Raw genomic sequence first — 72089 nt, forward strand, 5'->3', positions numbered from 1 at the left:
CGGCAATAGGTGGCAGGCCGGACAGAGGACGAGGGCAGACGGAGGCCTTGGAACATGGAAGACTCTTCGATGAAGACATAGGCGAAGACTCTTGGACGAAGGTTCAGGAACAAGGTACTGCAGACGAGGGTTCATGAACAAAGCACAGCAGACGAGGGTTCAGGAGCAAGGTACTGCAGGCACAAGTATACAGGAGCAAGATCAAGTACTAGGTTGAGACTGCGACGCAGCCTGCCCTACATAGCCCACCCATGGGGCTGGTCGCGGACCACGCTGGTCTCGAAGCAGGCTCCAGACGAGGTGTGGAGTAGATGACCAGAACATGGCGAAGATCCCGAAGAGGCCTGCACCGGGGTGCACCCTACACAGCCACCTGAGGCTGGTCACGGACCACGCTAAACGGAGCAGGTTCAAACACAGTCTTAGACATGGATGGCCACTACGGATGTGAATTGGGCTTCGGACGATTGAAAATATCGTCAGAAATCGGGGCTCCCCCAAAACGATAGGAAAACCCCACAATATTGTTCGTGGAGGTTCTCTTATCATTTTGGGGGAGGGTGGGAAAAACGGCACACAAAAATAACCCCTAAACCCACCCCGACCCTTTAAAACTAATCCCTTAGCTTCCCCCACCCTCCCGACCCCCCCAAAAACTTTTTTCAGGTACCTGGTGGTCCAGTGGGGGTCCCGGGAGCAATCTCCTGCTCCCGGGCCGTCGGCTGCCACTAATCAAAATGGCACCGATGGCCCTTTGCCCTTACCATGTGACAGGGTATCCGTGCCATTGGCCGGCCCCTGTCACATGGTAGGAGCACTGGATGGCCCGAGTCATTTTTAAAGATGGTGCCGGCCATCCAGTGCTCCCTCCATGTGACAGGGGCCGGCCAATGGCAAGGATACCCTGTCACATGGTAAGGGCAAAGGCCATCGGTGCCATTTTTATTAGTGGCAGCCGACGGCCCGAGAGCGGGAGATCGCTCCCGGACCCCCTCTGGACCACCAGGTACCTGTAAAATGTGTTTGGGGGGGGTCGGGAGGGTGGGGGAAGCTAAGGGATTAGTTTTAAAGGGTCAGGGTGGGTTTTTTCTTTATCGGCTCGGCGCAGCCAATAAACAAAACCGCAATCGGGCCGGACGAAAAAAAACTACGATGTGAATCGGAAACGGAATCCGAACCAATTCCGGTTCCGATTCACATCTCTAATGGCCACAAATGCAAGGGACTCCAAAGACAGGGACAAGATACAAGCTCAGGATTCAAGATACAGGATATTCCTCCAACTCAGGGTTCAAGACTTAGGATACAAGCAGAAGTCTTCTGGAGGCTTGCACTGTGGAGATGAAGATGGCAATGTGCCATGAGGTGCACTACATAGCCCGCCCATGGGCTGGTCACGGACCACGACACTGGTTCGCCGGGAAAGTGGAAATCCAAGAACGAAGGAACTGGAGGCAGAGGCAAAGAGAAAGGCATCAGGAAGGAACATCGAACATCGGACATCAGGAGGCACGGACGAAGGACATCAGGAACACGGAGACATCGAGAGGCATGGATGAAGGACATCAGGAACACGAAGACGAAGCCGTCAAAGCAGAAGAAGACCACAGAGGACCTGGACTGAAGAAAGGACACAGACAACTGTGAGACTCAATCCGAAGGCCCTGAATGAAGGCAGGCAGGCAGGGCCCTTAAATAGGGCTGAAGCAGGAACCAGTCATCAGGTGGAGCCCGGGGCATATCCGGCCGCGGGCCCTTTAAATGTAGTGAAGAGGTGCGCGCCAGCACCTAGAGCAGGAAGCAGGAAGGAACAGCACCACGGACAGTGGCGGCCTGCCGCACAGGAGGGAAACAAAGGAGCAGGCCTCTGCGCAGGCCCCGTCGGGAGGAGGCAGCTTTCCTGCCGCTCGAAGAGGATCCCCGGTGTCGGCAGCAGCTGCAAGAAGACGATGAGGCAGAGACAGGCAGAAGCAGGGACGGTTTCCCTGCCATCTAGGACCCATGACGGCGGCTCCAGCCGCAAAGAACAATGCCCGGCAGGTGTGGGGGACGGCAGCAGCGGCAGACTGCCGCAAAGAAAAGCAGGTGGGTGGAGGGGCTGCCCGCGGCTCACCGCAGGTAGAACCGTAACAGTGGGTTTTTCTCTACGGCGATTGGTTGCTGTAATCTTCTGGTGCACTTTTGTCTTACAGTGTCTTTTTATTGATTCTGTAAGAGCTATTCACAATTAACTGAGTTTTCTGCTAGGGTATGTGCTACATGTTCACTACGCAGCAGTTTTTCTGCATTTCTGTTTTTCAATTCATGTCTTCCCTGTGATTATTAATTATTATTCACTTTTTTTTCAGGAATTTAGGAATTTTCTCCCATTGTCCCTCTTGAAGTAGCCTTTGGGAGAAATACAGGACCATTTCAAGGGGGATGTAATTCCCTTTTCAGTGATATATGTCATCTAGGGATGTGAATCGTTTTAGGACGATTAAAATTATCGTCCGATAATTTTAATATCGTCTTAAACCGTTATGGAACACAATACAATAGAGATTCTAACGATTTATCGTTATAAATCGTTAGAATCGTGAGCCGGCACACTAAAACCGGAACCCTCGCTGAACGACCTCCTGCAGTCGATCTCCTGCCGGTGCCATTTTCCGTACGAAAACGATTCGCGGCGGGAAATCGCTCCCTGACCCCCGCTGGACCTCCAGGAACTTTTGGCCAGCTTGTGGGGGGCCTCCTGACCCCCACGAGACTTGCCAAAAGTCCAGCGGGGGTCCGGAAGGACCTCCTGCCGTCCAATCGTGTTCGTCTATGGCCGCCGCCATTTTTCGGCGCCATTTTGGAAAATGGCGCCGGCTGAAGACAACAAGATTCAGGAGCAGGAGCCCGTTCCGGACCGCTGCCGTTCCGGACCGCCGCTGGACCCGCAGGTTATTTAACTCATTTGGGGGGGGGTTCGGGAGGGTGGGGGATTTAATTTAAAGGGTCGGGGGTGGGTTTTAGGGGGTTTTAATGTGCCGGTTTTGCGATGTTTAGATTTTTAGATTTTTCACGATTTTTCACGATTTTATCCCCCCAAACGGCAACAATACGATTCCCTCCCCCTCCCAGCCGAAATCGATCGTTAAGACGATCAAGGACACGATTCACATCCCTAATGTCATCAGATACTTTAATAAACGGTCTTTTCAGTTTTCATTTCTTTACTGACTCCTGGAAAGACCTGCTAAGATTGTACCACACTCCATTCTTTCCGTGTTACACTGTGAGTGTGTGGCCTTCTCCACTTCATGATCTGGCAAAAATAAAGAAATACAGAGACCCTGCATATCTTGGGTATTTCATCGAAAACTAGGCAAAGTGATTTGAACATACCTTTACCATGATGTTATTTCAAAATCCAACACATTTGTCCATTCTTCGATCACAACACTGCATCATTTAATAATGTCAAAATCACCTATGCAGTCCAATTCCATAGGAATCAATGGAGCAAAGTGATCAATAGAAGAAAATTAGAAATATAGATATAATACCTTCTGATATTTATAAAAACTAATTAAAGAGAATTCTCTACAAGGCTCAGGGGAAGTTCATGTACATATGATTATACGTATCTATGTAACCCCACCCTGGTGTGCAAGTCCAGCATGCGTAGGTACATAAAGTTATTTGTCTGCTCTATGGGGCAGGGGCAGAGACCCTGGCTAGCTTCTCTGACTCATCCCTTTTCTTTTTAACTAGGGGTAAAAAGGAATCCTCTCAGAGCCCAGCGAGGGGTGGCTGGCTTCATGCACTGAATTTCCTGGGCTAGGTGCTGGGTGCTGTGTGATGAGTGCTGAGTGCCAAAGAGACCACTGAGCGAGTGTTCAAAAACGATACTTTACTGCAAAAAAACATAGCTGAATAGCACAAATAAATAGGTTGCCAGCTCCACAGTTCTCTGTTTACAGTTCTTGGACCCTCTATCTCTGCAAGAGTCTATTATTAGGGCCATTCTGCCATTCTGGGTTAGGTAGGTTAGGGCCCCTTTGGAGCCCCTCCCAGATGGCAAAAATCTAATCTTGGCACAGAGATTTAATGTCCTTAGCTCCCTAGGGTGACTGAAGACGCCGGGTGGGTGTCCTCCCCTATTTCAAATGATTATATAACTCAAAGTTATTTGTCCTTTGTTTTCATGAGGCTCACAGCAGGTCCACTGAAAGGTAGGAAGAAGGGCAGAAAAATCACTTGCTCCCAGATCTTAGTAAAAAAATACTTCTTTGTTACCCAAAATAGATAACTCCAAAGGGTCCTCTGCAACAGGACATCACCACTTCAGGTGCAGGTCTTCTCTAAACCTGGACATCTTTGACTCAGGGTTCCCGAATCCCTGAGCCTCGGAAAGGCCCAGGCCTTCAGCAGGGCTCCTTTACTGAAAAGTCCAAAATCCAACTCGGTCCTTGACATAGTGAGGGCAAAAGTAGCGCCGGTGCCATTTTGAATATTGGCAATACGGCGCGAGTGCAGGAGGTCGCTCCCGGACCCCCGCTGGACTTTTGGCAAGTCTTGAGGGGGTCAGGAGGCCCCCCCAAGCTGGCCAAAAGTCCCTGGGGGTCCAGCGGGGGTCCGGGAGCAATCTGCACTTGTGATGTTGGGTGTCAGGAACCAAAATGGCGCCGGCGCTACCTTTGCCCTGTCATATGGTAAGGGCAAAGGGCCACCAGCACCATTTCTATTAACGCAGCCGTGGCCCGAGAGCGGGAGATCGTGGGAGATCGCGCCGGGACCCCCCCACTGGACCCCAGGTAATTTAAAACATTTGGGGGGGGGTTCGGGAGGGTGGGGGATTTGTTTTAAAGGGTCGGGGTGGGTTTTAGGGTTGTTTTGGTGTGCCGGTTTTCCTGCCCTCCCCCTCCCCCGATTTACGATTTTTTGACGATAAATCGGGGGAATTGTTATTGTATCGTGGCTCTAACGATTTTTGACGATTTAAAATATATCTGACGATTGTTTTAAATCGTCAAAAAACGATTCACATCCCTAGAGAATAGTACCTATGATAAAAAAGGGTGTGGTGTGTCAGAGAGAGACAGACAGACAGAATCTTTATAAGGCTCTCATATAAGTAAACTATTTATACTACTGTAAGAGGGGCAATTAGTAAAAGGTTTTTGTGATGGCCGAGATTTGGGGGGGGGGGGGGGGGGGGGGCAGTTTTAAATGCACAGTCAGAGATTTGTACAATGCACTCTCAACCTAGTTTGATAGCAGCTGTGCATAAAGCTAGGTCGAGAGTACATTGTGCAAATCTCCTTTTCGTACCTTTCATCACTCCAAATCACATAAAATCTTTACTGATGTCTACTGTGCTGTTCATACTTCTAACTATGCATGTAAAATTGCCCCCCAAAACCTCACCCCAAGTTCGGACAGGATATAAAATATTGACAAATATGTATGCCTCCCCAGAGGTGGTCTCTCTCTCTCTCTCTCTCCCCCCCCCCCAAAAAAAAAAAAAAAGGATTTGTAATATTTTTTGCAAATCCCATTTTGGGCATAACACCCAGAAAAAAGGTGTAGATAAATCATGCGATAGTGTGATGCTATCACACACAATGTTAAACACCCCTCATTTTCATAAACTCAGCCCTTTTGACTAAATTTTTTAAAATTTGCATGAGCATTTTGCAATGCATTATTTATCGCATGCATTATGATGGGAGTTAGGGCCCTAACGCACGCAGTACCGCCCTAACACAATTTGATAAATTACCCTATAAGTGTGGCTGTGTTTATTGGACTTGGCTCTTTGGAAACCAGGCCTTACTGCCACTTCCCACTGTAGTTTGCAGCAGGGGTTTATGGCTTTCACTATGGCTGTAACTACATCCACCCCACGGCAGTATTCACTTAGAGCTGCTGACCTGCAATCTCCATGAGGGTGTCCTCTCCTGGAGGGGGTACTCCACCACGTCTCCTCAGAGCAGCTCACCTCCGCCATCTCCTCTGTCTCTCTACCTGGTCCACGTAAAACTCCTTCTTGTTCTGCTCCACCCCTCCTTCCAACAAGCTCTCACCCTTCTCCCACCATGCCCGGGATCTGTCATCCTCTCGAAAGGATAAAATCTTGGAAGCTCCTCCCCCTCCAGAACCCTTGTGCCTTTTGGGAGTTGGGGTCTGATGACTCCTGGGAGTTGGAGTTTGACTCCTCTTCTGATTTCTCTTACATAATTGATCCACGCCCAGGCTTTCCTTACAGCCCACCTTCTTGTATTTGCCAGGGGAATATAATGCCCATCACATTATATCCCTCACACTCAAGATACCAGATCTGGCCAGGGCACTGTACAGCACAATAAAATAAAATAACACATAAATCATACAAAAATAATTAAAACCCTATTATCTTCAAAGCAGTGCCTAGTAAAAACAGCAACCTTCATTCCACAGTAAACCCAAAGAATAACTAATTGCATTAAAACAACCATGTTTTCACCTTCTTTCTGAATTCCAGATAGATAGAGTCCATATTTCTGGGTCAATCACTGTAAAAACCCTTATTCGATGTGACGCCTTTTGGACATCATGCACAGATGGAATGTGAAGCAATGCAATTTGTCTTCCCATCTGTGAGATTTAACCCATTTTATCTCTAACTTCCCATCCTCTTTCTGGTATGTACACAGATCTAGAGAAAATCAAAGAGCTGAAGGATTTAATTTTTGCCAAGCAGTTCTAACTGGGACTGTACCATCCATTATTTGCTCAAAAGAAGAATTTCATCTATCCACCACCACCACATCCCCTAGCTTACCTTCCTTAAAATCAAGTTATAGCTCTGCCTCTTCCCACTGTAATAGAAGCACTCAGTATCTATCTTAGCTCTACTTGGCCTACTGATACTATGTCCTTCTCTAACTAGACCCTCGATAGATGGAAAATGAATGATTCTATGATCCAGATCAAATCATTACCTTCCTGCCCCCCCCCCCCCCCCACTCACCATCCTTCCTATAGGGCTTTCACAGAACCCAAAAATCAAGAACATTGTATTATATAAATATAATAGTCTTATAGTCTTAGGCAGACAAACTATATGGTCTGAAATGCATTGTTATGATGTTACCTGAAACCCATCCTTAAAGAATTAGTCAGTCAACCTGTGATGCACATTCATTCGAATTATGTAGTTTAGGTTGCCATGCCGTCAACACCAAACCCCTCCACCAACCATCACCACTGCCCTCAGGATAACTGGCAGTAGACGGCAGAGCAGAATTTTACAGAACAAGTTTTCTGTGTGAGCCATCTTGGAAGCTTTACTTAGTTCCATAAATTTATGTTTGTAGTTTGTCTTATAAAAAATCAGCATATGTGCGAGCACATGAGAATTAATAAGTGGTTTGTGATTAGGGACCAATTTGTAGTAATCTTCTACAGAAATAAAAAGATTGTTTAAAATGAGAACAGATATTTGCCAGGTGGGGGAGAGCGAAGCTGAGGTGCTGTAGGATTGATTCAACATTGCAAGCCAAATGTCTTTAGGCCGTTCGCCAAATCTTACAAAAATTAATTCTGTTCAGTAGCATGTTAGCTGAATATTAAGAGCTCTCTTTGAAGTAATTGCTTTTGAAAGGTTAATATTAGAATTAAAAAAAAGAATTGGTTAGACTCAATAGGGGTGAAAACAGAATTCCCACAATTCTCTTATTATTTTATTTGAGAATAATTATGATAGTCTTTTATTGTGTTCTCTAGTTGAGAATAAAATGTTTGGACATGGATCTTTAAAAAAAAGAAAATAATTAATATATTTGGTCAACCTAGCTACATTTTTCACACAACATACGCGGAACTGGCTGAAGACAATTCAATTTCCATTTCAAATGCCATTTTGACATGAACCACAATGTTTTCCTATAGCACTCCCAGTACATCAGCAATAGCTGTTCTTTGCCTAAGACAATTGTGGCAAATTATTTGGTTGTGTGCAAAGTAGAAAAAAAATCCCAAGTTTTATAACCCAGGATTGGATAATTGAGAGGGAGTGAGGATAAACTCCTCTAACTAAGCAACAATGCTAACATAGCAAATGATGGCTGAAAAAGACCATCTGCACTTTTCAGTCTGACCAGTTATCCTGTCCACACTATTGGAAGATGCATCCCAACTGCCAGCTAAGGACTGTGATGGCCTACATGATTTATTCTGATCCAGGACAGTCTTTTGTCTTTCTCCTTTGTCCTCCACCATCTTGAGTAGAAGAGCATGGAATATGCATCAGGTTGATGTCCTTATGGAAATTAAAGTTGACCAGGCCCCGGGGCTACGGGGCACCTCGGACCCTCCTGCCAGTAAAAGATTTTAAGGTAGTGGGTGATCAACAGGGGCCAGGGTGGGAGCCACTAGGCTACCAGGGCTATTGTGGAGGGTTGAAGTCCCTAACAGGGGTATATTTTATTGGAAAGTGGAGGTGGAAGGGGATTGGAAGGGCCAGATCTTTGGGCTGGGGGCATTTTGGGCTGGTGCGGTTGTTTTCAATCATGGGAATGGCCATGGGGCAGATGGCAGAGTGTTGCTGCAAGGGGACTTTTTCTAATAATTAACCTTTTTTTCTGGAGCTACCTCAAATAGCGGCCCTGAGGTGGCTTGGGAGGGGGGGGGGGGGGGGGGGATGGGACCATGTTTCCCATCTGCATTCTTTTGTCTTGCAGTGATAGTGCTGTGATCTTTTATTGGGAACGCGGTACATATTGTGGGATGGACCACCCAAAATATTGTGCCCCTCCTGTGATTCAACATCGCAGTTTAGTAAATACAGGCCTGTTAAGTGTCTAGTTCTGAAAATCACTTGTAAGCTCCTAACATACAGGCCGATTCAATAAAGTCCGCGGGAGAGCCGGCGCTACGAGGCGAGCATCCGCTCTCCTGATGTGCGCCCAGGCACTTCTCCTGGGCGTGCAATTCTTTATTTAAATTAGGGCCTGTGCTAATAAGGAGGCGCTAGGGACACTAGTGCGTCCCTAGCGCTTCCTTATTGGCAGAAGCGGTGGCTGTCAGTAGGTCTGACAGCCGACGCTTAATTTTACCGGTGTCGATTGTTGAACTCTCTGACAGCCATGAGTTCGGAAAATGGACGCTGGCAAAGTTGAGCATCCGTTTTCCAACCCGCGGGCCAAGGACAGATTTTTTTTTTTTTTTTTTAAATAAGTTATTTATTTTTGGGGGGGGGGGGGAGCCTCCAACTTAATATCGCTCTGATATTAAGTCGGAGGGTGTACAGAAAAGCAGTTTTTTCTGCTTTTCTATACACTTGCCCGGTGCCTTTGGCAGGCGTAAATTTCTGAGAGTAAAATGTGCGGCTTGGCCGCACATTTTACTTTCTGTATTGCGGGTGACTAACTTATAGGGATATGTATTCGTTTGCAAAGAAATAGGAAATAAAGACAATATTTCCTGTTTCGTTGCATTTCGGGGGGCGATGAAACAATAGGGAAACCCACAAAATTTCGTGTGGTTTTCATATCATTTTTTTTGGGGAGGGGAGAAAGGGCACATAAAAAAACCCCCCAAACTCACCCCAACCCTTCAAATTTAATAAATTGCAACCCCCACCCTCCCAACCCCCCAAGACTTGCCCAACACCCCCCCCCCCCCAGACTTACCGAAAAGTCCCTGGTAGTCCAGTGGGATCCCGATAGCGATCTCTCCCTCTCAGGCCGTCAGCTGCCACTGTCACATGGTAGGAGCAATGGATGGCCCAGCCATTTTTTAAGATGGCACCAGCCGTCCATTGCTCCCACCATGTGACAGAGGCTGCCAGTGGCACCGATAGCCCCTGTCACATGGTAAGGGCAAAGGGTCATCGGCGCCATTTTGATTACTGGCAGCCAACGGCTGAGAGTGGGAGATCGCTCCCGGGACCCCCACTGGACCACCAGGGGCTTTCAGCAAGTTTTGGGGGGTCAGGAGGGTGGGGGTTTGTAATTAATAAAATTTGAAGGGTCAGGGTGGGTTTTGGCTTTCGTTTTGGGGCAGCCGAAATAAAATCGGCCCGAACCGTGGGAAAACAAAATTTCTACTAACATGCATTTGCATGTGATGAGTGCTATTAGCTTCGGGGGGGGGGGTTGGCCGCACATTTTCCACGCGCTATTACCCCTTACAGTATAAGGGGTAGCACGTTAAAAACGCGTGACCAAACGGGGGCTAAACGGTGCCCTCGGCTGAGCACACCGTTCTGTTTCGGCACGTTTATTTCCCTCCCTACCTCTGTCCTCTTTGCCACCCATTTGTCAGGATCCTAAATTTGGGAACCTAATGAAACTTGGAGCCTATATTTAGACACACAGCCCTAGTAAATTTTCAAGAATGCACGTTTATGTGTCTCAACTGGATGTATTATCCTTTACAGATGGTAAAGATAATAAACAGTCAGCTTCTGAACATAATGAACATTTTGGCTCATATCGAGTTATCAATGCAGATTAAGTAAAATAGGCCACTGTTCTTTAATATTTTAAAAATTAATAAAAGAATTTTACGTTGTTCTCTGATCTATAGGAAACCAGTGTAATTTATGGAAAAGAGGAGAAACGTGATCCCTTATTTTTACTTCGTATCAGCATTCTTGCAGCCGCATTCTGCAGAAGTGGAAGTGCATTTATCTGATGATACTTGGCGTTAAAGTAATCCACTGTTGTCAATAAAGATGCCTGTGCAATATTCCTAAAATACGAGATTTTAAAGATATAGCTAAGATGTCTTAAAAGACAAAGTTTATAAATACCAGATCTTAACGCTTTTTTTTCAGACGATTGGCATATGTCAGAGATTAATCCATTTCAAACCCTAGATTCTGAACCTTTTCTTTATATGGACTCAGATTACCTTTAAACATTATTCCCTGATGATGACTAGCATCAGGAGTTTTAGAAACTAACATTGCCTCTGTCTTTTTCAAATTCAAAACTAATTGATTTGCAGTCATCCAGACATGCAGCCACCTTCTGTTCTGTAAAACTCAAATCTTGTCCTAGAAGGAAAAAAAGCTGCATGTCATCAGCATGTATCGTATAGAATGGAACCTACTTTTACATTATTTTCACACAGTGGAGATAAAGAAGTATTAAAATGTGCAGCAGACTAAATACTTCCTTGAGGAATAGTAATACAGCCCCTCTTCTGAAGTCACTGCATTGGCTCCCTATCTACTCCTTCATACAGTTCAAGCTCTCCTTTCCCTCTCTCTGCAGCACCTCACTACCTTTCCTATCTCTACACAGCTCCTTATGCACTTCATTCATCAGATAAGTCACTCCTATTTGTGCCTCTCTCCTCTACTGTTATGTTTGGTGGACCGAGGGTCAACCCCGTGGCCCACTGCCCCTACCTGCTGGTTAGGCCTGGCTGCATGGTCAACTGACACTGCACCTTCCCTGTTCCCAGCGGGCCCAATGCGGTAGCCTTTTCTGAACACAGCAAGAAGCCACACCACACCGCTCTAGTCTCTCTCTCCCCAACATTCAGGGCCAGGGCCACCTTCCAGCCAGTCATCTCTTTCGTCTCCTTAGGTGCGTGCACCGCCATCTCCCCCACCTTTAAAGGACCAGTGGTGGGAACAATCTGGCAGCACCCTCTAATGATGTCACAGGCTGAGGCCTATATAAGGTCACACCATACATTCCTCCAGTGCCTTGGCAATAGGCCACTCATCTAGAGAAGTGGATTGCCCTTCATGCTTATTCCTGATTCTTCTTCCTGAGAGTGTTTCTGTCTTGGTTCCTGGTTCCCTGCAGTCTGATTCCTGTTCTCCTGGTCAAGTTCTCCCTTCTTCTGTCTTCAGCGTCTCATTTTCTCTGCCCTCCCCGTTCCTCATCTCTTGGATCGGATGTCTGGCTCTTGACCTTAGACTGGCTTCTTCTCAGTTTGACTTTCTGGCTTAACCAGTGCCTAAACCATGACTCCGCCTGATCACCATCTGCCCTAATTACCACCTGATCACTGTCTGCCTAGACCTCCGCTCGAACCTGACTCCGCTTGCTCTTTCTGTACTGCCCTGTCGTACCCGCATCTCGCTGGATCTCCATCTATCCAGAGGCCCACATTTAAGTCCAACTGGCCACGGCATCAGAGGGCTCAAACTAAGGGGAACGAGAGCTGGTATTGGTGAAGCTCCAGCTGGGCCTCTGCTCCAGTCCACTCCACCTACCAATGGTGGGGGCCTGCAGGGCTCCTACCTGCAGGTTGCGCAAACTCCCCCTCGGTCTAAGGGTCCTCATTCCCAACATCTACTGCCAATTCTAGACTCCATGCTTTCTACCTGGTTGTGCTATGTTCTTGGAATAGTCTTCCTGAACTGGTGCATCATGCTCCCTCTCTTGCTGTATTTAAATCCTTTCTAGACCTACCTTTTCAAAACTGCTTTTAAACCATATGCTTGATTGTCTACTTTTAGTCTTGTTAACTAACTTTCTTTTCTCTTTAACCATTGTCTTGCTTTATGAAATACCCCAAATCTCATGTCTGTATGTTTGTCTTATTAGATTGTAAGCTCTATTGAGCAGGGACTGTCTTTTTTTGTAAGCTGGTACAGCACTGCATATGTCATATAGCGCTATAGAAATGCTAAGTAGTAGTAGTAGTAGGAATGCCCACTTTCAAAGGATGCCAATTGAATCTGTATCTAGCATTTTCCACTTGAAATGTTCTTCTAGCCAAATAGGGAGCAAATCATGAATATACCTGCCACCAATTCCTAATTCAGTTAATTGGCACAGTAATAGTTCATGATTCACTGTGTCAATTGCAGAGGAAATGTCTAAAAACAAAAGTACAACTGCTTTTTTAGCATCAATCTGATGGAGAAGAAAGTCAGAAACTAGCAAGGTTTCAGTACTATGTCCCACTCTAAAGCCACTTTGACGGGGACTCAAAACATTATTCATCCTCAACTCTTTAGGATCCTCTTTACACATCAATATTTTGAACTTCCAGTAACTCCTCTGCTCATTTTTCTTTTCCACTCCATAGGACTCCAGTGCTTAGAATCCTCTCTTCACTTCCCAAGCTATCCCTATGATGGGATAAGGCCCCCCTGTGGGAGGATAGCACCTGCTCCCTTAGCCCTGAGCTAAGGCTGAATCTCGAGTTCTCCTATATCACATGGGCACCTCCTATATCACATGGTTTTGATAAACCACAAACCCCTCCCAAGGGACATGATCCACTACACTAACACACCTACAGTACACTGACCTCACATGTAGGGTCTGGATGGAGGCCCCTGACTCATACTGCTGGCATGATGACCTTTTGAGGCCACACATGCTATTCCTCTAAAGGGTAAACCACCCACAGGGGACAGAATTTGACAACCTGTTACATCTAATTCTGGTTCAATCAATACTGAAAATCAGAAATGTAGTACACAGTCCACAATAACAGTCAATGCCAACCTGCACACACTAAGGGTTTCTTCATCAACCACTTCCTAACTAATGTACTTTTTGGAGAGGGACCCTTTCTGGGCTTTTTCCCATATTAGTACATGAACTGTTATTTTAGAAATGTTGAGAGTGTGCATGTATTTTCAATTTTGGACGTGAACTGTAATCAGGAAAAATAGGGATGGTCTACGGGCATTCAGGGGAGGGTCTCAGAACTATGTGTGGTATGAGCTATTTTGAAAGAGAAATACATGTATAAATTATCAAACTTATTAGTACAATTTTACACCTGCTAATTGACTAGCGCAAGTGGAATTAGTCATGTCTGTTGTCTGCAGTTTTTGAGTGGGAGACCTGGAAGTTCTACTGGGGTTCAGGGTGAAGTACTAGAAAGTCTAGGTGAATTGGAAAAGGACTGGATGAACTAGTAGAGGTATTCGCAAACTGGGTTTTCCGAGTACTCGTGAATACTTTATAAAATACATGCTTCCACATTTAATTCTGGGTGTTTATTCACACTAGAGTAGATTTTTTAAAAATGCACATTCGCGTACTTTTGTTGGTGCACCAGTCACAAACAAAAGTACGCTGGATTTTAGTAGATACGCGCGTAGCCGCGTGTATCTTCTAAAATCCAGGATCGGTGCGGGCAAGGCTGCCGATTTTGGGCAGCCGGCGCGCGCCGAGCCGCGCAGCCTGCCTCCGTTCCCTCCGAGGCCGCTCCGAAATCGGAGCGGCCTCGGAGGGAACTCTCTTTCGCCATCCCCTCACCTTCCCCTCCCTTCCTCTACCTAACCCCCCCCCCCCCCCGGCCCTATCTAAACCCCCCCCTACCTTTGTCCACGGATTTACGCCTCCCGGAGGGAGAAGTAAATCCACGCGCGCCAGCGGGCTGTTGGCGCGCCGAGACGCAACCCGGGGGCGGTTCCGGAGGGCGCAGCCACGCCCCCGGACCGCCCCGGGCCAAAACCACGCCCCCGGGTCCGCCCCCAAAACGCAATGTCCCGCCCCCAAAACGCTGCATCAATCGGCCCCGCCCCTGACACGCCCCGACACGCCCCCGACAATAAACCCCGGGACTTACGCGAGTCCCGGGGCTCTGCGCGCGCCGGCAGGCCTATCGAAAATAGGCGCGCCGGCGCGCAAGGCCCTGCTCGCGTAAATCCGCCAGGATTTACGCGAGCAGGGCTTTTAAAATCTACCCCACTGTTTCACAATTATTTAATGTGTAAAATATTAACATGTTTGTTTATAAAATGGGTAAAGTATGCATTTTATTACAAAGGAAATATGCATGCATACTGAGACATATGCATGCACCTTCGGGGCAGAATATGCAGTGGTTTATAAACTGTGTGACATCTACTTATGAGTCAATGCTGTACTGTTAATAGATTTGAAAGTTGGGCTCCCTATGTGAAGACTTTACCTTGAATTCTCAAAGCAAATTTATTTACAATATTTTCACTTTGAAAAACTGTGGGTAACTGGTCCAGCATGTGCACAGTTTAACTCCTACAAAGCTACACCTCCATTTTGGAGGGTATAACTTATCTGGGCAAACTTACGTGCATAGTTTTAAAAATCAAAATGTAAGCGCATATAATCCAGCTCCAGCCCATGCATGCCACGCCACAGTTTGCTTAAAAGTACATGAGTAACTGGAATGCATGCATACTTTTATGTGCATAGAGCCCCATTCTATTTTCTAATAGTAATTTGCACACATAAAACATGGTTTTATGCGCATACATGGTTTTGAAAAGTATCCCTTAATGGCTCAACCTACACAACAATTTGCCTACTATAAAAATTGCTGAATTATTTTACAAAGCACATTCTGAATGCTTGAATAGTTTTTAAATAATAGTTGATTAGCTACAGAATGAATAACTTTCATTTTTATAGATTTCAGTAAGCATTTTTAAATGAAACTTATAATGAAGCCGCAGGCTCTTTTATATTAAAATAATTACTGCATTCAGCTCAATTTTAATTTGCTCTCATATCATTGGAGCTTAGTATTGGAAGCCAGGGAAATAAATTGTGCAATGCCGTGAATGTGCAATGCTTCCCTTCCAAGTAAAAAAAACCAAACGGGGTTTCCTCAAACCTTCTTAATTACAAAGGGAATAACCTTTTACGAAATGCAACCAGAGTTTGATTCAGCCACATTCCACTACAGATATATTTGTCCACTTGAACAAAGAAAAAAAATCTGCATCATAGGTGAAAAACAAGCAAGTTATGAACAAAAGGTGTGACTGTTTTAAGTATTTGTTGGAAGATTGGCAGGATCGCCTGGGCCTGGTTATTTTATCCACAGAAGTCCCTTTTACCTTTAATAGACCCAAAAGTAATAAACTGGGTAAAAAAAGTGATTGAACAGCAGGATGCAGAAAAGAGGTGAAGGCAAAGTGACTAGTGGAGTCCCAAGGACTTAGTTCTATTCAGTATCTTCCTTAGTAACATTGCTAAGGAAGTTGTGAGAAATATGGTTGTTTGCTGGTAATACAAAAACCTGTAACAAAGTAAATTCACCAGAAGTGGTGAATTAATAAAAGGGAAACTGAGAAAACTGGAAGAATGGTCAAGGGATTGGGAAATTATCTTCAATGCTCAAAAGTGTAAGATTTGGGACATAAAAATTCATCAGCTACATATCATTTAGAGCAGGCCTTCCCAAACCTGTCTTTGTGACCCCATAGTCAGTTGAGTTTTCGAGGGATCCAAAATTAATATGCATGAGATACATTTGCATATAGCTGTCTGAAATGCAAGTATAAATACAGTATATCTTATAGGAGTATAGTCCATGATGGCAGAGAAAGCCCAGAAAACCCATCCAATTTGCCCATCTACATCTCCTGTTCTGCTTTATTGCCCCTTTTTTCTTCCTCCAAGATCCTTTGTGCTTGTCCTATGCTCTTCTGAATTGCAAAACTTTCTTTGTCTCCACCAGCTCCATAGGGAGGCTTTGATTACCTCCACCATATTTTATTTAAATTAATATTTTCTCAAATTAGTCCTGAATCTACCCTCTTGCACCCTCATTCCATGACCCCTCATTCCAGAGCCTCCTTTCTGTTGAAAAGAGGCCAGTATGTGCATATTTATTCCTTGGAGGTATTTAAAAGTCTCTATCATATCCCCGCTTTTTCTTCTTTCTTCCAGGATATACAGTACATATTACGATCTTTAAGTCTGTCTCCATATGCTTTACAATGAAGACCTTAGTAGCTGCTTTCTAGACCCACTCTATTCATTTTTGTCTTTTTTGAAGCTGTAGTTTCCAAAATTGTACACAGTACTTTCACCAAAGACACATACAAGGGCAATATCACTTTAGGGATGTGCAGGGAAAAAATTTTGATTTTGGGAGATTGCTTGATTTGTTTCATTCATGTGAAAAAAATGAATCAAGCAATTAAAAAATAAACCAAAATGGCCAAAAAACAAAAGCAAGCCAGAATCCTTCCCAGCCCCCCACTTACCCAGTCCAGGGAGGATCCACTGTCTCGAACTAGGCCTGAAGCCTCAGGCTTACTTAGGCCGAAGCTTCAGCTTAACTCTAGGCCTGACACCTAAGCCTTGGCCTAGGTTGGTATCCGGACCTAGATCTGATGCCGTGGCTCGGTCTGGAGGCCCAGTCCCAACACTGGGGCCTTAGTCCAGATACATGCCCGACGCCATGACCTGATCTGGACCCACGCCCAATGCTACAACCCAACCCTGAGGCTGAGTTCTGATTTTACAGCCTAGGCCTAGATTCAAGCCCAATGCTGGGGCCTTGGCCAGGAGGCCAGATTTCGATGCTTGGGCCTCGACCCAAGGTCAGGCCCTAGCCTCAGAGCCTAGGCTTGAAAGCCTGTTCTTGGGCTTCTTCTTTCTTCAGCACTTGTAAGCCAAATGATTCTGTCTGCTAGGGTGAATGTGCCAGAGTGAATTAACCCCGGGTGACCGCTGAGGACGCCATCATTGTGCTGTGGGCTAAAGAAAGAAAAGGACATCTAAAGAGGAGCTCCTAGGCCTAGGCTCCGAGGCCTGGGCTAACCCTGAGTAGAGGCCCTGGTATCACCTCCTGGTCAAGGCCCTGCCATCAGGCCTGGGTCCAGGCCTAGGCCCTGGCATGAGGTTCTGACCCCTGGGTCAGGTCGCAGCATGGGGACTAGGTCTGGGCTGAGGTCCCAGCATCGGGACCTGGTCCCCGGCCTAGGTTGAGGCCCTGACATCAGGACCTGGTCTTAGGGACAGGTTGCAGCATCTGGCCTAGGTATGGGCCCCAGCCTAGGCTGAGGCCCCAACATCAGGTTCCAGCCTCCGAGTCAGTTTGGGCTTAGGTCTGGGCCAAGGCCCTGGCATCAGGACTTGCCTCCAGGCCAAGGCCCGGTTCAGGACCCAGGTTCCAGGCTGAGTTCTGTGCCCTGACCTAGGCCAAGGCCCTGGTGTTGGGACCCGGTCATCGGGTCAGGTCACGGCGTCGGGCCTGGGTCTGGGCCTAGACCCAGCCTTTGGTTTGGGTCACAGCATCAGGACCTGGTCACAGCTCTAGGATAAGGCCCCGGTGTCACAGTGTCAGGCCTGGGTCTGGGTCCCAGCATAGGCAAAGTCCCCAGCATTGGGACCTAGCCTCTGGGTCGGGGCAGGCCTGGTTTTGGGCTGAGGCCCTAGTTCAGGACCAAAGTTCTGGCTGGGTCAAGGCATCAGGTCTGGTTCCAGGCCCTGGCCCTGGCCTAGGCCAAGGCCCCGGTGTCAGGACCTAGCCTTCGTGACAGGTTGTGGTGTCGGGCCTGGGTGTAAGCCTAGACCCCAGCATTGGGACCCAGCCTTCATAGGATACTTGATGTATTAGGTTTGTTTTTGTTTCTTTAGTTTCATTTTTTAGGATCTTGGCCGAGACCCTGGCATTGGCTTATGCCTCAGCCGAGATCCCGGTGTCACATTCGGGCCTAGGCCATGGCCCCTGCTTTGGGTTTTGGCTTATGCCCTAGGCAAGACCCCAGCTTCGGTCCTAGAGCTAGGCCCAAATCATTAGTTTAAAACAAAATGAACAAATACGTTTTGTTTCATTTAGGTGGCCCCCCGATTCGTTTCGGGGCCTCCTGAATGAAATGAACTAGACATTTGTTTTGTTTTGCAGTTTCATTTCAAATGAATTCATATCCCTATATCACTTCCCTTTTCCTTCTGGATGTTCCTTTCCCTATGCATCTAAACATTTTTCTGGCTTCTTCCGGTACCATAACTAATACCCATTAAGCTAGTTTAAGATCATTTGATATGATCATCCTAGGTCCTACTCCTGTTTTGTGCAAAGAAGAAATTCATCCTTTATACAGCTCCCTTGGATTTTTGCAACCTAAATGTAAAACCCAACATTTTTTAACATTAAATCTTAGCTGCTAGACTGTAGACCATTCAATGGGGACAACCTGACAACTTCACTGGTTGTGGGGGTCACCAGGACAGGATTGGGAATCTCATATTTAGAAGGACAAGAACAGGAAACTGTCTAAGAGATCTAGGAGTAATCATTTCACATGACCTAAAGGTAGCCAGTCGATGGGTAGCCAGTCAATACAACTGAGAAAGCTGACAGTATGGGTGCTGTGTTCAGTTCTCTATGCTGCATTTTCAGAAGGACATTGGCAGCAGTCCTGAAAAGGGCTATGAAAATTATATTAGGCCTGCAACATAAACTCTACATAGAGGTGAATTTTCCATATATGCATGTAATTAGCCTCTACTTGCACATTCCATATTTTATAAAAGTTCAAAATACATACATATTTTCACATTCAGGCAGACATACATAAAAAGGGTCAGTATAGCAGTTTTATAGGGTGTTCCGATATTTATGTGCAATTGGTGATATTTTAAAAATACTTGTGTAATTTTATACCTGATAATTATCTGCCATAAATAATATTAAACATATTTATTGTGTAGTATGACTGTGTGGGAGGTCTGGGGGGGAAATCAGCTGAAGAACCAGGAAGGTCTCAATGACTTGGAGAAGGACTGGCCGAACTGGAGGACTAATTGGTAAAACTGATAATTTCCTTGATGAGAGCATATTTTAAATTCACCAATTTATGTATGTCCTAATTTATTTTTGCATGTAAAATATGCATCTGTATATTTTTAGTATAGTTAGGCAAAGTACATGCATTCCTTGTAAACCGATATGATGTGCAAACGGTTATCGGTATATAAAAGCTCTTAAATAAATACATACATTGATATACACTTTCTTATTGCATAAGCCTACATGCATGCATATGTTCATTATGTTGCAGGGGAGAGATATGTATATTTTATAAAATGTGCCTATATCATAGGCACAGGTTATAAAATGCTAGTGTAATGTAACGCTTCACTGGCTGCAGCGTGGCTCCTGCAGCCGGCATCCACTTACCTATGCTTTTCTCAGGGACGTGGCGCCTGCAGGCCGCCTGCAGGCCACATGGTCATGGGCATCCTGACTCTACCACGCTTTTCTCTAAGCATGTGCTCCTTTCAAATTTAAAGGGCCTCCAGCAGGAAACCTGGGACAGCACGCCCTTTTTAAGTTATTACCCTCCGAGTACTTAAGAGCCGGCCCTGCACCGTACAGATGCCTGCCATTCCTGTGTCTCCAGCCTGCCTTCTCGTGTCCTCGTACCCAGTCTTCCTGTCTGTGTACTTGTTTGCATCCTTCCTTGTCTCCCTGTTTCTGCCTCTCCTCTCCTCTCGGACTCCTGCTCCTACCATTCTTCTCCTTGCTCTGCCTCTCTGTCTCTCTCCTTTGGACTGACTCCTTGTTACTGACCTGGACCACCTTGGACTGTGCTTGCTCTCAGCCCACCCCCAACCATTGGCTGGACTTCATCTCTGCTTGCTCTCTGCTTGTAACTAAGGGGCCAGGCATGGGATGGCCCTGCAACCAGCCGACTCACCCCAGGATGCTGCAAAGTTCATCGACAGCAGGGATACCTCCCCCTTGTTTCTGTGCGCACACAGCAGCACCCAAGCTGAAAGCCCCGCTGCTGGAAACAATAGCTGCAGCGGAAACAATAGTCCCAGTCAAGCTCCCCCTCAATGCCTCAGCAACATGTCCTCCTGTTTTGCAGTGCATGTTGCTATTGCCCTTGTGATTCTTTGCCATGTCTTGCTTCCTCATTACCTTGCCCTGCTGTCACCTTATCCTGCTGTGTCCTGCCTTAACCTGCCTTTCCCTGCTGTTCCCTTAGGGCCTTGGTCTCTCAGCACCTTGTCTCTGTCTCATCTGACTGTTTCTGACCTCTGCTATGGATTTTGACAATGCTTCTGATTGCCCCCACATTGGCCTGGACCTGGATAACAATTGCCCACTGCCTGCCCCAATCTTTGCCTGGATCTGGATACTGATTGCTCGGTGTCTACCCCGACCTTGGCCCGGACTCAGATACTCTTGCTAGCTGCCAGCCCTGACCTCTGCATGTGTCTTGACTTCGACTGACCGCTCATTACAGGACTTTCACCTAAGCTCTGCTGGTCCCTGGAATACAAAGGCTCAACCTATGGGGAATGGAGCTGGTATAGGTGAAGCCCCAGTTCCAGTCCTAGCAAGAGTGAGTCCACCAGCAGCAGCGTGGGCCTGGTAGGTTCACCAGCTAAGCTGCATCAACCGTGCCACAGCCCAAGGGCTCACATCTGTGTCACTGCCTGCCTCGATCACTGCCTGGATTTCATTTTGGCTTGCTCTCCTCCTGTCACGACCACTGCCAGGACTTCATCTCTCCTCTGCTCTCCGACTGCCTTGACCTCGCTTGGTGTCTCCAAGTCCTGCCGACCCCCAGAACCCAAGGGCTCAACCTGTGGGGGAGGTGGTTGATATACAGGTGAAGACTTCGGACTTCCGATCCTTGCTTGGGGTATATCTGCTACTGCCTGCTGGGGCCTGGGCCATTTCTTCACATATCAGGCTGTGCCAATTCAGCAGCTGCCCAAGGGGCATGACACTTAAATTTGCTCGCAGCCATATACATGCGACTATGCCCCTGCGCGCATTTGTTTGAAAGTTATCCTCCAAGTGTATTTGCTGAAGGAAAGAAGAGAGATAAGGATATACTAGAAACATTCAAATTTATGACAGACCTTCCTAAAGTCCGTGAAGGTGAAAATTCTAGGACTTTGATTTAGGCAGGTGCAAATGGGAAAACCATCATTTCTTCAATGATTACAGCAAAGGGAGGAGCAAGGCGCCAGTAATAGCAACCTGTAGGGTGGGATGGGCTGATCCTAAATGCGAGGATAGGGAAGGGGGGGGGGGGGGGCCGAGTTGGGGAAAGAAACTAATAGAAAGAGACCAAATCCAGAAGTAGGCATCAAAATGGAAAACTCACTCTATGACATTGCTGAAGAAGAAGGTCAGTTTAAATAATCACTGAAGATGGAATTAGGGGTAGATTTAAAGTAAGTCCCTCTCAATGGCTAAATAGCAGGCTATTTTATAGCTGACTAACTTTAGGCCAATTTTCAAAACAAAGCTTGTGGTTGAAAATATTCTTAAAGTTAACTCTCTATAATTATCCAGCTATATTAGAAGCTAAATTTAGTCACTCTTCAGAAGTACATTTTAATGGTCAGGTCTCGTGATTAACTGTCAAAGTTGGGTAGATAGATCCTACATTCATTGAAGGTTACAATGCATTTTATTGGACAAAAGTAAATGTTATCCTTAAATGGGTAGGAACTTTAGAGAATAGAGATTACATAGGCCCCTTCTTCAGTTATAATCAGGAAGGGTTGGAAAAGTCTATACATGCCCATTTAAAACAAACGAGAAGAAGAAGGAAGGCTAGAGAAAGTGAAAATTCATATAAAGACACTATTTACTCTCCCTTAAAAAGCAAGCTTTTATCGTAAAGACTGGAGCTTTATGCTGGTGGCTGTCTTCTAAACTGGTGTTACTCTGGACCCCAGTTTGTCTTCTGGATGGAGGCTTATGCTGTTAATTGAGTTGATGTCTGTCACTACTTTGTAATGTTGTAAGCCAACCTTGAATGCTCTGCCAACTAACTATCTAAATAGCTATGACTTGGGTGAAGGGTGTGTCTAAATCTGAGTGATTCTTTCTGAGGAGGTTTTCCCAAGGGTACATGTCATTCTGGGTCAGACCAAGGGTCCATCAAGCCCAGCATCCTATTTCCAACAGTGGCCAATCCAAGTCACAAGAACCTGGCAAGTACCCAAACATTAAATAGATCTCAAGCTGCTATTGCTTATTAATTAATAGCAGTTTATGGATTTTTCCTCTAGGAACTTACCCAAACCTTTCTTAAACCCTGTTACACTAACTGCTGTAACCTCATCCTCTGGCAATGAATTCCATATGTGCTGACTGAAAAATTATTTCCTTTGATTTGTTTTAAATGAGCTCCTTGCTAACTTTATGGAGTACCCCTTAGTCCTTCTATTATCTGAGCGAGTAAATAACCAATTTACATTAACCTGTTCAAGTCATTTCATGATTTTATGGACCTCTATCATATCCCCTCTGTCGTCTCTTCTCCAAACAGAAAGCCTAACTTCTTTCTTTAGCCTTTCCTCAAAGGGGAGCCACTCCATGCCTCGTATCATTTTGGTCGCCCTTTTCTGCACCTTTTCCAGTGCAACTACCGGTACATCTTTTTTGAAATGTGCGACCAGAATTGTACACAGTATTCAAGGTGCGGTCTCACCATGGAGCGATATAAAGGCATTATGACATCCAACATTTTATTTACCATTTCCTCCCTAATAATTTCTAACATTCTGTTTGCTTTTTTGACCGCCACAGCACACTGAGCCGACGATTTCAATGTGTTATCCATCCAACAAAATGCTTAGATCTCTTTTCTGAGTGATAACTCCCAAGATAGAAACTAACATTGTGTAACTACAGCAAGGGTTATTTTTCCCTCTATGCATCACCTTGCACTTATCCACATTTAATTTCATCTGCCAATTAGTCCAAACTTCCAGTCACTCAAGGACCTCCTGCAATTTATCAAATCTGCTTGAGATTTAACTACTCTGCATAATTTTTGTCATTCACATATTTGATCACCTCACTTGTCTTATAAATATATTAAAAAGCCCCAGTCCAAGTACAGATCCCTGAGGCACTTCACTGATTACTTTTTTCCACTGTGAAAACAGACCATTTAATCCTACTTTCTGTTTCCTGTCTTTTAACCAATTTGTAATCCACAAAAGGACATCGCCTCCAATCCCATGACAATTTAGTTTTCTCAGAAGTCTGTCATGTGGGACTTTGCCAAATGCCTTCTGAAAATCCAAATACACCACATCTACCAGTGTATCTGATTTTTATATTCTGCTTTTCGGCACTACAGATTACATTCAGGAACTGTAGGTTTATTATTCACCTCTTCAAAAAAATGTAGGAGATTTGAGATGCAAGACTTCCTTTGGGTAAATGCAGCCATAGAAACCATGACTAAATGTTTTGTGATTTTATTTTTTAATAACAGTTTCCATGATTTTACCCAGCACTGAAGTCAGGCTCACCGACCTATTGTTTCCCAGATCACCCCTGGAACCCTTTTTAAATATTGGGGTTACACTGGCCACCTTCCAGTTTTCAGGTAGAATGGATGATTTTAATGATAGGTTACAAATTATTTGAAATAGGTCTGAAATTTCATTTTTTAGTTCTTTCAGAATGCTGGGGTGTATCCCATCCAGTTCAGGTGATTTACTACTTTTCAGTTTGTCAGTCTGGCCTACCCCATCTTCCAGATTCACCATGATTTGGTTCAGTTCATCTGAATCTTTACCCTTGAAAACCATCTCCCCACTATCATCTTTAGTAAAAACCATCTCCCTACCATCCTCTTTAGTAAACACCAAAGCAAAGAATTTGTTTAGTCTTTCTGCGATGGCCTAATCTTCCCTAAGTGCCCCTTTAACCCCTCGATCATCTAAGAGTCCAACCGACTGAAAATTGATACCCAGAAGTAATACCTAAGAAATAAAATATATATAGCAACAGAATCATAATAATCAAGAGGATTACATGCTGTGCTAGAAAACAGACATCATCAGCTCAGGGACTATGACCAGCTTTTGAAAAAGATCAAAGTGACTTAAAAAAGCATAGGTTGATATTGTGAAGCTGTTTGAGGGGAGTCTGTAATATAACAAGCAGTAGCTCTGCACACCCTTGTTGATTGCTTTGGTGCTAAATACCCAATTCCTCATGAAACTGAAACAAATTTCAGTTACAACAAAAAATGTAAGCATTGACATTTTTTGTATTGTTTCTCAAATAATTGGTTGTAGTACGAATGCAACTTTTCAGCTCTTCAGAAACTTTCTGTAAATGAGATGTCTGCTAGTTTCTGATTTAAACTTGTGACTCCGTATATTGATCTGTTCTGTAGAAAACAGCACGGAAATGTTCTTTTCTTTATATGCAAGCACTGTATCTTCTACTTCTCAAATTCTTCAAATAAAAAGGAACAGATAGCCACATGCCAAGCATCACCCTTGCAGACCTTCACAGCAAGCAAGTGCAGGTCTCAGCATCAAAAGGCAGAGAGAGAGAATATTGTGTCAAAAAGTTATAGCTGCAAGAAGAAAAAAAATCAAACTTGTTTGGGACTGGTATCTAAATTGGGTGGTTGTTCTGTTTTATTGATATTAATTGTATGCTTTTGTAAATTCTCAGGGGTTTTCCATGAGATTATTTTATTTTTGTAAACTGCCTTGGGCACAAATTATGATAAAGCAGGTGATAATTAAATATGATGATGATGATGAGTTCAAAGAAAGCCAGCTAAGTACTTGGACAGAGTAGTTATCATTAGTAGACAGAGAATTCTAATGCAGTGGTTCTGGAGAAAACATAATTCTCTGCTGGTTGTACTGTCTCTCATTCCACTAGCAGAAGAAATTCCTATCCTGTGATTGTACATGAACTTTTGGCCTGGTGCATTCAAGTCTTTCTCTTGTTTTGGAGCCTGTTTATTAAGCCATGATAAAAGAAATGTGTAAAATTGGCAAATAATCACAAATTATTCCCAAATAACTTTTGCTACTGCAAGGTACTTATGACCTGAATTGGCCACTGTTGGAAACAGAATATTGGGCTTGATGGACTTTTGGTCTGACCCTGCATGGCAAATCATATGAATGTAATTTTGGACATTATTTTCCTTATCACAGCTTAAACAGGCATAATATGAGTAAAAAAAGATAATAAGCAGTATCATATGCAAATGCATACAAAGCAGCTCATTATTATGCAAATGAGATAGTATGGCTTACCAAAAGAGCACGTAGCCCTTTAGACACCCTCTGTGACAAAATCTGGGAAATTAAAAGATAATCTTGACTCCTCGCTGCTCTCACCTGCTCCATCATAATCTTCCCCTCCCCCCCCCCCCCAGCAGCTCCCCATCCCCAACACAGTACTAACAGTACTAATTAAATCTCATTCTGCTTCAAACCCTGATGCAGGCTTCATGAAATTCAGATCGTCCCCGGGATCCTCCCCTTGGCACCCCTATCCCCACTCCCTCCCACCTACCTAATCAGAAATCTATGGTTATTCACTGCCGGTGCCAAAATTTAAAATGGTGCTGGCAGGGTAGGTGCAATTGGCCCCTGAAGACCTACAACCCTCAGTTTAGGTAATAGGGAAGGCGGGAGGGGGTAGGGACACTGAGCAGGAATCCTGATGGATGAATTTGGTCAAACTTTGGAATATAAATTCGGTCAGATTTTGGATTATAAAAATCTAAATAAATAAATACAACTCGTGGGGGAGGGGGTGTCAGAGCTTGTGAACTGCCAGGGCCTATTTAATACTGTGTTAGAGAGGCTGGAGGAAATGGGGCATATGTGGAAGAAAGTAAGGTTAGCAAGAGGCCAGGTTTTTTAAAAAGTTTGCTACATTGGTCACAGGGGAGGGGGATGTCAATGGTGCTACCTGTTCCTATGAAGTTAGTAGCCCAGTCTGCGGTTGTGTACTGCTGCAGCTGGGAACACATAATTTTCCTGGTTGTAGCAATGCAAATAAAGTTCCTCAGCATCTATTAAACTGTAATACTAGTGTACTACAGTTTAATAAATCCAATGGGAATTTTCTCTCCATAAAACAGCCTGGAAATGTGCTGTTTTACCACATCTTAGTAAATAGGCCCCTAAATATTTATGGGAAAAAATATTAAGTACATCATGACCTAAGACAACACAGGATAAATACCTTTGTTAAACAGGTGAAACGGGATAAGAACATAAGAAGATAAGAACATGCCATACTGGGTCAGACCAAGGGTCCATCAAGCCCAGCATCCTGTTTCCAACAGTGGCCAATCCAGGCCATAAGAACCTGGCAAGAACCCAAAAACTAAGTCTATTCCATGTTACTGTTGCTAGTAATAGCAGTGGCTATTTTCTAAGTCAACTTAATAGCAGGTAATGGACTTCTCCTCTAAGAACGTATCCAATCCTTTTTTAAACACAGCTATACTAACTGCACTAACCACATCCTCTGGCAACAAATTCCAGAGTTTAATTGTGCGTTGAGTAAAAAAGAACATTCTTCGATTAGTTTTAAATGTGCCACATGCTGACTTCATGGAGTGCCCCCTAGTCTTTCTTTTATCCGAAAGAGTAAATAACCGATTCACATCTACCCATTCTAGACCTCTCATGATTTTAAACACCTCTATCATATCCCCCCTCACCTATCTCTTCTCCAAGCTAAAAAGTCCTAACTTCTTTAGTCTTTCCTTATAGGGGAGCTGTTCCATTCCCCTTATCATTTTGGTAGCCCTTCTCTGTACCTTCTCCATCACAATTATATCTTTTTTGAGATGCGGCGACCAGAATTGTACACAGTATTCAAGGTGCGGTCTCACCATGGAGCGATATAGAGGCATTATGATATTTTCCGTTTTATTCACCATTCCCTTTCTAATAATTCCCAACATTCTGTTTGCTTTTTTGACTGCCGCAGCACACTGACCCGATGATTTCAATGTGTTATCCACTATGATGCCTAGATCTCTTTCTTGGGTTGTAGCACCTAATATGGAACCTAACATTGTGCAACTATAGCATGGGTTATTTTTCCCTATATGCATCACCTTGCACTTATCCACATTAAATTTCATCTGCCATATTGATGCCCAATTTTCCAGACTCACAAGGTCTTCCTGCAATTTATCACAATCTGCTTGTGATTTAACTACTCTGAACAATTTTGTATCATCTGCAAATTTGATTATCTCACTCGTCGATAGACATTGAGAAAGTAGACACATAAGCACCATTATAACATCAGAAACAAAGACATAGACACACCACCGGTTGAGCACTGAGCACGTCTCTGGCCCAGGATACATTGTAATATCGTAACATAGCATAGTAAATAATAGCAGTGAGTGTATTTGGCCTGTTGCAGCCATAGGAATATTTCAAGAATTCAATAAGACTGGATCAACATAGTTGTGATGCAGAAATGTATTTACAGTGCTTCAAAAATACAAGAATCAAAATAGTAGCTCACCTTGCGTCAAGTACAACTAACAGGTAAATGTTCACTGTTTGAGTATATCGTGAGATCCTACCAGCTCTCTGGGGCCTCTTCAAGCTCTCTAGGCCAGGACTCTTATGGCAGGGTGAAGGGAACCTCCCTTCACCCAGAATCCCTTGGGCTTTCTGCCTTAAGGAGACCTGGGTTAAAAGTTGGCACACCTGCAATGTTTCTGTTAATTGTGAACCAATGTGAGGTTACTAAACAAATGTCGGTATATAAAAACTACAAATAAATAAATAAATAAATACATAAAAGACTGAACAGGGCTTCTTAAGGTATGAGCGCTTTGTCAATGCACACCATCACAAACAACTAAAGACCAAAATGGCCATCTATCTGCCCAGTTGAGGTTTGTGCAATTGGATAGATGCAGATATAAGTTTCCACATTCAACCCAACACCAACTCTCTCTCCCCACATCATTTATTTGACCTTCCTTCCCTTTTCCTTCTACTCCACATCTTCCCAATAGAACCTCTAGTAGCAGGCCCCTTCCATGTTAAAATCCAGCCTCCCCATGTTCATATTTACATGCAGATTCTTCAGCCTTCCTGTAGGTACATTGCAATTATACCACTGCTGTTAAGCATTGCTCTGTGCAAGTTACCTGAATGCCTTTGTAACCAGTGCCCCCCTTTTGGTGCTTTATCCATCACTAAGGGATGGTATGGGTATGGGTTCAGTCCGGACGGGAAGGAAGAATAATCTTCCGGGCCCCTGACGTGCCTATCCACTCTTCACTATCAATGCTCACTCTGGAGGTAGAGGACCTCTGAAAGGTGCCAAACAGTCCAAAGAAGGAGCAATGAAGGCAATAACAGCAACAAGAGTATAACAAAGGTATATAAATGAATCACACCAGTCCAACCATACATTCAACCACTAAAAAGGGTGTACATGTTATAAAATAGGCTGACTGCGTGCATATGTGCGTACAATTTTAAGTGGACATGCGCCTATGCACACATATTCCGCTTCTACCGCATAAATGGCGGAATTTTAACAGACTCGTGCGTCGACGCCATTTCCAGTTTTCCTAGTTCATTGCCCGTTTGCCCCTGTAAGGGATAGGATTTTCAAAACCCCTTAGTTTAATAGTCCTGTTGGCTCCAACCTTTAAAGTCCTGCGGATCTACCTAGAATTATTTTCTTTTACAATTTACACGTCGGCCATAGCAAAAGTAGCGGCAGGGGACCTTGGTGCATACCTGTGTGCATTGTGTTTATGCGCTGATTTGAAGTTAAACTACAGAAATGCCCATGCCCCGCCCAGATCATGCCCATGCCCATGCCCCACCCCTTTCTGGAATGTTTCATTCGTGCGCGCAGCAGGAGATAATGCGTGTACTCCAGAGGCCCCGCCGAGACCATGCCCATGCACCACCCCTTTCTGGAACATTTCATTCGTGCACGCAGAAGGAGCTATGCGCGTACTCCGGAGGCTTTTAAAATACGCTTGACGCACGCTGGCCCAACTTGTGTGCACTTCCTCCCGGTTTTAACATGCGCCAGGCTTTTAAAATTCACCTTTTAGTATATACTTTTAGAAAGTGGATTTTTTTTTTTCTGCTGCTGTTTACTTCTTTTCTCCTGCATCTGAGTTTATTAACCTGGGCTACCACATCTGTACATTTTCACAGTGAATTTTCTTGAAGACCAAAACTCTCCAGCTGATATTTGCTAATATCTCTCTGTGTTACATTGTTTGGAATAAGTTATTGCCTTGATTGTTTTTTAAAATTCCTTTTAGAAAGCTGTTGCGTATAGCCTGGTTGTTAAATCTGTCTTTGCTTGCCTGTAGAATCTGTTATTTCCAATAAGAAATATAGAAAGGCTGCTCTTTTTTCTAAGAGGAACCTTGCTTGGTGAATCTGCTGTGGGGTTCAAAGCTTAGATTTTCCATTCTTATCTAGTCCATCCTACAAACCTGTCTCTATAGGGAAGGAGTCTGTACACGGATGGTACTAGAAGAGAAAAAAAAGTGAAACCAGTTCTAACCAGATCGCGGCACACTTTCAGTGTGCAGCCTGATTCAAAAGCACACAGCACTCCAATCTGCTAAGTGGTTTGTTTCAATTTATTTAGTGTGTATTTTATAAGTTTGTGTGTTCTGCTGTTAAATTCTTTTTGCCAATCCTTTCCTCCTGCATAGTTTTTAATATATTTTCCTTTCTTAGTGAGTACTTTTAGAAAGTGATTTTCTTTTTCTGCTGTTGTTTAATCCTTTTCTGAGCTTATTAACCTTTCACAGTGAATTGCTTGTAGACCAAAATTCTCCAGCTGATATTTATCAATAGCTCTCTGTACTACATGGTTTGGAATAGGCCTTGCCAACTGAAAACTTTTTTACATAGCTGTAAAGAAAGTTGGGTTTTTTTTGGCTACTCTTTATATTACATTTCCTTTTTTTAAGGTGACTCAAAAATTAAATGCCTTCCAGGATCTTCAGCTGATAGAAATGCAAACCAGGTAATCAGTGCAATTACAGAAGAAAGTAAAGACTCAAATATCAATGTTATCATCCTTCTGGGAACCAATGACCTCGCTAGAAACAGTATTCAAACACTACAGAAAGATTTCCAGTGTCTGGGGAAGGAGATTAAAACCATGGTAAAGACTATTGCCTTTTCTGAAATATTATCTCTTCACAGAAAGGGAAATAAAAGGATAAGCCAGACAGAAAATGTAAATACATGGCTCAAAACATGGTGTAAAAAAAAAGTGGAATTGGTTACTTTGGAGGCTGAGGTCATGTACAGAGCAGTAAAATATTACACAATAAAGTTGGCCCACATTTGACCATGGCAGGAAAGAAGATCCTAAGTGAGAAATTCCAGTCATACATCAGGCATTTAAATTACAGGATGGGGGAGGCAGAAGGTGGCTAATGAAATTGGAATCTCACCCCCAAGCAATACAAGAAGCGAAAACAGAGAAAACCAAAATCAATCAGATCTACGTTCCACCCTTAAGCAAAGGAGCAGAAAGGGTGAATATGAAGATCAGCAAACCAAGGGAGTAAAGCTAGAAAGTTATGACCACTGATGCTCGTAGCCTGGGCCACAAAATCCCATATCTGCAGGCTCTAAAGGTGGAGGCGGACTGGTTGTGATTACAGAGACATGGTTCACGGAGTCTCATGACTGGAATATGGCTATCCTGGGCTATAACTTGTTAAGGAAGGACAGAGAGGACAGAAACGGGTGAGGAGTAGCATTTTATCTCAAAAACAATATCAAGGCAACCAAAATACAAGGGGCATGGGGTAGGGAGGAAGCATTATAGGTTCTTCCATTTATACTGGTGAGGTCTACAGGCCTCTAACCGAAACAGAAGACCTGGATTGAGATCTTGTGAAAGATATCCAAAAGGTGGGCAAGAAGGGAGACGTAGTGATTATTGGAGATTTTAGTCTACTGTATGTGGATTGGAGTATCCTTTCTGTAGAATCTGCAAGAAATAGAGAGATAGTGGATGCCCTTCAATGGGCTCTGCTCAAACGAATGGTAATGGAACCCATGAGGGAGGGTATGATTCTTGACCTAGTGCTCACTAATGGGGATATTGTCTTTAATGGCAAGGCCTATTCGCACTCAAAACGCGGGGAGTAGCTGGCTTGTTACGGCGGTTACTACCCCAAACCAAATGTGCCTGATACTTCACTTTCCATGCATATCCAGCATGGTTCTCTCCTGCATCGGCATGGGAGAAAGACTGATACATCACGCATTTCCAGCATAGCTCTCTGCTTCAAGGGCAGGGGGAAAAAAAAAAACAAAAAAAAAACCTGATGCTTCACACATATCCTGCATAGCTTCAATGACAGGGGTGAAGAAAAAAAAGGATTCGCAATCACAAAGCGAGGAGTAGCTGGCTTGTTACGGCGGTTACTACCCCAACCAAATGTGCCTGATACTTCACTTTCAATGCATATCCAGCATGGCTCTCTGCTTCTACAGCAGGGGAGAAGAAAAAAAAAAAAAAAAAACCAACAAGAGCTGTACAACATAGTCTAGGTAAAACAAATAAGCATGGGTGTAGCTTGCTTATCGCGGCGGTTACTGCCCCTACTACCCCTAACTAATCAAGCTAGATATTTCACTTGCATGCAGCTCCATCACTGCTCTCTACATTAATGGTGGGGGTGGAAGGGGAATAGAACAAGGAGCTAAGAGTAACAGATAAGAATGAGAGAAAAAATGTGTGAGGCTTGCTGGGCAGACTGGATGGGCCATTCGGTCTTCTTCTGCCGTCATTTCTATGTTTCTATGTTTCTATAATGTCTGGACAGGTGCCCACCTGAGCACCAGTGATCATCAGAGCGTATGGTTTGATATTGCAAATAAGATACAGAGAATTCACATGAAGACCCGAGTTCTGAATTTCAAAAATAGGGACTAACAAAATGAGGACATATCTGGAGGAAGAACTAAAAGACTGGGAGAAAATGGGCGAGTTGGAACAACAATGGGCCAAATTAAAAGGAGCTATTACAAAGGCAACACATCTTTATGTTAGAAAAGTAAACAAAAGTAAGAGGAAAAAGAAACCGATTTGGTTCTCAAAGGAGGTGACTTATAAAATAAAGGCTAACTGAACAGTAGTTAGGAAGTACAAAGGATCCCAAAAAGAGGAACACAGGGAAGAATACCTGGTGAAACTGAGGGAGATGAAGAAAGAAATCAGGAAAGCAAAAGGGCAATCAGAAGAAAGGACTGTCAAAGCAAGTTGACAAAACATTTTTTGAATATATCAGAGAAAGAAGGGCAACCCATTGTGGTATAGTGAAATTGAAAGGTGACAGGGAACAATGTGGAGAAAGAGGAAGAAATAGTAGAAATATTAAACAAATACTTCAGTTCGGTGTTCACAATGGTGAAGAAGAACCATTGTTGATTAACAAGACCATGGATGGGAATGGAGTAGATGCAACCCCATTTACAGAAGTGAATGTATGGAAAGAGCTAGGAAACCTGAAAGTGAACAAGGCCATGTGGCCAGATGAGGTACAACCCAGGATATTAAAGGAGCTCAGAGATGTGCTAGCAGATTCCCTGAAAGACCTGCTCAATAGATCCCTGGAAATGGGAGAAGTGCCAAGTGAATGGAGAAGAGCAATTGTGGTTCTGCTTCCCAAGAGGGAAGATGCTGGAAACTACAGGCTGATTAGCCTCACTTCTACAGTTGGAAAATGAATGGAGACTCTGCTGATGGAGAGGATAGTGAACTATCTACAATCCGGTGGATTGCTGGACCTGAGGCAGCATGGATTCCCCAGGGGAAGGTCCTGCCAGACAAATCTGATTGACTTTTTTTGATTGGGTGACTAGAGAACTGGATCAAGGAAGAGCACTTGATGTGATTTACTTGGATAAAACTTTAGATATAGTCCCACCTAGGAGGCTCATGAATAAAATAAGAAGCTTGGGAATCGGTGCCACATTACTCCAATACTTCAGTCTTTACATTGGTTACCAGTTAAACATAGAATACAATTCAAAATTTTGTCCATTATACATTCTCTTATTTACACTCCCAACTCGGTTACTTTATGCTCCATCCTCCGAATTTACAAGCCAACTAGACACCTAAGATCATTGGAAAAAAACCTTCTTGACATTCCCTCACCTCGACAAGCCCGTCTTGATATCACCAGAAAAAGAGCTTTCTCAGTCATAGGTCCCATTCTATGGAATGCTCTACCAGATCCTATCAGATCCATATCCAATCCTAAGCATTTCAAAAAATCTTTAAAAACTCACCTATTTCGAACCGCATTTCAGATACCACCCACTAAATAATCATCTCACACTTCCAGAATACATATCTCCAGTTAGGCACCCAACATTCTCTTGTTCTGTGTATTGATTTCTTTTTGCTACCTATTTAATTTTAAACAATTTGTTATTTTATATTAATGAAAATTTTTGTAATTTATATTTTATATGTCAACCCACTTTCAATCATTATTATTCTTACTTTTAACTTTTACTTTAATTTTAATTTGTTTTTATTTTTCATTTTATTATTTTTGATATATGTAAACCGTTTTGACTAAACACTGTTTGTAAAGACGGTATAAAAATACTTTTAAATAAATAAATAAATAAAGTGATGCAATGGATTACTAACTGGTTGACTGACAGGAAACAATGTGTAATGTAAATGGAACCCGATCTGATGAGATACATGGTCTTAAGTGGAGTACCTCAAGAATTGGTTTCTAGACCAGTTCTGTTCAATATCTTCACAAGCGACATTGCGGAGGGATTAGAAGGAAAAGTTTGCCTTTTTGCAGATGATACTAAGACCTGCAACAGAGTGGACACACCTGAAGTATTAGAGAGCATGAAAAGTGATTTAAGAAAACTTGAAGAGTGGTTGAAGATTTGGGAGCTGCAATTCAACACCAAGTAGTGCTGAGTCATGCATCTGGGGTGCAGAAATCCAAAAGAGCTTCATGTGAATGGGAGAGAGACTATTGTGTATGGACCAGGAGAGGGACCATGGGATGATTGTATCTGGTGAATTGAAGGTTGTGAAGCAATATAACAAGGCATTAGCTAAAGCCAGAAAGATGCTGGGCTGCATAGAGAGAGGAATAGCTAACAGAAAAAGGGAAGTGATAATGCCCTTCTACAGATCCTTGATGAGGCCTCTTCTGAATACTGTGTTCAATTCTGGAGACCGTATCTCAAAAAAAGATAGATAAAGGCTGGAAATGGTCCAGAGGAAGGTGACCATAATGGTAGGGATTCTGTTTCAGAAGTCCTACGAGGAGAGGCTGAAGGATCAAAATATGTATATGCTGGAGGAGAGGAGGTGTAGAGGAGATATGGTACAGACCTTCAGATCCCTGATAGATATTAACAATACACCAACTTCAAATCTTTTCCACTGGAAAGGAAATAGTAGAGCTAAGAGTCATTATATGAAACTTCAGAGGGGGAAGACTCAAAAATATTTCTTCACGGAGAGGGAGGTGGATGCCTGGAATGCTCTACCAGAAGAGGTGGTGAATATGAGAACAGTTAATGAATTCAAAAGGGCATGGGCCAACACTGTGGATCCCTAAAGGCATAAAAAAAGGGATGGTGTAACTCACGATCTCCGTACCTGCGATAACGTCTTAGACAGAAGGGAGTCTTCGGAGATTAGGAACATAGGCCCTCGTGGAGTGAGTACCGGTTCCTATCTGTAATAGAACTCACCGAGTTTATGTCTGCGATCGCTTCCAGGTAGTAAGGAGTCTTCTGAGCAATCAGGGACGTAGGCCCTCGTGGAGCGAGTACGGGATCCCATCTTAGCAATCTGAAATCAAGAAGAGAAAGCAGGGCCCCCGAGGAGCGGGTACCCCTAAGTAAGGTTGTGGAGGCAGAGCAGCGGAGAAAGAATTCCCCTTGCTAACTCGATTCGTAGTTGCAAGCAAAGACCTTTTAAGGTAGAAGTGGATGATGTCACTACGAGGGGAGGCCCCCGAGGTTCGTGCCCTTGCTGGTACAAACTCTGGAGTGCGCGCGCTCTTACGTCATCAGGAACATGGTGGATCCGCAGCATCAGGCCAGCCCGGGGATTCCAGGAAGAACGACGAAGAGAAGCCACGGCAGCATCTGTCCATCAGACCTGAAGAGAGTTGCCACTAAGGTAGAGAGGGTAGAGCGAGGGCGAGAACAGGCACAAACGCAACACCTATGTGGGCTTGAACTCTATCCTCGAATGCTGTGCCTGTCCATCCAGGCCTTATGTCCCTACAAGGGCTTGACTACTGTCCTCAAATGCTGTGCCTGCCTGTCCATCCTGGCCTTAAGATCCTACAAGGGCTTGACCTATTTCCTCAAATGATGTGCCTGCCTGTTCATCTAGGCCTTTTGTCTCTACAAGTGTTTGACCTCTGTCCTTGAATGCTGGGCCTGTTCGTCCAGGCCTTAAGTCCCTACAAGGGCTTGACGTCTGTCCTTGAATGCTCTGCCTGCCTGTTTGTCCAGCCTTATGTCCCTACAAGGGTTTGACCTCTGTGCTCGAATGCTTGCCTGTCCATCCAGGCCTTATGTCTCTACATGGGCTTGACCTCTATCCTTGAATGCTGTGCATGTCTGTCCAGGCATGTCCCTACAAGGGCTTGACCTCTGTCCTTGAATGCTGTGCCTGCCTGTCTGTCCAGGCCTTATGTCCCTACATGGGCTTCACCTCTGTCCTAGAATGCTGTGCCTGTCCGTCAAGGCCTTAAGTCCCTACGTGGGCTTGACCTCTGTCCTCGAATGCTGTGCCTCTCCATCCAAGCCTTATGTCCCTACAAGGGTTTGACCTTTGTCCTAGAATGCTGTGCCTGTCCTTCCAGGCCTTATGTCCCTATGTGGTCTTGACCTCTGTCCTCGAATACTGTGCCTGTCTGTCTAGGCCTTATGTCCCTATGTGGCCTTGACCTCTATTCTCGAATGTTGTGCCTGTTCGTCCAGGCCTTAAGTCCCTACAAGGACTTGACCTCTATCCTCGAATGCTCTGCCTGCCTGTTCATCCAGGCCTTAAGTCCCTACGTGGGCTTGACCTCTGTCCTCGAATGCTGTGCCTGTCTGTCCAGGCCTTATGTTCCTACAAGGGTTTGACCTCTGTCCTCAAATGCTGTGCCTGCCTGTCCATCCAAGCCTTATGTCCCTACATGGGCTTCACCTCTGTCCTCAAATGCTGTGCCTGCTTGTTCGTCCAGGCCTTAAGTCCTTACGTGGGCTTGAATTCTATCCTCAAATGCTGTTCCTGTCCATCCAGGTCTTATGTCCCTACAAGGGCTTGACTTCTGTCCTTGAATGCTCTGCCTGCCTGTTTGTCCAGCCTTATGTCCCTACAAGGGTTTGACCTCTGTGCTCGAATGCTTGCCTGTCCATCCAGGCCTTATGTCTCTACATGGGCTTGACCTCTATCCTTGAATGCTGTGCATGTCTGTCCAGGCCTTATGTCCCTACAAGGGCTTGACCTCTGTCCTTGAATGCTGTGCCTGCCTGTCTGTCCAGGCCTTATGTCCCTACATGGGCTTCACCTCTGTCCTTGAATGCTGGGCCTGTTCGTCCAGGCCTTAAGTCCCTACAAGGGCTTGACTTCTGTCCTTGAATGCTCTGCCTGCCTGTTTGTCCAGCCTTATGTCCCTACAAGGGTTTGACCTCTGTGCTCGAATGCTTGCCTGTCCATCCAGGCCTTATGTCTCTACATGGGCTTGACCTCTGTCCTCGAATGCTGTGCCTCTCCATCCAAGCCTTATGTCCCTACAAGGGTTTGACCTTTGTCCTAGAATGCTGTGCCTGCCTGTCTGTCCAGGCCTTATGTCCCTACATGGGCTTCACCTCTGTCCTTGAATGCTGGGCCTGTTCGTCCAGGCCTTAAGTCCCTACAAGGGTTTGACCTCTGTCCTTGAATGCTGTGCCTGCCTGTCTGTCCAGGCCTTATGTCCCTACAAGGGCTTCACCTCTGTCCTCAAATGCTGTGCCTGCTTGTTCGTCCAGGCCTTAAGTCCTTACGTGGGCTTGAATTCTATCCTCAAATGCTGTTCCTGTCCATCCAGGCCTTATGTCCCTACAAGGGCTTGACTTCTGTCCTTGAATGCTCTGCCTGCCTGTTTGTCCAGCCTTATGTCCCTACAAGGGTTTGACCTCTGTGCTCGAATGCTTGCCTGTCCATCCAGGCCTTATGTCTCTACATGGGCTTGACCTCTATCCTTGAATGCTGTGCATGTCTGTCCAGGCCTTATGTCCCTACAAGGGCTTGACCTCTGTCCTTGAATGCTGTGCCTGCCTGTCTGTCCAGGCCTTATGTCCCTACATGGGCTTCACCTCTGTCCTTGAATGCTGGGCCTGTTCGTCCAGGCCTTAAGTCCCTACAAGGGTTTGACCTCTGTCCTTGAATACTGTGCCTGCCTGTCTGTCCAGGCCTTATGTCTCTACATGGACTTCACCTCTGTCCTAGAATGCTGTGCCTGTCCGTCGAGGCCTTAAGTCCCTACGTGGGCTTGACCTCTGTCCTCGAATGTTGTGCCTCTCCATCCAAGCCTTATGTCCCTACAAGGGTTTGACCTTTGTCCTAGAATGCTGTGCCTATCCTTCCAGGCCTTATGTCCCTATGTGGTCTTGACCTCTGTCCTCGAATACTGTGCCTGTCTGTCTAGGCCTTATGTCCCTATGTGGCCTTGACCTCTATTCTCGAATGTTGTGCCTGTTCGTCCAGGCCTTAAGTCCCTACAAGGACTTGACCTCTATCCTCGAATGCTCTGCCTGCCTGTTCATCCAGGCCTTAAGTCCCTACGTGGGCTTGACCTCTGTCCTCGAATGCTGTGCCTGTCTGTCCAGGCCTTATGTTCCTACAAGGGTTTTACCTCTGTCCTCGAATGCTGTGCCTGCCTGTCCATCCAGGCCTTATGTCCCTACATGGGCTTCACCTCTGTCCTCAAATACTGTGCCTGCCTGTTCGTCCAGGCCTTAAGTCCTTACGTGGCGTTGACTTCTATCCTCAAATGCTGTTCCTGTCCATCCAGGCCTTATGTCCCTACAAGGGCTTGACCTCTGTCCTTGAATGCTGTGCCTGCCTGGCCATCCAGGCCTTATGTCCCTACAAGTGTTTGACCTCTGTCCTCGAATGCTGTGCCTGTCTGTCCAGGCCGTATGTCCTTATGTGGGCTTGACCTCTGTCCTCGAATGCTGTGTCTGTCCGTCCAGGCCGTATGTCCTTATGTGGGCTTGACCTCTGTCCTTGAATGCTGTGCCTGCCTGTCCATCCAAGCCTTAAGACCCTACAAGGGCTTGACCTCTGTCCTTGAATGCTGTGCCTGCCTGTCCATCCAGGCTTTATGTCCCTACAAGGGTTTGACCTCTGTCCTCGAATGCTGTGCCTGTCCGTCCAGGCCTTATGTCCCTACGTGGGCTTGACCTGTGACCTTGAATGCTGTGCTTGTTTGTCCAGGCCTTAAGTCCCTACAAGGGCTTGACCTCTGTCCTTGAATGCTGTGCCTGCCTGTTTGTCCAGGCCTTAAGTCCCTACAAGGGCTTGACCTCTGTCCTCAAATGCTGTGCCTGCCTGTCCATCAAGCCCTTGTTTGTTTGTTTTTTACTTTATATTTATTGCAATTTTTATACTGATACAAAACATAGAAACAGAGAAACAAAGAAATGACGGCAGAAGACGACCAAACGGCCCATCCAGTCTGCCCAGCAAGCTACGCACTTTATCCATTTTTTTCCCCTTTTTCTCTCTCCCACCTTTTTCCCTTTTTCCTTTTTTTTTTCCCTTTTTCTCTCTCCCACCTTTTACTATTGGTTTCCAGTACCCTCCAGCCCACCACCAATTTAGAGAGCAGCGCTGTATCTGCATCCAAGTGACATCCAGATCAATTAGGGGTAGCAACCGCTGTAACAAGCAGGCCACACCCTTGCCCCATACTCTTACCCACCCCTGTTTTTATTTTTTTGTTTTTTTGTTTTATTTGTTTTATTTTTTTTTTGGAGATAGCAGCCCTCCATCCTTCCGCTCCGTGAAGGTGGAATACTAACTACTGGCCACTGGCATCCCGCTCCGTGAATGTCTCTGTGGCTACTGCCGCTCCGTGCAGTGTTTGAAAGCCTCTGTGGCTACTGCCGCTCCGTGCAGTGTTTGAATGCCTCCTCTTTATTCACGCCCTCTAGACTTGATGGATCCACAGTGTTTATCCCACGCCCCTTTGAAGTCGTTCACAGTTTTAGACTTCACCACTTCCTCCGGAAGGGCATTCCAGGCATCCACCACCCTTTCCGTGAAGAAATACTTCCTGACATTGGTTCTTAGTCTTCCTCCCTGGAGCCTCAGCTCGTGACCTCTAGTTCTGCTGATTTTTTTCTGATGGAAAAGGTTTGTCGTTGTCTTTGGATCATTAAAGTTTTTCACGTATCTAAAAGTCTGAATCATATCACCCCTGCTCCTCCTTTCCTCCAGGGAGTACAAATTTAGATTCTTCAATCTCTCCTCGTATGTCCTCCGATGAAGACCCTCCACCTTCCTGGTCGCCCTTCTCTGTACCGCTTCCATCTTGTCCTTGTCTCTTTGTAGATACGGTCTCCAGAACTGAACACAGTACTCCAGGTGAGGCCTCACCAAGGACCTGTACAAGGGGATAATCACTTCCCTTTTCTTACTCGATATTCCTCTCTCCTTGCACATGGAAAATAAATAGCATTACAATCAGAAAAAAAAAAGATATACTTCACAAAAGAAAATACTAAATATTGAAACCATAACAAAATGTGTTGCCATTCCTACTAAGAAAACATAATGGAGGACAGAAGAAGATTAGGAGACATTAGGCAACTTGCAAGACAAAGAAACTAGCTTAACGTGTATCAGTCTGTGACATATAATAACACATCAAAACCAGAGACCTATTGGGTTGCTGAAGAAGATATCACAACACTTTTGGAACCTAGGAAGGATTTCAATTGCTCTTGTAGAAAAAAGCACAACAATGATTCTGATATTTAACAACACATTTGCAGGGGTCTCTTAATACAAATGAACAACCTAAAGAGATGGCCCTGTGTCTAAGAGCAAGAAAGTTCTTCCTTCTCACTTGAGTAGTACAAGCAAAATCAAGGAAGATAGAATAACGAAGAAACATTTCTAAAATATCTTTTCAGAGCATCACTGAACTCTTGCTCAGAAATAAAGGAAATAAGTAATGTAGAGAGTTCAGTGACCTCTGGGCCTGAATTCTCTAGAAAGTCCATCAGATTGTCCAAATCAGGAAAGTGAGTACCTTGAGATTGTAAAGTGTTTAGCCAATTGGTTCTCAATAAAAAAATAAGCTCTATTAATAACTGGAACCTCATCCGGCTTTGGTTTTCTTGTTTAATGTAGCATATTCATTGGGGATATCCTGTATCATTGCATCAGTGCATAATCATTGTGGATATCCTGGCTGGTGGTCCTCCAGGACAGGGTTGGGTACCTCTGATGTATTGCATTTGATGGATTTTAATCTGTGTACCGCATTAAGACGTTTTTATTAAAAACATCAGAGAAATAGTTTATAAAAAACAATAAATAAATAAATGCATTTGTGAGATTAATTATTTATCTTTTTGTGCAAGATGTATATTTTCTCCCGAGGCCCACATTAAATAGATTTGATTGAATCTCTTTGTTTCTTGGCTGACAAAAATAAACAGTATTCCACCACAGAGTAGCTTTACGTAATTTCACAATTGTCAGTTATTGATTATAGGTTGAAGCACCAGAGGGACCAAGTGGGACAACTGTCAGTAGATCAAGTAGATGCAAGGTTCTTAGGTACTTTTGTGTGCATGGACTTTCTAGCTAATTTTCAAATATAAACTATAATTTACCTTTATATTTTATATAGAAGACCCCAGGTATAAAAATACCCATGAATCTAGCATCTCCCTGGGAAAATATGCATGGAGATTGGAAAAATCAAATCCCTGAGTGTATTTCTCTCCCTTAATGTAATCCCACTCCAGGGTCAGGGTGGGAAGGAAGGGGCTGCAAACAGGGTAACTTTGAAACCCAGAGATCTAGACACATATCTCCATAGATAGTCATGAAGATCCTTAGAACACTTGTCCTCTGAAAATAACTATAGGTGTTTTTACATTGGTTGAAATTGTATCTGGCAGATGGTAGATTCAAAAAAGATTAATTGAAAGGAAATATATTTATATCCAGTGTACAGTTTCACCATAGCATATTAGCACAATAGTAAAAATATGGTCCAGTATTTCAGTTCCCATTGAGGCCTAGTATATACTAAGCATGTTTCCCATAGACACGAAAGGGAGAAAACCTATAGTACATTGCAAAAGCAATACATGACTATTTAAAGCCAGTATGGAATAGTTTAACAGGAGTCCAAATAACTCTATGGAGAATAAAATAAAGAGTTTGCGTCAGAGATACCTATAAGTTGCACTGATTATTCCCAGACATACACCCATTGCTCTAGGTTTTTGTGTGTCCATTGTTTCTATGAATTTTTTTTGACACCTAATACACAGTAATCTGGATTCCTGGAACATGAAAGCATCAAACCACGTACCCTGCACTTAGCATTGTATTACACACAAATAATATCTCTGGACAGTCATTAAATACTTTGAGACTGAATTGCTAACTTAAAACACAGCTATAACTGCATCCACATAAATTGCTGTGACGCTAGCAAATCGGATTTCCTCACTAGTTCTGCTAATGAAATCAACCTCCTTTCCTTTCATAGCTGTTGTAAAGTTTTAATTCTTTTTTCCTGCCACAATGGCTGCTGAATGTATGAATTATTAATTTTCTAAAAGGGGTTATGCCAAAGGGGCATTTTTATAGTCATCTTTACTTCATTATTTATATTTCCTTCTAAAATATGAAAGGCTTGATGAACCGTATTTAAAATTTGGGTTACTTTTAAGTTTCAGAAGAAATCCAGAGGAAGTAAATGTTTTAGTTATTGTATTATGATTTATTAACTGCCTTTTTGAAAGTGAACTTTTACCCAAGGTGGTGTACAAATGGAATTCAGCATGGGTGGGTGAGAATCATACAGCTCCATCACCACCACTGTTATAAGTTACTGGGACATCTATCTTAAATGATGCATGTGAGAATAAATAATAACATAAAGCATGTGGCAAACAAGGAGACAAATAATAAAAACTGTGAAAAACAGTGAAAAAGTGAACACAAGAATAACACAATGTTAAGTAATAAAAATTAGGGATGTGAATCGGGCTTCGGACGATTGAAAATATCGGACAATATTTTCAAAATCGTCAGAAATCGGGGGCTCCCCCAAAACGATAGGAAAACCCCACGATATTGATCGTGGGGGTTCTCTTATTGTTTTGGGGGAGGGCGGGAAAAACGGCACACAAAAATAACCCCTAAACCCACCCCGACCCTTTAAAACTAATCCCTTAGCTTCCCCCACCCTCCCGACCCCCCAAAAAACTTTTTACAGGTACCTGGTGGTCCAGTGGGGGTCCCTGGAGCGATCTCCTGCTCCTGGGCCATCAGCTGCCACTAATCAAAATGGCTCCGATGGCCCTTTGCCCTTACCATGTGACAGGGTATCCGTGCCATTGGCCGGACCCTGTCACATGGTAGGAGCACTGGATGGCCGGCGCCATCTTGTGCTCCTACCATGTGACAGGGGCTGACCAATGGCACCAGTAGCCCCTGTGACATAGTAAGGGCAAAGGCTATCGGCACCATTTTGAATACTGGCAGCCGACGGTCCGAGTGCAGGAGGTCGCTCCCGGACCCCCGCTCGGGCGCAGCCGATAAACAAAACCGCGATCGGGCCTGAGAAAAAAAAAAACACATGTGAATCGGAACCGGAATCCGAACCGCTTCCGGTTCCGATTCACATCTCTAATAAAAATAGTTTATTTTTAGATGAAATGAACCAGAAATGGACTTACCTGAAAATATCTCGTTAAAAATTTAAAAACCAATGCAGCCTCCCTGGACCTCCTCACCTACCCCCTTGTGTCCTCCTAATCCACCCCCACTTACCCCTTCTGAGGGGGCTTAAATGTACAAATGTGCAGGAGAGATCCCCAGCCGACAGCTCCCGCTTTGCTTTGTTTCATAAAAATTTAAGGTTTATTTCAGTTTAGCAAATGAACTAAACCAAATTAGAAATGAACCGAAATCTGAATAATAAAAAAAGCCCAAAAGGAAAAAAAAATTAAGCAAAACGTAAACCTTTGCTGTGTACATTCCTAGTGATAATGGATGCTAAAAAAGAGACTTTTACAGTATGTGCTACATAGCCATTTCCCTTAAAAATGTACTTTTACTAAAGGTATTTGCACATGAGGGGAAAGGTTTTAAACAGGGAAACATTCCCGCAATCATGTACGCAGTCCAAGGGAACTCTGTCCCGGGTTAAACATAAGGAGCAATAACATTCCTTTCCATTAATAATCCCCCTGGTTCTCTCGCATTCTCAAGGTAAAATTCCACAATGCACCTGTCATAAAATAAAGGCACTGCGATATTTAAAATAAGTTAGTCACCCATACTTTTAAAAAGATTCCACCGTCTGTGTTTTCTATTGAATGTGGGCTCTTCAACCACCTTCTTATTTTAGAGGTTAATTTTGTGATAAAGGTGCACAAGTTAACTGCAAAAGTTACACCAATTTTGAAAGTGGACTTTTTGTACATTAGTCCGTTTTGAAAATTATCCTGGCAAAACTGTGCGCACACAATTACACCTGCTATTCGGCGCATGTAGTTTTGCTTAAAGAATTTATGTGCGTGCTTTTTAAGAGCAAAAAGTATGTGTGGAAGTCCTCAACCCTGCCCAGACTTCAGCCCTGGAACATCTCTCCTCTTTCTGTGTGCATAAGAGTACCTCGATGCAGTGTGGCTCTAATTAATTTTACAGTACCGTCATTTTCTAAAGGGGCCATTTACTTTATCCACAAAATTCCCTTTGAAAATTACTCACCCTATGGTCCTTACCTCTAATTTAGTCCGATTGATCTTATGAGGGCAAATTTCAAAGCCATGTATTGCATAAATTGGCTGTTAAAACTTACTCTCCCTTAATATCACTAAAAGTCTGTGTATTTCCCCACAGTATTTTGAGGTGGAGCTCCTGAGGAGGAAATAAATGCATGCAGATTGTATTTTCAACTCAATAGGGGTCATTTATCAAAATGTGCTAAGGCTTTTTTGCATGTGTTAAGGGCTTAGTGCATGCGAAAGCACCATATTGTATGGTGCGATGCAAATATGGAAAATAGGAGGGGGTAGGGGTGGGGTTTGCCTGGCTGTGAAGAGCTATTGCACAGACTTAATGCTGATTTTAACAACACCTTTTTGAATTGTGTTAGGCTGTGTGATAGCTGCTGTGACTGGGTGTTAAGGTTTTGTTGTGTTGTGCCAGGCCTATTTAGATGAATGGAAGCTCCCTGAGTGTCCAGCTAGCCTTTGGAGATGAGAGAGAGAAAGAGAGAGCCTTGCCATAATGTCATTGCCCTAGATAGGTATTTGTATCCCTATGGTAGGCCCACCTAGTAACTCGAGGTGAGGGTTAGGTATCAGTGTAGGGGGTTAGGGGCCCCTTTGACATTCAATGTTAAATGTACGAACAGAACAGTGGTCTCTTGTGAACGTTTGATGACCCTCGGAGTGAGGAAACTCACTCCAAGATGAGATTTGGGCAATGTTCTCTCAACCTAGCTTGATGGAGTCAACATCAAGCTAGGTTGAGAGAACATGATTAATAGCAGGTAATGGACTTCTCCTCCAATAAGTTATCCAAACCTTTTTTAAACCAAGCTATACTAACCACACTAACCACATCCTCTGGCAACAAATTCCAGAGTTTTATTGTGCATTGAGTGAAAAAGAATAAGGTCTGCGATGAAAAGACACCCACTCTCCCTACCGTCACCCTTACATAATACCTTTTCTGCATTGGATAACGAAAGAAAATGAGGTGATGTCTGAAAGAGATGTCATCATCCGGTGTACCCAAAAACCCTTAAACATTATCAAAGATCATAAAAGGAAGCTGTTTCTGCTAAGAGACTTGGTCACAGAGGAACCAATTTGGGACACAACAGTTAAATGCCTTCCAGGAGCTTTAGCCAGTAGAAATACCAACCAGATAGTCAACACAATTACAGAAGAAAGTAGTGACTTCAGCTGCAATGTTATCATCCATCTGGGGACCAATGACCTTGCTAGACATGGTATCCTTGAAGTACAGAAAGATTTTGAAAAACCCAGGGAAGAAGATTAGACACATGGCAAAAAACATTGCCTTTTCAGAAGTATTACCTGTTCATGGAAAGGGAAAGGAAAGTCTCTGCCATATAGATAACTTCAATGTCTAGCTCAAAACATACTGTAAAGCAAATGGTTTCGGTTACATTGGTGTCTGGGGCCGTGTCCTTGGCCGTAAAGAGGATGTTAAGTGAGAAATTCAGAGCATACATTATCAAGCATTTATAACTAGATGGTGGGAGTGGAAGGTAGTGGCCAAAGAAATTGCTATATCACCCCCAAGCAATACAGGATTTGGGAGGAGAAAACAACAAAATCAATCATATCAAAAGAGTAGAAAAGATGACTAGGGAGAAAATTTGGAAAGCTATGACCACAAATGCTCATAGTCTGGGCAATAAAATACCAGACCCTCAGGTCTTAACTTAATGATTATATTTCCCCTTTATTTTATAAACTTCGTTACGTATATTATCTTTGCTCTTACTGTTCTGCATCTTTAACTGTTTAAATTTTTAGTACTTATTTACTATTTTATTTGTTTACATTAGTTTATTATGAAACTTTGTATTTACTTCTTTTCATTTTAATTTTGGAAATGCAAATATTTTTAAATGAATATTTGTTAACGGAAACCGATGTGATATGTTCTCATGAAACATCGGTATATAAGAATTAATAAATAGAATAATAAAATAAATATAATGGTGGAAGTAGATTTGGACATAGTTGTTGTTACAGAGACCTGGTTCACTAAGGGCTGGATTTACTAATGCCGCAAGGCATAGTGAATTCCGCGGTAACGGGGGGGGGGGGGGTTAAATGGGGGAGGGGCGGTCCTGCAATAGCCGGAAGCAATTGCACCTCCACGGTGCGATCACTGCCGGCATCGCGCCAAATAACTACACCATAAAAGGTGTAGTTATTTGGCACGAAACTGGCAGCAAAAACTAAGCGTACCTTTCACTGTTGGTGAAGTCTTCGTGGTGTCAGCCCCAGTGCCGCCCCAACTCCTCCTCTTCCAGGGCTGATGCCACCCCGATTCCGCCCCCATCTTGGTATCACACACGATAAGGGACTTTTCGCATGCGAAACTTTGTTTATTGCGTGTGATCCGCTTAGTAAATGACCCCCTAAGTCTCATGATTGAGATATGGCCATCCCTGGCTATAAATTGATAAGGAAGGACAAAAAGGACAGAAAAGGGGGAGGATTAGCTCTTTATGTCGAAAACAATAGTCAAGCAACTGAATTGCAAGGGACATGGAGTAGAGAAGAAGCTTTATGGACAGTCCTAAAAAAGAAGCTGGTGCTTCCATTTTTTCTGATGTGGTCTACAGGCCTCCGACTCAAACAAACGAACTAGACAGAGATCTGATTGAAGACATCCAAAAGGTAAGAAGGGAGAATTGTTGCTCTTTGGAGATTTAAATCTGCTGGATGTAGACAGGAAAATCCCTTCTGCGGAATCTACAAGAAGTAAAGAGATAGGGGTAGATTTTAAGAGGCGCGCGAACAGCCTACTTTTGCTTGCGCATCAGACTCAAGCAAAAGTACGCTGGATTTTAGTAGATACGCGCGGAGCCGCGCGTATCCACTAAAATCCGGGATCGGCGCGCGCAAGGCTATCGATTTTGTATAGCCTGCGCGCGCCGAGCCGCGCTGCCTCCCCCCGTTCCCTCCAAGGCCGCTCCGAAATCGGAGCGGCCTCGGAGGGAACTTTCCTTTGCCCTCCCCTCACCTTACCCTCCCTTCCCCTACCTAACCCACCCACCCGGCCCTGTCTACACCCCCCCCCTTACCGTTGTCGGGGGATTTACGCCTCCCGGAGGGAGACGTAAATCCCCGCGCGCCAGCGGGCCTGCTGCGCGCCGGGCCGCGACCTGGGGGCGGGTACGGAGGGCGCGGCCACGCCCCGTACCCGCCCCCAAAACGCGGCCGACACGCCCCCGAAACGCCGCGTCGACCGGGCCCGCCCCCCCGACACGCCCCCGACACGCCCCCCTCCGAAAACCCCGGGACGTACGCGAGTCCCGGGGCTCTGCGCGCGCCGGGAGGCGTATGTAAAATAGGCTTCCCGGCGCGCAGGGCCCTGCTCGCCTAAATCCGCCCGGTTTTGGGCGGATTTAGGCGAGCAGGGCTCTGAAAATCTACCCCATAGTGGATGCCCTAAAAGGGGCTCTGCTCAAACCAATGATAATGGAACCCATGAAGGAGGGAATTCTTCTTGACCTACTGCTTACTAACAGGGATATTGTCTCTAATGTCTAGGTGGGTGCCTCTCTGAGCACCAGTGATCATCAAACGCAATGGTTTGATATCACAAATAGGATACAGAAGACCTGGTCACATGAAGACCCGAGTTTTGAATTTCAAAACTACAGACTTTGCTAAAATGGAGACATACCTGGCGGAAGAACTAGACGACTGGGAGAAAATGGAAGAGGTAGAACAACAGTGAGCCCAACTAAAAGGAGCAATTAAAAGTAAAGTAAACACAAGAAGAGGAATAAGAAACCGCTCTGGCTCTCAAAGGAGGTGGCTAAAAGATAAAAGCAAAAAGAATAGCATTCAGGAAGTATAAAGGATCTCAAAAAAAGAAACACAGGGAAGAATACCTGGAGAAACTGAGGGAGACAAAGAAAGATCAGGAAAATCAGAGTTCAAGCAGAAGAAAGGATTGCCAAAGAGGTAAAGCGAGTAACAAAATATTTTTCAGATATATCAGAGAAAGGAGAAAGGTCCAAAGTGGGATAATGAAATTGAAAGATGACTAAGATCAATGTGTGGAGAGAGACGAAATGGCAGAAATATTAAACAAATGCTTCAGTTTGGTATGCATTAATAAAGACCCTAGAGAAGGACCTTTGCTGATTGACAAGACCGTAGATGAGGGTGGAGTAGATGAAACTCCATTTACAGAAGAGAATGTATGGAAAGAGCTAGGAAAACTGACAAGGTCATGAGGCTGGATGAGGTACATCCCAGGATACTGAAGGAACAAAGAGAAAGAGGTAAAGGAGCACCAGCACATCAAGAAAAACCCAACACATCAAAATAGGGGTAAAAGATTCCAAGACAGCAAAAGAAGAGCAAAGCAATATTAATTGTGGCATGAACAGCCTAATGCACTAGGAGAGGGCCAAAGATCAGCAACAAAAGAGGCAAGAACACTCCAAACCACTAAAAGAGGGGCAATGTATGCAATAAATAGTGGCATGAACAGCCTAAGGCATCATGAGAGGAGCAAAGTAGAAAAAACAGTGGTGTGAACAGCCCAAAACACAAAAAAGACCAGCAAAGCAGAACCAACAGTGAAAAGTGTGACCAGTTCTCAAAAGGGCCTTCCTGTCCCTCTGAGCATATACTATACCAGGACTAGGAAATTGGACAGCAAATCAAACTGGACTTTTTGATTAATGCTTCAGACTTGTGCTACTGAGCCTGGGAGTGTTCAGCTGCTAACTAGAGATGTGGTTCGTTTATAGCACGAATTAGGAAATTACACGAAATTTCCTAATTCGTTGTGGTTTCGGAGGCCCCGAAACCCGAAAAGAATTTTCCCCGAATTTCGGGGAAATTTCGTTTTTCGGGTTTGCATGGGGAGAGGGGCACTTTTTTTATTTTTTTTAATTAAAAACCACCCCAAACATTTAAATAAACTATAATACAACACCCCCCCTGATCCCGATCCCTCCCCAAGACTTACGAACATCCCTGGTGGTCCAGCGGGGTCCCGGGTGCCATTTGATCCTTCGTGCCCATGTTGTGCGCTATTGCCAGGCTTGCTCAAAATGGTGCCGAATAGCCTGAACTACCATGTCACAGGGGCTACTGGCACCATTGGTCAGCCTCTGTCACATGGCCATCGGCGCCATCTTGTGCTCCTGTCATGTGACTGGAGCTGACCAATGGCGCCGAAAGCCTCTGTGACATAGTATGGGCAAAGGCTATCGGCGCCATTTTGATTACTGGCAGCCGACAACGAAAATCGCTCCCGGACCCCCGTTGGACCCCCAGGGATTATTGGCAAGCCTTGGGGGGGGGGGTCAGGAGGGGGCTCTTGACCCCCCCAAGGCTTGCCAATAATCCCTGGGGGTCCAGCAGGGGTCCGGGAGCGATTTCGTTGTCGGCTGCCAGTAATCAAAATGGCGCCGATAGCCTTTGCCCATACTATGTCACAGAGGCTTTCGGCACCATTGGTCAGCTCCAGTCACATGACAGGAGCACAAGATGGTGCCGATGGCCATGTGACAGGGGCTGACCAATGGCACTGGTAGCCCCTGTGACATGGTAGTTCAGAGGCTATTCTGCACCATTTTGAGCAAGCCTGGCAATAGCGCACATGGGCACGAAGGATCAATTGGCACCCGGGACCCCGCTGGACCACCAGGGATGTTCGTAAGTCTTGGGGAGGGATCGGGATGGGGAAGGGGGGGTTGTATATATGTACGAAAATGCTTTTAAATGCTTGGGGTGGGGTTTTTTTTTTAGCTTCGTTTCCCGCTTCGTTTTTTGGCCCGGTTTCGGGTTTCCTCGTTTCGTTTTTCAAAAAAACGAAACGAGAAAACCCGAATTGTACCACGAAGTATCCGAATCAAAAATCGAACCGGCAGAAAAAAACGAAGCACATCTCTAGTGCTAACTGCCCCTAGCACTAGGGATGTGCAGAGGGATGCCATACGTTGCATTCGGGATTCATATTTGTTGGGGGGGCAGATATGTTGCATTTGGCAAGGGGGGCCCCCGATACATTTATATGTTAATTCTTATTCGTCCTGGCTAAAATTAAATTAACTACAACCCCCTCCCACCCTCCTGACCCCCCCAAGACTTACCAAAACTCCCTGGTGGTCCAGCGGGGAGTCCAGGAGCCATCTCCTGCACTCACACCCTTGACTGCTGGTTTCAAAATGGCACCGATAGCCTTTGACCTACTATGTCACAGGGACTACCGGTGCCATTGGTCAGCCCCTGACACATGGTAGGAGCAATGGATGGCTGGTGCCATCTTGTGCTCCTACCATGTGACAGGGGCTGACCAATGGCACCGGTAGCCCCTGTGACATAGTAAGGTCAAAGGCTATAGGCGCCATTTTGAATACCGACAGCTGAGGGCGTGTGCAGTAGATGGCTCCCGGACCCCCCGCTGGACCACCAGGGAGTTTTGGTAAGTCTTGGGGGAGGTCAGGAGGGTGGGGGTTTGTTTAAATTCACTCCTTTAGACGGCCGAATAATTCGGCGAAGATTTGTTGTATTCGAGGGGAATTGCGATATGTTTTGCTTCCCCACGAATACAACGAATATGACCCTATACGTTGTGGATTACCAAAACATAGGAAACAAATGCACACTCCTATAACGTCTGGTTTAGAATTCTCAGACAGGTACAAGACTAGAAACAAGATTCAGGAATTCTGGTCAAGGTCTAGGCAAGGTACAGAGATTCCTCTAGAATCCACAGCATGGCTGTCCTCTCTGGAGACACTGAGATAAGTCCAGTGAATCCTTATCAATCTGAGTTCTCAGGGGCAGGATTGCAAGTCTGGGCTGAAAGCAGGTATTGAAGGATCCTTAGCTTGCTTGGCTGAAATTAAAAAGTCACCCTCCTCTCCCTGCAGCTCAGGGCAGACTCAAACCTTCCAAAGGGAAAGATTCTGGTTCCAAACCAGGCCTGACATGTTTTCCCTGTAAGCGAGGTGAACTCTTGTGCTGTAGCTATGTTGGCTCATCCTGATAGGCAAATACACTAGTCTCACACAGACAGCTAGTGGATGTGCCCTGGGCTGGGATAGAGCTGGGGCTTTACCTGTACCAGTCCTGTTCCCTGCAGGTTGAGCCCTTGGGTTCCAGGGGCCAGCGGGACTTAGGTGATGTCCTATAGAGCAAGGATGAAGAGAGAGTCCAGGAACGAACTGAGGTCAGAGAAGGCAGCAATCAGAGAATCACCAAGTATCGACCAAGGGTCAGGGCAGGTAGCGAGAAGAGTGTAGTCCAAGTCCAGAGCAAGGGTACGTGGCATATGACAGGCAAGAGAGTGGTCCAAGTCTGAGGCAATGGTCAGTGGCAAGTGACAGGTGAGTGAGTGGTCTGTGCCCGAGGCAATGGTCAGAGGCAGGCAGCAGGCAACGGAGTTGTCCAGGTCCAACCCAGAGGTCAATACTGGGAATCAGGCCAACACAGAGGAAAGACCAGGACACAAAGGACCAGGACAAGGCAGGATGGACAAGGACAGGCAACAGAGGCAGGGCAATGGCAGGAACAAGGCAAGACAGGCAGATGAATCAGGCAAGGAGACAAATAGCAAGTCAAGGCATAGGAAGATAGCAACATGCACTGCAACATGCAGGAGGACCTGTTGCTGAGGCACAGTCCCGATGGGAGGCTCTCGTTTAAATAGCCCTATAGAGCTGATATCAAAAGGGGGCACCATGAGGATTTTCCACCTTGGAGGCATTAAAGAATGGTGCAGCTGCATGCACATGTGCCACAGGGGAGGCATGCCGCAATGGGCCGGGAGAATGCTGACAGTGTCTTTACCATGAAGCGCTTCAGCAGCATCTTCTTCGCGGGAGCTCCCTGCGACCAGCCAAACATTACATTCCTCTTACTGGGAAAAAAGAAAAATGCCACCCTTTTCCCCTCTGTGACTATCCAGCTGCCCCCATTAGTAGACTGAGAAACAGTCGTGTCTCTCAGTGGCCTCTTCATTACTGAATCCACATCCTGGGATCCAGCAAAGGGAGTCGCGTACAATGACTTTATGCTTCCAACATATCAAACTTGTATTCTGTTCCTGCTAGCAGTAAAAATAACAATGGGTTCACTGGATCCAAGCTGCAGAAATCTTAACAGACAGCTTGCATAGGCACAGATTTTAAAACTTTATCGCGACAAATCAATTTGAACCCCTTCAGCTCAGGATCACACAGAAAAAACTTCCAGAAAGCCAGGAGAGCCATGATAGCTGAAGATAAGTTAGCGTTGCCATCTTTGCTAGTGGCAGAAAGGGCACCCTTGGTCCAGGTCTTCATATAAAGTGGTAACAGTTGTCAGTAAGAAGCCTTGCTCTTCATTATTTGTGCATTAGTAGTGCATTCATAATTGTGAAGCAGCAAAGTGCAATCAGGCATTATCATTGGGCAAGAGCAGAAGGACCCGCCCCTGCCCTTTTATTCTATTTGATTGGGTGGATTTGCCTGGGTTCAGGCCAATAGGAAAACCAAGGACTGGCTTCAGGATAGCTGGCACCTTGTTATAGCCACAGCTGGAAAACAAGAACAGCAGAGACCTCAAAAAATATTAAAGTGATGCTGAAGTAGGGCAACATTTTATTCCTTGATACTCTAGCACAAGGGTGCTCAAACCGGTCCTATACCCGCCCCCCCCCCCCCCCCCAGCCAGCCAGTCGGGGTTTTCAGGATATCCCTAATGAATATGCATTGGGGATTTATTTGCATGCACTGCCTCTTGTGTATGCAAAAGGACCGGTTTGCGCAGCTGTGCTCTAGCAGATGTTATTACATGTTATTTTATGTTGGGTATGTTCTCTTGCAAACCACCGTGGCCTTTGGCATAAAGCGGTATATAAATACCAATTAAGACAAGATGAACATTATACGTTTCTTTTCACTCAGCACATAATCAAGATATGGAATCTGTTGCCGGAGGTGGAGTTCAAAGAGGGTTGGACATGTTCCTGAAGGAAAAAATCCATAAATAGTTATTAGCCAGGTAGACTTGGGAGTGGGAAACAGAAATAGATCAACTATTGGGGAGGGATATGCCAGGTACTTGTGACGTGGACTGGCCACTGTTGGAGATAGGATGCTGGGCTCTACGAACCTTGCTCTGACCCAGCATGGCACTTCTTATGTTCTTGATACCAATGCTAATGCAGTTTATTTCTGTTTAGTATTTAACTTGTTGATTGACAGCATAACTCTGCTAAATAGAGTTACAGCTGCATCCAGTTTGCTCTGCACTTGTCTGGTGTCCAAGAGTCTGTGAGTTTCTCCACGATACAGATGGTAGGACATAAAAAAGCCAGGGAGGAGAGGAGGGAACTGCATTCCTTTTTTTTTTTTTTTATTACAATTTTCAAAACAGAACAAAAGGAAAAAAATCAACAAAATTTAATTGGTTTTACTTTCATTTTGTTCTGAGAAAAAAGGGAAAACATCTCCTCCAAGACCAGTTGAGGCCTCCCCAGGGCCAATCTGAGGCCTCCTTGGAGCTGACCTGAGGCTTCCCAGAAGTGACCCTAGGCTTCCCCGGGGCCTCTGTAGGGTCATGCCAAAACAAGTTTCTGGCTGCTGAAAAAAAAAAAAAGGTGGCCCCGAATCTCCAAACCTCCCCCAAAAAGAAAATGTAGCCAGGGCCCAGGGTCCGAGGCTCCTCCCCCTTTCAAAAACATTGCTGAGGACTAGGAAGTACCTTACTTATCTTGTCTGTGGGGGTCTGGAGGGGGCTACAAGGATGCCCCACACCTCTTGCCCTTGCATCATTCGCTTTTAAATGGTGTTGATCAATCCTGAGACCGTAATGACTTCAAAATGATGGCAGTCTCAGGTGCCATTTTCTTGTATAGCCATATGTTTTGTATTGCTGTAGAACAAGATAGCGCTGGCCGGCCCTGAGACCGACAACATTTTGCCGTCACTATTGTGCTGGTCTCAGAGCCACCTGGCACCAGGGATAGGAGGTGAGTAAGCATCCTTCCTGCCCCTTTTATTTATTTATTTATTTAACACTTTTCTATACCGACCTTCATGAAAAAATTTCATATCAGATCGGTTTACATGTAACAAAGGGTATAACTTAAACAAGAACAATTCACTAGAAGTGGAAGTTACATATAACAAGGGTAGTTAACTTGGAGGCTAGGCTAGTCAGAGGTATAGGACAGTGTAACTGAAGAGAACTAGAAAAGGCAATGAAACAAAAGAAACGGCGGCTTAATTTTACTGCAGAGGACCCCCACAGATGGGGTAAGTAGGGTTTGGCGTGGTTTCCAGCCTTGGTACTTTTTTGAGACAGGCAGGGTGGGGGTTGGTGGATTTCAGGGAGGCCCTATTTTATTTTTTAATGTTTGTTTCTGCGATGGAACAGAGATGAAATAAACATTTTGATAAAAATGATATACGGGTAAATAAAAGAAACATTTTGGAGGCTGTACAACCCAAAAGGAAAGTAGGGGATGAGTTAACTAAGGGATCTGGGGCATGACATGTTTGTGTTCTTTGGTTACCTATTATCCTCACTTTATAATGAAATAAAAATATACTGTCTTCCTTGCTTCTGGTTTTCTTAAGTGTTCCCTAGTGTATGTCCATGAGGCTTGTTGAACTGAACATTAGCTAAAGCAAAAACAAATGGATAATTAACTGATATGTAGACATTTTGTAATCTGTATTCACAACTTTCCCATTCTCACTTCCATAAGGAATAGTCTTTTTTTCAGCACCTTCTTTATATGGTGCTGTGTAATCTATGTTATATGTTTGCATTAAATTCAGCTTGGAGTTATCTTATTCTATGTGGAGCTCTTTCTATAATTCTGGAGAGAGCACTAGAGCCCATTGGTGTCAAACTACTCAGCAGTTTCTAGCTTTCTGCTGGTCCATGCCAGGTCTCTTTCAGACCCTGCACTTTAAACTGCAACTTTCTTTCTGAAATCTGGCTTATAGTTTTTGTCATTAGGCTCCCTGTTCTTACTGCCAAAAATAATTTTTTGGAGATGTCTGGGAAAACAAAAATAGTTAGGCAATATTATTAAAGGACAAACTCTTCAATAATTTGTTTTTTTTTATAGCCACTCAGAGTGGAGCATAGTACATAACTCAGAGCTTGGGTATATGTTTACTCTCACACAACGCAGACAGATTTTTCTGTCCTCTTAAATACTGTCTTCAGTCATTTCAACTCACATCTATTAAAATCTGAATTAAAAAAAAAATTGTGCTTCAGCTTTGAGTTTACTTTTAACATCTCTAACCCTTATCTTGTTTTCCAAAGTTAGGAAATTTTAAAGCCAAAATCTCTCAGTCACTCTTATACACACACATACACACGTAACCCTCCTATTTCTCGGAGTCACCTTCACAGCTGCAGAGGGAGGTGAGGGCTACTACTGTAGCCCTGGGAACAAGTAAACTCCCACAGGCATTGCCAGTTGGGGCCAGACTGTCTCTGGGAGGCCCAAAGGAAGATTTACCAAAAGCACAAAGTCCACTGTCCACACTTTGAGTTGGTTCCAAAATAGAATCATTTATTTTGTAATTCCAAAAGAAATCAGGCAGAGTTCCAGACCAAGATGGTTCTTCAAATGATAGCAGTAAATTACAGTTCAGCAAAATCAAATAAAGGCAACACTTCTTCTGCTCTTTCTTTTTAGAATAAATCTCAAGGGTCTAACTTGAGCCCCAAGGCCTTTGGGGTAGCATTTCACCAAGAGCAACAAACTCTATTCCTTTACCTGGAGCTTCTCCAGCAGAAATGTCACCCTTTTCTTTAGGGCTTACTTCCTTTGGATGACTATCAGGTATATTCATTAATTTCAAGAAGTTCAGAATTCTTAAAGCTCAGGAGCCCTTGTACTCCACTACTCTTCTCAAAATGCAGGTACATAAGAACATAAGATATGCCACACTATGTCAGTCCAAGAGTCCATCAAGCCCAGCATCTTATGTCTAACAGTGGGCAATCCAAGCCACAAGTACCTGGCAAGTACCCACATTTTAAATAGATCCCAAGCTACTATTCCTTATTGATTAATAGCAGTTTATGGACTTCTCCTCTAGCAACGTATCCAAACCTTTTTTAAACCCATTTACACTAACTGCCATAATCGCATCCTCTGGCAATGAATTCTAGAGCTTAATTATGCGTTGAGTAAAAAATATTTTTTTCCAATTTGTTTTAAATGAGCTGCTTGCTAGCTTCATGGAGTGCCTCTATTCCTTCTATTATTTGAGAGAGTAAATAACTGATTACATTTACCTCTTCAAGTCCTTTCATGATTTTGTAGACCTCTATCATATCCCCCTCAGTCATCTCTTCTCCAAGCTGAATAGCATCTTAAATAGCTTTTTCCCAAACTCACTCCCAGTGTGAAGAATGCACCTTCCCTCTTATATTATCCTCTGTCTCATGCATCTGAACTCTGTAACAAACATTATCCTTTCTTACAGATGCTTGCAGAGGGCAAGAGTTCTGCATCTTACACAGAACTCCCTGATCTTTGGGTGATCCCTGGACCGCAAGTACCATCCAGAAAGTGATAGAGCTTTTGGAGCAGGATAGCAACCCAGCAGGATAGTGACTTTTGGTAGGGTTATACCATCCCACAGAAAAGACAAAATGGGAACCTACGGTAACCACTTTCCCCTAAGAACACACTGACAATACACAATAATATCAGAAAGCATAGCATTTTTATCCATTTATCCTCCAAGAAACCTTCCAAAGGTTCCTATGTCCAGCAGAGGGCAAGCCCTAGGAATCAAAAGTTAAGAGCAGGCTAAACCTATAAATTCATACAGCACAATAATCACATACACTACACATATACTTGCCCCTAGGTTAGAAAATTGGCCATTAAATCACACAAAATTTTCAGTAATATTTTGAGAGGAATACCAAATTGTAGATAGATATTCAAGAAATAATCATCCAAAATGGTTGTGAGAGAAATCCCAAAACATAAGCAATATATTGAAACACAATGACTTTTGGTACTTAAGCTCTACCTGAACAATATCACTACCTGGACTCAAGGGAGCAATACAGACATTCACTTTTAGTAGTCAATAACTTTAAACCTCTGCTGAGCACACTGTAGGGTTGCTAACTGGCTCCAGATTTTCAGGTCAGGTGGATCCAGTCCTGGTTTTACTCCCATGCATGCAGGTACTTATAGGCTTGATTTTCTTAGGGAATGCAACAGGAAAATAAGAATATGTCCCAGCATGCAATGGGGTAAAACCAGGACTGGATCAACCTGTCCTGAAAATCTGAAGCCAGTTGGCAACCCTACCACACTGGAATCAGCAGGTAATCTTATAACTCCCTTAGTCAAACTTGGGACTAAGAATCAGTCATCTTTCAATCCTTGGGAATTGACAAGGAGCATCCAAATGGCTAGCTGAATGCACTATTCTCCTGGAGAAAGAAAGTGCAATACCATCCCCAATGTAATAAAGTACAGCACAGCTCTGTGGACTCTTTACTTCTGTGGACTCCCTTGGAAAGAGCCACTACTCTGTCTTACATCACTTACAAGAAACAGGTTATATAGTCTTCCTGAAAAGGAAAACACGAGTTAATACAGGAGAGAATAAAGCAAAAGACAAAGAACAGTTATTTTGGCACCTTTTGTAAATTTTATAGTATTTTTTCAATATTTTTCCTTAAATACACACACAGAAACCATAAACTTCCACTTTACAGATAATATGTTCTGGCAAGTTATCAACTACAGCACTAATGTCCCGAGAGGTCTGTACTCTTCAGTTCTTCAGGCTCACAGGCTCCTGAGCCAGCCATCAATTTCAGGAATTCCTTCCCAAATACATATGAATGTTCCTTAATTATAAGGGAATGATGCCTGTGGAGTTCTCATGCCTGTAATAAAGCCAGAGAATGAATTCAACACAGTAGAACATAATTACTGTTACCCCATTTATTATTAAGCAGGGAATCTGTTATCAATGAAACTTTCAATTAACATGAACATCAGCTGTAGCAGTCACTATATATACAATTGACAGTCAATGAGGCATCCCCAGACTAAGGACTGTACCATGCTGGGACAGGCACTGGAAATGTAATGACTCCAGGCAAGATCCGAGATACTGAGAGCACCTTTTGGTGACCATTCATGTCCATGATCTCCACAGCATGCTTCCTCACGCAGCTCCCCATTATCCACTGGAGACACTGTAAGCTAATAGTTTCCTGGACAATGGGATGATTTCATTCAAGCCCCCTATAATACAGATCATTTTTATATGACTATAAATTTTGTTTGCCAACCAGTCATCCCGCTCCAATTCCATCATGCACATGACTGTGAGAGGCACATGGGGTAAGTCATGCCCCAGTAGTCCACCACCATGAGCCTCAGCCATCTTTCTTCTCATGACCAATCGGGTAGTTGGCATCAACTTGGTCAGTCCAGAAACACCGATTTCTCACAGAGCAAATCTGGTCAGATGGGGATGGTAGCTAAATTCAACTGTGGCCCCTGAAGACGTGACCAGCTGCCATAGTGTGGCCCACGTCTTCCCGCACTGGAGTTCATGGTGGATAGAATGTCAGTGTCTAGACTAATAATTAACCATACTGGAGAAGTACCAGTCACCAAAAAGGTCTAAGTAAGAGTTCCCTCCACCAGGTCAATGTAGTCCTGTATTGTGACCAATTTGGGCAGTCCTGAATGGGCATCCCTTCCCAGCGATTGCAGGATGCTGCTGGTGACAGAGGTGGTCTCTGATCTCCAAAGGCTTTGAGCCTCTCGGGCTTCCACGCAGATAGCCTACATGGGGACTGGTTCACTGGTTGGCACCATTGTGCCCTCATGTCTTGAATGCACTTCCAGGTGTTTTTCACATGACCTGAAGAGCCAGGGCCCTGGTTTAGTAGGTCGGGGAACTAACGCAACCTCTCTCCCCTGTTCTTCCCAGGAGCTATGGCTGCTCGGTAGGGGAGGTAACTCAATGAAGTCCTTTCCTTTCATAGTTCCCTCCACTGATAGACCCCTACATTGCATGTTGCTTACACCCCTGGTCCCTAGACTGTCAGGATCGGATCTTCTGAGTGATACTGGAGCAGCACAGGAACAGATAAATCTATTAGGGGAGCTTCACTACTCACTGGTTCTTGCAGGATGCTTCGCCTGACCCGACTATCAGGCTCTGTCCTGGATCAGGGAATCCACAGCTGGATTCCCTGGATCAATCCAATGTTATGGCTGACAAAGTCTCTGAAGCAACACCAGTCTCTGTAGGCAGTACATTGCATAACCCACTCAGGGTCTCAAAGCCATGAGGGGTACAATTCCGGCTATGGCTCTGGTGAATACAGGTGGTAGGTGCAGGCCATGCATAACTGGTTTTGGGCCCTGTGGATGACAGCACCGGCCATATTCTACTCTAGCAATGGGTTCATCACCACCAATAGATAACTATACCCAGCTGTTTAATTGATAGAGATCATTTGCTGGTACATGCAACTCATGGTAGCCAGAGGGTCACTCAGTCTGTATTTCAGACTGTAATCACACGGGTAACCAAAATGGCGCTCTGGCTATGGCACTCCCTCTATGATCTAGATATCTCGTCCAAACTGCAGGATTGGTCATTGTTCTACCATGCTCGCTGGCACAGTAATACATTGCAAGTCTTTCATGGGGGCGTGCACACTGTACTCACAGCTTGCCTGTAAGAATGGCGGCCATCTTGAAGAGATTTTAGCAGGAAAGCTCCAAAAGCTGCAAAAATGATAAAACTTGAACACCCGGCGATCTTTCACTCAGACAGTGGAACCCAGTATGGACACACTTTCTTCACTTCCCTTTGGGTCCCTGTTCATGTGCCATAATGTAACCCCTCTTTTCCTCGGGGTCACCTTCACAGCTGCAGAGGGAGGTGAAGGCCACTACTGTAGCCCTGGGAACAAGTGGCAGCGCCATGACTCCTGCGCTTCCAGGTCATAAAGTCACTATCGCATCACCAATGAACCCGGCCGCAACTAAATTTCAATGGTCTTCTGGCACTTTCTTCAGCCTTCCCGAGCAGAGCATCAGCAAGAAAAATTCTTCCATGCCACCACTGCAAACAGGAGAAGCTACAAGAGACAGCAGCCCAGCTTGCTCACTCTGCCCCTTCCTCTCCACAGAGAGAGCGAGAGCCAAGGAAAGTGGTCAGCAGTACCACTGCAGTGGCCGATGCTTCATCAGCATAATGCTGCCCTCTCTGGTCACAGTTCTCCCTGCCCAGTTCCAGGCCACAACAGCCAGTTCAGGCTGTTCATCCCTCCATCTCATACAACCCCTGGCACCAACCAACCCATTAATGCAACAATCACACGGGCAAATTCTGTTCAGCTCCCTCCAAAATTGATCCAGTTCTCCTACTCTATTTATTTATTTATTTATTTTATTTAGCATTTTTTATATACCGAGGTAGAGCAGATTAATCAGTCTGTGAGCCCATCAGATCCACTTCCTCCACAATTCATCTGTAATCTGAAACATGACCTAGCCCCCTGGCTAATCAATGAAAAAAATGCAATTCTAACAAGGCTCATTTCCCAGCTAGCTCAAAAAAACTGTCATCAAATCAATCTGAAAAAAACCTCATGCTGATTCTAAAATAATCAACAACTATAACCCAGTCCCCAGCCTCCCCTGCTTATCCAAGGGGGTGAAAAAAGTTGTTTACCTCAGACTCTTATTCTTAGAGGAGTACAATATCCAGGTTCAAGAAAAGCCATGGAATAGAATTCTGTTGGTCATCACCAATAATACCCTTCTCCGTGAGGATTAAGGTGATGACTCCCTCATTGTCCTACTTGTTCTCTCAGCTGCCTTCAATACCATTGATCAACATCTCATAATCCGCCTTGAGACCAGCTTTGAGAAAAGGTGGAATATCTAGTTATTCACCCAGACTTTGGGCCTACAAAATCAATTAATGGAAAACAGGAGGTGATATCCAGATTGGACCATTGCAGCAGCCTTGAGCGAGGGTGCTCTGGTGAGATGATATATTCCTCTAATCTATGTTGTACATCATGACCTTGCTACTACGTCACACTCCTTAGTAGGGATCCCAAAAAGGCCCTACTTAAGATATTATAGCAGGGGTGGCCAACTTCAGTTCTTAAGAGCCACAAACTAGCCTGGTTTCCAGGATATCCACAATGAATATGCATGAGATAGTTTCGCAAGCACTGCCTCCACTGTTTGCAAATCTATCACATGCACACTCAATGATGATATCCTGAAAATCTGGCCTGGTTGTGGCTCTTGAGGACTGGAGTTGCCACCTCTGATTTTATAGCATGCTACTGCGGCTTTCTCCAGGATTCCATACTTCAAATGAGAAGACAAAAAATGTTTCAAAGCTGATAAAAGTATGTCAGCTAGTTACTTGTAATCAAGTTATAACCCAAGAAGTATAATTTGCCTTTTTCTGGAAAAGTGAGCTTAAGTTTTTTTTTCCAACTCTGTTATTTTACAACAGGAGAAATTACCACATTGGTAAATAAGCGTGAGAATAACATTGCATATAAAGGTAATGCCCCTGATGCTTCCACCTCCCTATCCCCACAACCTCACCCCAAAAATAAAAACGATCAATTTTCAAAGCAGGAAAGAGGATATCAGCCAGTTCGGGAATACATGGTTAATACACTGGTCAGATAAAACCTACTGTGTTCTTGTTTTTTTCCGAAAGGACACAAGGTCTTTTACATAGATTAAGCGTCTAGCTTTTAGGCCGAGAATTACACCCTTAGTCAAAGGGGGTATTGTATTAAAAAAAAAGGGCAGTCACATTCCCCTCATGACTTCCTGATTAGTTTTGGAGAATGTTTTAGCAGAAAGATATTCCATAGAAAGCAACCTTAGCCTCCTAGATTCACAAGAAGACAAAGAAGGAGAGATTGGACCCACCCGATGAGCTAAAATTGTCTTTTTAGCGATGACCCCTACTCTATCCAGAAACATTGTTTGATGTTTGGAAAGTTTCACAGTAACGGAGCTCTATAAACCAAATAGCCAGAAATGTAACTCATTAAGAAGGAGAACACCCAATATACTAGAACAATGGTTAGCCACAGCGGGCCAGAAGAAGCACATTTTTGGACAGTTCCAGAAGCTAGGCAAATAGTCCCTACATGGAGCATTACATCTATCACATACTGGAGATTGACATGCTTTAACCAAAAACACCCTGTATTGTGATAAATATATTTGCCAAAAGAACTTAAATTGGGTCTCCCTCATCATCACATTTTCTGAGAGTTCTGGAATACGTTTAAAGTAATAAGAGAGATATGATTTGTTAGCTTTACTTCTGGCCAATGGGACCAATGTTTGATCACCTCAGAGAAATGTAAACCACCACCCAGGAGAAACAAGGCATTAGAAAATTTGGCACACAAGGGTTTCTTCACCGTATCCTCCTGAAATACTTCGTGTATTTTGCTCAGCAATCCTAAATTAGGATTTTTAATTAGCAAAGAAGTAATGTAGTGATGAAGTTGTAGAAAAGCAAAATAATCCCTGTGCGACAAATGAAAGGTTTGCTGCAAATCTTGGAAGTTACATAAGGTACCTTACTTTTCCATAAATTATTGTCAAATGTGGGTAAGACCATTTCGTCTCCAGGCTTTGAACACCCGTTGTTCCAATCCTGGGGGGAAAAAGGGGTTTCCACAAATGTCTAACTAGGGGGAAAGACTTCCTTTTAAACCAGATAATTTGCACAAAAATTTCCAGGCATGTCGACAGGATGAGACCACCATAAAAGACTTGAGATCCTTCCCAAGTGAGCTTAGTTTTGTCCCCTTGACATGCACACATCTTTACTTCTATGTTGGAGAAGGAGACCATTGCCTTTCACATGCTTCGTGCTTAACTGATGTGTCATTCTGCAAGTTAAATGCCGTTTGTTTTTTTAGAACAGAAAGTAATATCTGATATGCTTACACATGGCAAGTAAATGTGCATGACTTCTTTACGACTAACTGGCCTGACATTAAAGATTTGAACTCAGGTGTTGTGGCAACAGGTTAAAAAGTAAAACATAAAACATATGGGCCCCTTCTCCTCTCCTCTTGCATCCTCCCTTCTCCTCTGCTCCTCCTCCTCCTCCTACCCTGATCCCCAGTATAAATGTAAAAAAACAAGCCACTTTCACAGTTACACTCTGACACTTCATTTATAACAATTCTGTCTCCTGTCATAAACTGACGCACTACAATAGTATTGTCTTACATTCTGTCACGAACCTGGCTTAAATGGCCTCTGGTGGAAGCCTTTTAAACCTAATTTAAATTTTAATTAAAAAATGTTAAAACTGGCTCAACACAGTCACTTGTAAATTTCTGCAAAGTAAAGTATCCAGGAAATTTCAGCTCCGGGTCCAAGAGGGTGGAATGATCAGGCATGACAGAGAGACAAATTAAATGGCTAGCACCGAAGACAAATTGCTTGCAATTTTCTAATGTTGCTGGAAAAAAAAAACCATATTGAAATGAACAGTGTAAAGTATGGTATCAAGTTAGAGATAATGGAAAACCTACAGGGTCAATACAGGAAAAGTGCATCGGGTCTATTTCTGATCTGTGATTTGGTAGATGCACCCTGACAGCGACAGCAAAATGCGAAACAGGCCTCTTAGGTGCTCTTATATGATCTAGGATCTGATTCATCAAAGTCTTTTATCACAAATGCAGAATGCCTTGCGCCTTTAGTATGATTAATTGCACCCATCATTGTGGTATCACTCCTCATTTGGGCAAGATGCCTGCACGGAGAACTCAGTAGTTCTAATACATTAGAAATATGTCAATTAATCTGTAACCAGAGTATCAAAGGTTATTCCCGTTTGGTAAAGGGTTTAGGAGAGCCTTGAAAACGGATAAGGAGAAGACAGACAAGAAGGAATCGGGAACTTGAGATCAAGATCAATACAAAAGAAACCCCACCCAGATAACAAAAGTAGAAACGCATTTTATTTTCAGTTCAGTGACTGGAACATACAGTGCAGTAATCTAGTTGACGTGTGGTTGCTAGAGTAAACTGGATTTTCTGTAAACTGCAATGACTTTCATTGGATCAATGTGAGTATTATCCAAAAAATGTTATATATGAGCTATCGAAACCACATTTGAATAATGCCTGTGATGTGACATCTAAAGAAGAGGCTTGTAGAGTTTCAAAAGGCCATTTACAATACTTTAAAATAATTTGCACACTGATACAGTAAACATTTTCAGAATCTGCCAAGAATCTCATGATTGAAATATAATTTTCAGTGTTATGTACGATTTCTTATTATATGGAGAATAATGGTGGAGGGTTAAATAATTTTGTGAAAAGGAATACCTCACCAAGTAGAAGAGACTTGATGAGAGTCCCTTGATAAGAAACTAGCAGCTCATCCCTGTAAGAATCAACCACTACAGTCAGTGCATCTCCTTGGCTCTTCCAGTGTGGTTGGTGCCTATTTTCAAAAATGTCCCCATAAAGTCAACAGGATCTCAGTAACACTAGTGCCTTGGGTATTTACAGGATCATTCTCAGAGGAGGGGAGGGCGGAGGAGGGGGCGAATTGTGATTATTGGATTTAATTATTTATTTCTGAGACTAAATATTATTTATTTCTATGTTAGCCATGACTCTGGCTTTTCCTCCTCCCAGTTCAAGTGCCCCTGTTTTATTGTAACTTTCATTCACTTTTTCTCTCTTCGCCTATTGTTCACGTTGATGTTAATGTTATTGCACCGCTGTTTATTGTAAACCGATACGATATGATTGGTATCATGAGTATCGGTATAAAAAAGCCCTAAATAAATAAATAAATAAATAAATAAATAAATTAGCAAAATGTTTTTGGAAGATCGCATTGCCCCCAAGCCCCATTGTCCCACGCCTCAAGTCTTTTAAGTACATAGCAATGTCTCTGTCCCCTTATCATCCTCCTCCCCCCCTCAGCAATATTCTCTCCCTCTCTTAAGCCCTCCTCAGCTTCCATCACAGTAATCCCGCTCTCATTTTCTCCTCGCACTCACATGGCCCCCTTCTCTCATCCAGAATTGATATCTGTGTGGCTGCAACTGATCCAGGCCAGCAGGAGAACGAGAGCAATGAGGGATTGGATTAGGGAGCACGGCAGTTTTCCTGTGCTTTGCTCTGCCCCTTCTCATCTCACCCCCTCAAGTTTGCTGGCCTTCACCACCACCACCACCTGATTTTTGCTGCCTTAGGTACAGGCCTAGTTTGCCTATGGACAAATCCAGTCCTGCTGGCCAAGTAGATGGGATTGTGAATCGCAGATGGAACAACCAAGGAAGGACAAACAATTCTCTCTGCGGTTGCCTCTTGTTTAGACTGTAGAATAACTTCACACCACGCTTCTGCTGTGGTTCCCAAATGAGCTGACTTTACTTACACCTAAAATGTATATGCAACCTGCATTTCATAGAAGACAGTCAGTGATTACAGTGCTGGAAGCCTAGAGAGTAGTGGAACTAGTGGTTTCCATGATCAGTAAGACAGTCTTCTGAATATTTCCTGCATTGGGATGGGCCCCTGCTCTCCTGAGTGTACACTCCCTTTAAATAGACAAAAATCATTTTTGTCCTAGCTCCCTGCTTGAGGTTATTCTGTTGCTCCCTTCTTTATCATCAATGAGAAAATACATATTAGGGGTACACAGGCCCTATGGCTAGCTCTTTGTTTTTTCTTCACAATCCCATGGCCCTAGGATCTTACTGACAGGGGGGGTGGGGGAAATATTCCTCCATGGCCTGAGGTGTCGGGGCTGACCCTGTTTTTACTTTTCTCTGGGGAAGCCACTCCTCAATTTTCAGGGGAGGGATGTGAGTGCCAACAAAATACTCTGCTACGTCTATACACAATAATATCACCTGATTAATTGAATTTTTTTTTTATATATATATGTTAAACTTAACTGATAATAAAAACAGTCCGGGAAATGATTTCACTTCCGGAAGCGGACTCGAAGCAGACGGGAGCATCACTGGAGAGGCGCCACAAAATCTGACACCTCCGGAGGTAAACTCCATTTTGGAGCCTGCTGAGAGAGCGGAAGAAGCTGCAAAAGTAGAAACATCGAGCCTGAACCAGTGACCCAGAGAGAGAACCATGAAACCTGGTCTGCGAGATGTAGCAGGTACGGGGGAGATTGAGGCAGTCGGCGCGACCGGCAGTGACTCGAGCCGTCCCCCCGTGGTGACCCTTGATGGGCTGGTGCGCCCATGTTATAAAATCCAGGGTCGGCGCGCGCAAGGGGGTGCACAATTGTGCACCTTCCACGCGCCGAGACACGCTGCCTTCCCCCATTCTCTGCCCCCTAGCTTGACCTTCCCACCCCTTCCCCTAACCTTTCTCTCTCCTAGCCCTACTCTAACCCCACTCTGACTTTTATCTTTCCTTTTGCGACTGCCTCTGGGCAGGCGCAAGTTGCGTGCGCCGGCAGCCTGTCGGCATGCGATCCTCCAACACAGTGGTAATGGCCGCTGTGTCGGAGGCCTCTGGCCCCACCCCCACCCTGCCCCAGATCTCCCCAGCCCCTCCACACCCCTTTTTGCCAGCCCCGGGCTTACACGCGTCACGGGGCTTTACACACGTCGCCGGGCCTTTTAAAAATAGGCCCGGCGCGCGAAACCTTTTAAAAATCCGGCCCACTATTTCTAAAAAGAAAAAAATATTTTTGGATGGAGTAGAACATTTCATACTTTCTTATGTTTCCAATACCAATCCTCAGGTAATGGAAATTCAACTATTAATCATCAACAATCCACCACCAACCTCTTTGTATCTATATTTTATTGCCTTTATAGTCATGCCGATGATTCAAAATCATCCAATCACCAATCATGTCCCGACGTCACAACATCAGACTAGAGTTGTCCAATCCAGTTCCTCATTTAAACTCTGGGCACTCGAGTTGGGTGTCCAAAACAAAACTTTTACTGTATCAATTGTTCAAAAGCAATTAGGAGCACTTTATTGGCACAAACAGCTTGTTATCACAGTTCCCCAACTTACTTTAGCTGTACAAGTGTCTCTCAGTAAAATGGCCAGGGAAAAACCTCATCCTCCAGGGCATGGAAAAGCAAGGCTTCCCAGGTGGACAGGGGTGTCCTAGCTGGGCAGAAAAACCCCCTTCCAAAAATACTGGCAAACAAGAAAAAACACAGAGTTTCAGTCTCTGCGCAAACTCCCACTTGTACCTATTCTCCCCAGTGAAGGCTCCAGATGGGGGTCTCCAAGTATAACAAACTGTTCTTACTCACAGTTCTCTCGCACCGGGTGACACAGAGGATCTTTCGGAGGAAAGGCACAGGCAGGAAAGGTGGCAGCAAAAGTCTTCCTACCAAATCTTCAAAGCAGCTCTTCACTCAAAAGGCCCAAAACTCTGGAATTCTATTGCAGCAGATCACTACCAGCTACCATCTTCGGACTGTGTACTGGAGCAGGCAAAGTCTATGTTTTTCTGTCCACTCCAGAAAGAGATTTCTCCATAATTCCATCCCAGGCCAAAATCCAGGAGTCCCACAAGAAACTCCAAAAATCAGTAAAATCTCAAAAAACTTTTCTGGAAATGACCAAACTAGACAGAGAATGGCTTTGTTTCCCACCTCTTTAGATTCCAGACCCTGAGGCCTGGTCCCTGGGATAGGCCCAAAACCCATGCAAGAAACTTCTCCTGCTTCCTCTCAACTCTAAACCAAAACTGCACTGTCACACCTTGAAATGATGCAAGCTGCTTTTCTACTAGCAGGGGGCTAGCTGTTCCAGAAACTTCTGTGGACATGTTCTGAGAACCCTCCCTTCACACCTATCTCTTACTCCTAGCTCAAAAGTGTTTAGGAACTAGGGCCATTTAATGGTGATCCCAAATGGTCACCACACACAGTTAATTGCTTATACATCTGGGAGTTGATCTCTGAAAAATCTTCTGAGAGGGAGATCCCTATTACTTTTTTGCATAAAACTCCCTAAGAGCAATAGGTTATTCAACTAGGAAGCTAGATGGTGGTTTACCTGCTCCATTTGATTTGCTTTCTCTAGCAAATTCCTCTGCAAAGAAGAAGTTAACTAAATAGGATCTCAGTAGATGATTTAAAGATGGACAAGGACAGAGTCAGGACAAAAAAGCAGTCTGAAAGGGATCCAGACCATGGATGGAAGTGAGAAAACCTGAAAAGTGTCTGCTAGAGATGGGCAAACAAAACATTTTCGGTTCAGTTTGTGCATTCATTTCCCTTTATTTATTCAACAGGTTTTTCAGTTTATTTCATTTGTTTTGGTAGTTTATGTGCAGAAATGTTGTTTTGCACTTCTAAAATTTAATTTTATGGGCCTGATTTTCAAAAGCATTTCAGTGCAAAAAATGCAATATGATGCCCCCAAACTGACTTCTGAAAACTGCCTCGCGGGTGTTGCATGTAAAAGTGCACACGGAAGCAATCCTGGGCACACTTTGACATGCACTGGAAAGAGGTGTTGGAGGGCAGAGGTGGGGCAGGGACAGCATTTACAAACATACTTTTAATTTCCAAGCATATGCATGTAAGTCTACGGGCACACTTTTGCACATAGTCACGAGCAGGGGTAAATGTGTGCCATGGGTACATGCCAATTTTCAAAGCCCATTTTGAAAATTCGGAATAACATCTGCATATTCTGTGTACACAATTTTATCCCTCTGGTACCCATTGCCGTGACCTTGATTTCTTGAAAGAATACGCCTGAGAAGGAAAAATAATTTTGAGTCAAGGCCAACCGCATCAACGATTCCCCATTCCTTTCTTTTCTCTGCCTTTCCTTCCTCACTGTCCCTTCCCCCTCCTCCTCTCCCCTAACCCTTTTCCCCCCTTTTCATGCCCTCCTCCCAGCCCACCCCTTCCCTTGCAGTGATCCGTTGCCTTTTATCCTTTTCTCAACTCCCTTCTTGCTCCTACTCCGATCATCAGTCTCTTGCCTTGGTTCTTGACAAGTCACATGTGTGAGTTTGGCCCGCTCCTCCTCATTATCTAGCCCTAAACCTTGGAGTTCTCTGGCATATTGTTCGGATTCATGCTGCCGGTGCAAGGCCTCTTTAAAGAACGTTTCCCTCCTTTCCTTTGTGTATTTCATCTACCGTCGATGTGCTTTCTCCCATTTGACGTTTTCTTTCTTACGGTCTGAATTGTTGGTCCCCATCCTCCTTAAGGACAGCGTTTTTTCCTCTGTAAAGGTACTGACACGTAACATCTCGTGTTTATTTTTATGGATCATATATGAGCGTATCATTCTTAAGTTCCCGCCTTTTCGGTTCCTACAATTTTCCCTCCTAAAAAGCTTGCCTTTCTCCCATTTCCCAGCCACTTTAAATGTTTGCTTGCGTCGCTTTGAGCACCGCGGCACTGCGTGGCTGTTCCTGGCTCTCTCCCACGCTACATCGAGGAGCTTTTCTCTGCCTTTTCATTTTCGATGGATTTATTTCTTTTCGTCCTCGATGGATTTCTTTCTTATCTCCTCGATTCGGCAGTATAGTGAACCTACTGACGGGCCAGTCACGGTGCAATTATGCTGAACATGGTACTGCAATCTTACTGTGGATGAACCCGCACCATAAGCCCATATTGGACAGGTTCACTTAATTGTAGGTTGCACCATTTGTTTTATATATGCCAGTATTTATTTCTACCCCTCACTTGTCTGCTCCTTAAGCACCTGTTATCGTTTTTCCTAGTATATTGAATTGTGACCCTTTGAGGTCTCCCCCTGTGGAGGATCGCACATAGCTGCTTCATTGTGAGGTTTGCTTTCTTTTTCTTCTTCTTTTTTTCTTTTTCTGTTTACATGTTTTCACCCGTCCAGTTTTCATTTACAATTTCCTCCTCCGCCTTCCCCCTTCCCCATCCTGCTCTCCTTTCCCCCCTCCCCCTCTGTCCCTGTTTCCTCCCCCCTATACCCGACCCTTTCCTTCCTTCCCTCCCCCATAGTAAAGCGTTTTCCCTCTATTTTCTAGAGTCTGAATGCAGTTCCCACAGCACCGAGTTGCTGGTTTGGCCCAGGTTTTTACCCTGTGTCTTATCCCTGCTGGTATGCTCTAGTGATCCTCTAATTTTGTATTATACTTGAAACATGATAATACTTTCTGTGCCTGCCTCCTGTTCAATCCTTTTCAAACTGTTTTTATTTGTAGGTGTGAATGCCCGCTGGTCCCCCCGACGCAGACTTTGGTGCGAAACCCGGCCGTGTCGGGATTTCTTCTCTCTAATAACAAGTGTACATTGTAAAACAAGTATCTCTCCTGCCGGCTTAAAGACTAATAAAGCTGTAGATACATGTACTGAACAGCCATACTTATGTGCCACACCTTTCTTTGGTTTGAAATTTATCTGCATGTGTGTGCTGTTTACTCCGCGTTTCTGGCGTGCAATGGCAAGAGGGCTCCATAAAGATCTCTTCAGATAGGCCTATACTAATTTGAAAGTAGAAGGAAAGGGACCTGAAAAAAAAGAGACAGAATAATGGCAGAAAGTATAGAAGGAATGCATAAATCAAGGTGAGCAAGAAGGAGAGGAGTAGTGAGAGGGTCATTAGGGGAAAGAGTACACTTAGAGGCAAAAAGCAGATTAATTGAGAGCAGCAAGGCGTTCAGCAAGGAGGTGGATGAGTTACCTGCTGGAGGCAAAATAGTGGAAAGATCAGGCAGACCTGGTGAAATAGAGAAACAATTACTATTAATTTAATTTTATATATGAAGAAATGGTGGAAAGAAGTGGGAGTGAGAACAGAAGAGACTAGAGAAGGAATGGGACATAAGAGTGAATTAAAGATGTTGAAAGCGCAGCATGGGCAAGCCAGACACTGATAAATGGTAAAAGAATAATACAAAGGTTTTGCTACTGAAAAAGCAGAGTGGCATGCATTGTAGTGTTCACTGCAACATGGGATTTTCTCAACTGTGCTTCAGTTTGCTTTAGGGATGTGCAGACCAAAAGTTTATGTTCATAAGTCCATAAGTCGAAAGGGGGGGTCATTTGCGGTCAATATGGACATATGGAGAATTCCATAAGTTAAGTCTATGTCCATATGTGCAAATAAAAATTTAAACCCCTCACCCTCCTTAATCCCCCCCCCCCCCAAGACTTACCAAAACTCCCTGGTGGTCCAGCGGGGTCAGGACGCCATTTCTGAACTCCTTTGCAAGGAGCACGTGACGTCGGCGTCACGTTGGAGTGACGCGGCGTCACGTGATTCCCCGCGCGTTCGCTCCGGGAACCTCGTTCGACCCAAAAGGAACTTTTGGCCAGCTTGGGGGTGTCAGGAGGCCCCCCCAAGCTGGCCTCAATCCAAAAGGAGTGAGTCCCAAAACGACGAACATCCAAACCGATAGCCGCTAAAGTAGAATGAAGAGCCATTTCAAAGTGGTACTTCGTTAAGGGCCATAGGTCCGCATGGACCAGAAACTGCGCGGACCCAGAAGCCCAACACCATTAGACACAGGGCAAGAACGCAAACCAGGAACCACCTGTAGCACTACCGAAAGCCTCTTGCCCCCCTGGTCAGTC

This window comes from Rhinatrema bivittatum, chromosome 2, assembly GCF_901001135.1.
Source record: "Rhinatrema bivittatum chromosome 2, aRhiBiv1.1, whole genome shotgun sequence".
Taxonomy (NCBI): domain Eukaryota; kingdom Metazoa; phylum Chordata; class Amphibia; order Gymnophiona; family Rhinatrematidae; genus Rhinatrema; species Rhinatrema bivittatum.